The sequence below is a fragment of the Rhagoletis zephyria genome, unplaced genomic scaffold (assembly GCF_001687245.7).
Source record: "Rhagoletis zephyria isolate East Lansing unplaced genomic scaffold, Rhagoletis_zephyria_1.1 Rzeph_scaffold_00683, whole genome shotgun sequence".
Lineage (NCBI taxonomy): Eukaryota > Metazoa > Arthropoda > Insecta > Diptera > Tephritidae > Rhagoletis > Rhagoletis zephyria.
Genome location: NW_016157767.1, coordinates 42,113 through 114,201, shown reverse-complemented (window position 1 = coordinate 114,201; position 72,089 = coordinate 42,113). Strand labels below are relative to the sequence as shown.

Below are 72,089 nucleotides of genomic sequence, written 5' to 3'. Positions count from 1 at the left end.
GTAAATTTCTGCTGTTGCTGCAATCATCTTTCCTTTCTTCGTTTGTCCTTTTTTACACACTTTAGTTAATTGCTTTTATTTACTTTCATTGAATAATAAAATAAAGAAATTCCCAGCTATTTAGCACCATTTAATGGGTTCACTCCGCTATCATCTTTTGCTCATTTGCCGGTTCTGTATGCGCTGCTTCTTTATGGGATTTTGTTGCAAGCTGACTGCGGGAAGTTTGTTGAGCTGCAGGGTACGTCGCATAAATTGTATAGAAACACTAAGGATGGTAGCTGTATGCAGCAGGGCTACTGCGATGGCATGGAAAAGTTGGAAATACATGTTTCCGTACATACGAGCACATAGTTGACCATGGAGAAAGGGTGTCAGTTGGCGCGTATTTTAGCACATACATATATGTATATATGTGTGTACAAACTTAGTGCTTGACATAGTAATAAGGTCACTCTATATTGTTACGTTTTGATGATATTTTGTTTCATCATCTTTCTTCTTGAGACTAGGAATGCCAGTTACTGTCAAATTCGATGGGTTTCTAATTTTTTTTAGGGCCCTCGGGAAATCTTCAAACATAGCACGTCGATCAATTTATAAGGCACAAAGTTACTCAAAAGAAAATTTCCAGCTTTGGAGCTGAAACGAGACTAAAATATTATATATCCTTTGTTTTAATATTTTATTAGCATTATAGGTCAAAAAGGGCAACGATTTCTCTATAACCAGGGATTTGAGAAGCTCTAGAAGTTCATGAATTTCATGAGAGGGGCTCTCAAATTAATTCCACCATGGTGAAAATTCAGAACAACATTTAATTTTAATGTATATCGATGATTAATTTTACTAACTTAAGGAATTTATATAACTCGATAAATTTCAATTACTCGATAAATTTTGACAATTCCATGCGTACTGATAGCTCAATGAATTTCAAAAACAAAAATTATCGATAACTTGATAAAATTCGATAACTTTAAAAATTACGATAACAGTCGATAAATTTAGATAGCTCTGCTATTCCAGAACTAGATAAATTTTAATATCTCACAGGTCCCCATGCATTTCCATATATATCGACAATTTTTAAAAACTCTTTACACGCTGGTAACTCGATAAAATACGATAGTGATAGCTCGATAAGTTGAAGTACTTCAAGAAATTTCGGTAACCCGATATTCTTTGAAAATTCCAAAAAAGTCGATTCCATTAACCTACAAATTTCGATAGCCAGCGACATATTTCGATAAAGTAATAAATATCGATAACTCAATAATTTGAAAGAACTCGATACATCACGGTAACTCAATAGATTTTCTTAACTCGATAAACTACGATAACTTTATAATTTTTGATCACTGATGTAAAATAAAATTCCATTAACTTGATAAATTTCGATAATCCAACAAATTTTTACAACTCGATAACTATCAGTTAATTACGACTACAAATTTTCTGCGTTTCAATAAGTTTCAATAACTCAATAAACATTGATCAATTTCAATAACTGGCTGCATTCCGGTAACTTAGTAAACACGGTTGATCCGATATAATTCGATAACTATAAAATAAGGCGAAAAGAATATTGATAACTTTCGATTACAACATTTCTGATAAATGTATATATTGGTTCTTATCAAAAAATTTCATTGAATTTTTACGAAATTTTTTGGTTTTAACACTGCATAAAGTTTGAAAATAGCACTAACACCGTTTTGGTTGGTTAAGAAATAAACTATACTTTTATTAAAAACAATAATTAAGAGCTATTAACAAAAAAAAAAAATTAAAAAAAAATTCAAACTTTATTAGCATAGGGAGGCCTTGTCACTATGTCTGCCACTATATTATATTAACCAGGCGAGCCCATAAAGTTGTTTGCAACCCACTGTGGCACTGAGAAATCCGATTTCTATAGCTGCTGTAATTGTATAGTGTATAACTACATACAAACACACATACATATATTTTCGTGCGGCACGTTGTCAGCATAAACAACATTGTGCTTCATGCAAGCTGCATTTGGCATTGTTTTAATGCCGCTGCCACTGTTGTTGCTGTTGCTGCGTTTGTTGTTCTAAGTATCACTTTACACCCATAGGCAAATCCTTCCAGTTTTCGTTGTACTTTCTTCTCTCTTTGACTGCTTCTTTTGTTAGCAAAATTTTGACTTAAATGATGTCTGGGGGGGGCAGAAGGGGCAGAAAGAGCAGGCAGGCAGGTAAATATGCAAAGTGTTGGGTATATCAGCAAGTGCAACATCAGCCTTTGGGAACCCAACAATTTGAAATCCAGAAAAAAATAAAATATGTTAATAAAAACAAGAAGCCTACAATAGAAATGCGGATAACACACAATGACTGCTGGCACCCAAGTACTTCAACTGAGAGACAACAACATAAAGTGTAAATACCAAAATGCATGTTTTCAGTCTTACTGGCTTAATGTTGTTATTGTTGTTGTTGTTATCACCAATGAAGCGCTTTGCAGTTAAGTTATTGTTATGTATTTGCATTAAAAATTGTATGTATGTATTTGTTATCAGTTCTCTGAAACTTTACAAGACTGCTTTTACACTTCTTTGTGCGGTGAATATTTTTCTTGATAGCTGCAATTGTAGTTGTTGTTTTTGGTCTGACTTTTCAACAAAGATTACTTATTTCAAGAGAGCATTTCAGTTGTATCCATAGTTGTAACAGCTTAAAGGCTTCTTTCTAGGCAATGCTACATATTTATCACCACAGTGTACTGTTGGGATATTCAATATCATGTCGCTGGTTGCGTATACGCTGTGGAGTACTGAATATTAATGTAATATTTAACATGATGCTTGTATGTAGGCATAACATGCATATAGTATGTATGTATGTATACCAGACCTTTTATTCATCAGATACTGTACACGTTCTGAAGACTACTCGACCGCCGCTCAAGATAGGATTCTCAGTTCGCCGCCCATTGAAGTAATTATGGAGAATAAGTTAAATTCGCGGTTAGAGTGAGAGAAGTTGGGGATATCAGCCACAGAACATTCGGGCATAGCTCAATTGGGAGCAGTTTGTTTTTAATGTCGCTCAAATCTTTTTCAAAATCTTATTTTTCATGCAGAAATGTTACTAGGGCGTATATGTTGGTGCATTTCTGCATCAAAAATAAAATTTTTGGAAAAGTTTTCAGAAAGAAGTGTTTGCTGTAAGAACACCTCCGAAGCCGGCCTACCAAGAAACAAGACGAAACTGCTGAACTAACTTATACGTGGACAGCCAGACAGCGACAAAAGTGATTAAAACATATCTTATTATCCTCCAAAAATGTCCCTCGTGGAAGAGTAGCAATTGACACACAGTCCGCGGACAGGCGTTCTCATATCGATTAGGAGCATGGCCTTAGGGGCGTGTAAGGAGATGAGGCGGCGGATGGGATCACCCAAAGTGCTATTGGTCTGACTTTCGAGAGACGGAACGACTTACTTAAACCTCTTAACCATTTTTTATTGTAAGATAGAGGAACACATAAGTAGGCAAGCGAAAGCTAGATGGAGTAGGCTAGCTACCTTTAGGATTGAAAAGATCATTTGAGAAACATCAGGGCTGAATATTACCGCCAAATCGAAACATCTACAGAAGTGAAAGGTGAGCAAGCAGCAAAAGAAACTTTTAAATATTTGCTGTGCGTACATGTGTCCCGCACTGACAAAAATGCGACTAAAGTGCTGGGGGGCCTGCTGAAAATTGCCAAAAGCATTCACATCCTAAGTAATGCCTACTCTAGTTCATAACCTTATTGTTGAAGCTTCAATGTTGATTAGTAAAGTGCCCCCCGTCGTTTATTTTAAAACGTCGAATAAAATGCGGCACAAAGGCAGGACACTTGGAAAACATCAGCACACTTTGAGGTTATTCTGTTCTGAAAAACTATGTAGGACAGACTTTTGAATAACATAACGGTCCTGCAAACAACCGTACTTATAAAGTAGAGGACAAGGAGAGGTTAATGGTATCATGTATGATATGGATGTAATTCGAGGGACTTGTTAGATCTGCTGTATGAGTCCGAGGCGATTGTAAGAAGACGGGAGAGGTACCTATGGTCCACTGTTGTATTCGACACATACATACATATTTTTTTGGTGGACGACGTGGTCGAGGGGGTCGAGACGTGCCTACCACTCGCGTACAATATGGAATGTAGTATATTGTCACGGTTCGAAGTTGGGAGGTTTCCGACAGTTGAGCGCACCCTTTGCAGCCGCACCATGAACAAAAATGTGCGGTGGATACAGGTGCAAGATTATGTTAAGCTCCTCACGAGGCTACTCATCGCTCCCATTATGCTGTTGTCTACTGTAAAAGCAAGCAAACAAAGCAAGTGAGTTTGGCGTCTGCGGTAGTCGAGTGTTGAGAGTTTCTTACTACAATGCTGTAGGTTCCAGGTTCGATCAACGGTTGGCGCGGTTGTCAAAAAATTTTTAGTTTTATTATTTATATATATGTATATATTTTTTTTATTTTACTTAATTTTATTTTCTTATGTTTTATTTTACTTCACATTACATATTTTATTATTAGTTAATTAAAATTTTTGGAGTTTGATTTTATTAAAAAACAACTAAAAACAACGTTTAAAAATGCAGAAGTTAATTCGCATTGCTGCTGTCCGTCAAGGTACAATTTTGATCAGATTAACTGCGCCCTTAACCGGGATCTAGGTTGCCGTCTGTCTATGCTGGAAGCAACAAGTTTGGTTAGTTCGCAAATCCGCAAAAAAAAAAAAAAATATTTTTATTCAAAAGCAGACAAAGAAAAATATCGACCAAATTACGAGTAATAATATTTACTTTTTACAGCTAGCAGCAGTAGCAGCCGGAAAAAAAGAAGAACAACAATGTAGACGTTGGGTTGCGGTTAAAGTACAAATAAATTGGATAAACTGTAGCCTTTCCTGATTATAGATACCTATGTATGTAAATCTCTATGCACCCAACCGACATTTAGGTTTGAGTTAAAGTCTCCAACGTTGTTCCTCAACCGTAGCTCAACTGGAGAATTATAGCATTCTCCACAAATAATTATGTTTGTCAGCCTGAGAAAAGCATAGTTCTCGACTTGTATCTTCGATACGAATTTTAAGATGAAAATCCCGTCAAGAAGGGAGTGGCAAAGACCGAGACCAAGGAGAAACGGGGGAATACAACTTTTACACGGATGGATATCGGCTAGACAGATTTTTCGGTGCTTAACGTGACTACCTGCCAGTGTGACTTAATGCCAGAGCTCTCAAAAGTACAACGGATGAATTCCAATGCCTTGATCAGTGCCCAGAAATGCAAGCACTTCAGTACCAATTGGCAGTGTAAGGTGGACACACAAACCACCATGGTAGGGTTCGAGGCCTAGTTAAACCTCTCCAATGCTATGTGTACGGCACCCGGTTATAATTTAACTGCATATTGAACCATTGCTGGTTTTAAACCACAGCCACCACTATACTACCCAAAGGGCCGTACTCAAGAATAGACCAGCGTAATGTTCACCAGCGCGACTTGCTCAACCTGCTGGACTTGCTCAACTACCTCACTTGCACACTAATCTCCCTTCATGCCCATCTTACTCGCCTCGCTCGTGAGCACACTCCACCGGCCAGGAGTGGTTACTCGACTCACTCAACTTTCGCAACGGCTCGAGTTTCTCAACATGTACACTTCTTCTGTCAAATCTTCTCTCACCATTTTCCTTCATTTCTTTCATCTTCTTTCCCACCATTTTCCTAGTCTTTCTTGTCTCGCGAGTCCTGCTCGTTTCGCTGGCGAAGACACTCTGTGGGCATTCTGTTCCCCGTGCTACCAGATTTAAGTCGCTGGTCAGGCCTCGAAAGCCGAATACTGCTGACAGTTGAGCCTCCGCTCGTCTCAAGGGCTGGCAGCTTTTGACTGGGTACACCGCGTTTGCCCACTTATGCGGAACCGCTAAGCTAGACAATAGGGTTGATTCCGGACCACTGCAATGTTTATCAGACAGTAGTTATAGCCATATAGGAGGCGTCTGTGTACCTTAATATAAATGCCTTGACGAAGAAAAAGAAAAATATATTCTCGGATAGCCAGGTGGCCATCAAATCAATTAATACGGTGGTGCTAAGGCCAAATGTTGCATAGGAATACCTGGCAGCTCTATATGGTAAACGACATAAGCATTGTCTTCGACGTCAGCCTCATATGGGTCACGGGACATAGAGATATTGCAAGAAATTGCAGGGCCAATGAGCTAGCAGTTTCACAGATTTGACTAAGAGTAGCGCAGGCTTTTTAGGTACGCAATTCTTGTATGTGAATTCCATTGTGGTTCGGCCAGCGTCGCGACGCCACACTGAATATATGTATGAGAACGGCTGACTGCTGTTGAATGAACCATTATTGCCCTGCAGCAATAAGGCGGCCAATTTCCCGTAAAGGACTAGTACTTCACTGGTTAAAATTTGACTTGCCAGAATTGGACATCTGCTTGCATCATAAATGTCAGCCTTCGACCAGCCCCCAAGCAACGGGACTAGAGATAGACGAAAAGTACAGTTTGGCAGTGATAGCTAATAGTGATGGTCTTGTCTTGCAATTCAATCAAAAAAAATTAAAGAACACCACCCGGTAAATGTCCCAATCGCTTGGTCTGGCCTTGATGCGAAGTGAACATTTGANCGTTTTAGTTTTTGTGCTGTAAAGTTTTTAAAAATGTATTAATCAAGCTCAAATTTCATATTTATTTATTATTTATTTTTATGCATCAACCTTAAAAAGTTGAAACAAATCAAACACATGAAGTGAGAGCCCCGTCCGTTTTGGTATGGAACAACCCATATACATCGTTGTGCAAGAAAATAGTATATCTTAATGTACTAATAATAATAACAATAATAGATTGGCGCTTACACATATGTTAGTGTTTGGCCGAGCTTCTCCTCCGATTTGTGGCGTGCGCCTTGATGTTTTCACACAAAGTGGAGGGACCTACAGTTTTACGCCGACTCTTGGCGGCGATTGTACTTTTATGAGAAGCTGTTTTTCATGGCAGAAATACACTCGCAGGTTTGCCATTGCCTGCGGCGCGGCCGCGGTTAAGAAAAAACCTTTTTTTTTAATTTGTTTGCGACGTTGCTTTGGTCAGGGCTTGAACCCAGGCGCTGCAGAGTGGAAGCGCGCACTGCTTACCACTACACCACAGCGGCCGCACTAATGTACTAATTACCATTAAAAAATTAAATTAATTAAATGAAATTAATATTAAGTGAAATGTGGAAATTCATAAATATATCAGTGTAATATAATTTATTAAAGCTCTTTGTTATGAACTTAATAGACACATCCTGCAGCAATAAGGCGGCCAATTTTCCGTTAAGGACTAGTAACTTCACTGGTTAAAATTTGACTGGTCAGAATTGGTCATTTGCTTGCATCGAAAATGTCAGCCTTCGACCAGTCCCCAAGGAACCGGCCTAGATATAGACGAAAAGTACAGTTTGGCAGTGACAGGGTGGTGTTGTCTTGCAATTCAATGAAACAAATTTAAAGAACACCACCCTGTAAATGTCCCAATCGCTTGGTCTCGCCTTGATGCAAAGTGAACATTTGAACACACGTTTACATGCGTGGCTGTAGCTCAGTGCGCAGAGATGCTTGCCACTATTTGTTAGCTTTCAGGAGGGTCCAGTTCAAATGCTGTCAGAAGCAACATCGTTTTAAAATTATAAAATTTATTTTTGTTTGTGTTTCCGAATTATGAAAAAGCATCTGCGAAGTGCAGAACGCAATCTTACTCCAACGAAAAAAATCTCTAAAATTGGACTAGTCCAGGACTATCTTACGGTCAGTGTTGATTGGACCGGTCCTTTTCCAATGACACGCCAATGCTAAAAATGGCAGTTGAAACCATTGGCAGGGGAATTATGAGGGACTAGTGCTGGTAACAATAGGGGCTATGTGAGGGCTAACCTAGGGTGAGTATGAATTGCTGCAGGGTACTTACATACCTACATATGTATGCATGTAACGGCATACATAGTCAAAATAGTTATTCGTGCAGTGGTTGTTTTACAATATTGGCAATGTTTTTAATGATGAATTTTTCGTTAGTTTTTGACAAAAATACTGTTAATATTCTTACAAAACCCATACAAATAAAATTTGCAAACTTTTTGCAAAACTTAAAAAAGATTATAAAAATTTTCATAAAAATTTTGAATGACAGTTTTTAGAACAAAAAATAGTATGCAGTGTTATAGCTCATTAAATTTCAGTTAATAAAATGCAAGCCCCAAGCCGTTTTAAAGTACCTTTGATTTTTTAGACTTTGTTTCTCAAGGGTATTACATATCTACTATATATTTGTGAAAGTATGTATGTATGTATGTATGTATTTATGTGCCAGGTTGCAGTCTAAACGGACTGACAGAATAGGCATGAAATTTTTAATCAGCCATAACTTCCAGACCATAAGTCACATGAACTTGAATTGCGGTATGCAGACATATCAATGGTAGGTGCTTATACGAGGTTATATATAAACATATTTGTAAAAGGGGGCGTGGCGCATCCCATTGGCGCGGAATTTTTTATCAAACTATAGCTTAGGAACCATAAGTCACACGAACTTGAAATTTGATATGCAGACATATCAATGCTAGGTACTTATAGCAGGGAATGTATAAGCGTGTTTGTAAAAGGGGGCGTGGCACATCCCATAGGCGCGGAATTTTTTATCAGCTATAACTTCGGAACCATAAGTCACACGAACTTGAAAGTCGGTATGCAGACATATCAATGGTAGGTGCTTATAGGAGGGTATATATAAACGAGTTTGTAAGAAGGGGGCATGACACGTGCTATAGGCGTGGAATCTTTTATCAGCTATAAATTCGGAACCATAAGTCACATGAACTTTAAATTTGGCATTCAGACATAGGTATCTATGTGAGGTGTTCAGAGTAAAGTATATATAAGTAGGTTTGTCAAAGGGGGATATACATATATGTGTTCATCTATTAGATAATTCGGATATTTAAAACTATTTTTTTTTTTGAAACCTTAGTGTCTTTAGATTATTTTGAAATGGAAAGATTAAATCGTTTTTTAATCCCGAGATGCTGTTAAACGAAAAATATTCATACATAATGAATTAAGCATTCTACCAGAAATGTGCAGCTATACTAAAACTGCCAAGCGNTAAATGCCGTCAGAAGCAACATGGTTATAAAATGGTAAAATTTATGTTTGTTGTGTTTCCGAATTATGAAAAAGCATCTGCGAAGTGCAGAACGCAATCTNTATTTTTAATTTAGAAATTTGATCGTTACCTTAATCCACCTAATAAATATTAATAATGGAACAAGATTTGTAGTACAGAAAGTGGTGATCAACATATATTAGTTAAAACACGATAAAGCTAAAAGTATGGCTCATAAGAATGCCTTAATGTAAACAAAGAAAATAGTTTGTCTCCTTTAAATTATGTTGGACTGAAAATTTGTATTACTGTTTTATATTTTTATTTGTTTACCCCGAACGACGTCGGGTGCTCTGCTAGTTTTCTTCTATGAACGAAATGTAGTTTTGCATGGAAGAAAAGGCCCTTGAGAAAAAAACTCAAAAATCAACGCAATTTTCGCGACTTGAAACTTGCACTTTGTGGCACTGAAATTGAATGAGCTATAAAACTGCATACTAATTTTTTTTAATCTGAATAAAAATTTTGAAATATAGATGAAAATTTGTAGAATTTTTTAAGTTTTGCAAAAAATTTTCTAATTTAATTCGTATGGTTTTTACTAATATATAAACTATATTTTCGTGAAAAATTAACGAAAAATTATTATTAAAAACATTGCGATAATGTAAAACAATCACTATACGAATAACTATTTTGACTACGTATGCATTTACATACATATGTAGGTTTGTAAGTATGCTATATAACACTGATAAATTTATGAATTTCAACATTTCACTTAATATTACTTCCAAAATTACTTGAACAAGTGCANGAAAAAATTCTCCAAAATTGGACTACCTTACGGTCAGTGGTGATTGGACCGGCCCTTTTCCAATGGCACGCCAATGCTAAAAATGGCAATATGAGGGACTAGTGCTGGTAACAATAGGTACTATCTGAGGGATAACCTAGGGTGACTCTGCATTGCCGCAGGGTGGTATGCGTCTATTTGTGTGTGCGTGTGTGCGTGTGTGTTCAAATGTGCTTTGTGTTCACTATTGAGAATATACTTGAGAAATCTAATTAAATTCATTTATGCGCATAACTAATGAAATGGCAACATAAATGAGCAAAAGTGGTTTTGGTCTCAAGCCACACATATGTACATATATACATTTATGTAGTTGTGGACATCAATGCGAGTCGATGAATACGTTGACTTTGTGTTTGTTTGCCAAAATGGATTTGTTTGCGTACTGCGGCGCTCCGAGCGCGCGTATTTGTGTGCTTTTGTGTGAAAAGAATACGCAAAGAACTATATATTTTCTAGCCACACAGCTGTAGTGTTTACTCGACAGCTAAGCATAAAAGTATAAAGATATAAAAATAAAAGCGGATAATAAACATAGCAAGCATACTTTTTTCTCGCAGTGTAATGTGCGTCTAATGGGGTTGCGGCCATAAATGGCACTTCAATGTCCAAGTAGGTCGGGTATAACTGTTATTTATGCGATTTTAATGGTGCGTAAATATTTTTACAATTCGCCTATAAATGCATTTATAGCGAGGAACTAACTGTGATTTGAGTGCGTTAGAACTTTTTGACCCCCCCCTCCCCACCAGCGCGATGATAAACCAATTATTTGCTCATAGAATAACAGTTATTTGTTTATGTTGTTTTTGTGTTTGGTTGTAACGTAAACAGATAGATTTTATTGGCAAGAGTTTAAGCGAAAATTCGATGATGCCATAAATGGATTAAGGCGTTTAGTAGATTTGTTTGAAAAGCTGGGATAATAATATAATCTATACATATAATAAAATTGTAACAGGTCGATGTCTGTACATTATAGATATTAAAGAAAAATTAATGTGGAGGGTCTTTTTTAGAGCACCAGAACCCAAGTCAACCATTTATAGAATTTTTGTCTGTCTGTCTGTCTGTCTGTCTGTCTGTCTGTCTGTCTGTCTGTCTGTCTGTATGTTTGTTCGCGCATCACTCGAGAACGAATGCATAGATTTAAATGCAGTTTTCACCGATGTGTTGCTAGAGGTCTAAATTAAAATTTAGGAGGAAAAAAAATTAGAGAGTTGCCACCTGTTTGAAAATTGGAGTTTAAGTAAATTGATAAGAAAAAATGAATATTGCAATATGGGCGTCAAAAGAAAGAGAATGTAGAAGGCTTACAGCCAGAAATATTTTTTTAGAGTTGCCACCTGTTTGAAATTTTACATTTAATTTAATTTATAAGATAAATTGAATATTGCAATATGGGGATCAAACTGAAAGGGTTTAGGAAATTATATTGCCGAAAATATTTTTAGGGAGGGCTGCCACCTGTTTGAAAAATTTGATTGAATTAAATGATAAAATAAATGAAATCTAAATCTACATCTAGATATCTATACATATAATAAAATTGTAACAGGTCGATGTCTATACATTATAGATATTAAAGAAAAATTAATGTGTGGGGTCTTTATTAGAGCAGCAGAAGCCAAATCAACCATTTTTAGAATTTTTGTCTGTCTGTCTGTCTGTCTGTATGTTTGTTCGCGCATCACTCGAAAACGAATGCATGGATTTCAATGCAGTTTTCACCGATGTATTGCGAGAGGTCTAACTTAAAATAAGGGAAGAAAAAAATTAGATAGCTGCCACCTTTTTGAAAATTGGAGTTTAAGTAAATTGATAAGAAAAAATGAATATTGCAATATGGGCGTCAAAAGAAAGAGGCTGAAGAAGGCTTACAGCCAAAAATACTTTTTTAGAGTTGCCACCTGTTTGAAAATGTACATTTAATTTAATCTATAAGATAAATTGAATATTGCAATATGGGGATCAAACTGAAAGGGGTTAGGAAATTATATTGCCGAAAATATTTTTAGGGATGGCTGCCACCTGTTTGGAAAATTTTATTGTATTAAATTGATAAAGTAAATGAAATCTATATCTACATCTATACATATAATAAAATTGTAACAGGTCGATGTCTTTACCTTATAGATATTAAAGAAAAATTAATATGGTGGGTTTTTATTTAAGCTACAGAAGCCAAATAAACAATTTTTAGAATTTTTGAATCTCTGTCTGTCTGTATATTTGTACGCACATCAGTCGAAAACATGGAATTGAATGCAGAGTTTTCACCGATGTATCGCTAGAGATCTAGCCTCCAATATAGAAGAAGAAATTAGAGAGTTGCCACCTGTGTTTAAAATTTCAGTTTAGGTCAATTGATACGGTAAAGTGAATACTGCAATATGGCTGTCAAAAGAAAGAAATTTACAAAGGCTTACAGCTGAAAATATTTTTGGGGAAGGTTGCCACCTATTTGAAAACTTTAATTTAATTTAATTGATATTGCAATATGGGCATCAAACTAAAGAGGCTAGGAAATTTTAATGCTAAAATATTTTAGGGGATTTGCCAACTGATTGAAAAATTGTATTCATTAAAGTTTGTAAAATAAATGAAATATTCTTGAAGCGGGTTTGAAAACTTTAATTCAGTTGAATTTATAATATAAACTAAGTGTTGCCATATGGGAATCAAACGAGAGTATTTGAAAATAAGTTAAAGAAAAATTAATAGGGTTTATTAGATCAACAGAAGCCAAATATAAAATTGTGGTATGTTTGTCTGTATGTTTGTAAGCGCATCACGCAAAAGCTAATGTATGGAGTTAAATGCAGTTTTCACCGATGTACATATTGCTATAGCTTTAATTGAAAATATAGAATCAATTTTTTTTTTGTTTTAGTTTATCGTCGATCATTATTCCTAGGTATTTGAACGTATTAACTTTTTCCAGTGTGTCGTAGTTTATATTTAGAGTTAGCAACGGACCGTTCTCAAAATTTCGCCTTGATATAACCACAAATTTTTTTTTCTGTGTGGAAGGTTTTTCGCTAAAAAAAATTAAAACTTTTCGTTGTTGCTGCCAAAAAATTAAGAAATCTGAGACGTCACGTTTAACAATTTCATACAGTTCTCTTTACAATGTATTTCGCTAAACTACTAAACGGCTGCACCGACTTTAAATTTACTCGGTATGTAGCTCGGGATATTCCTAAAATTCTTATACAGACAAACCGCCCAATTCTATGTTTTCTTGATAAAATTTTTGTAAAGAAATTTCATCAAGATTTGTATCAAGCAAAAGCTTCGGTCGCATTCTGTGTCAATATTTATAAAACAAAAGCTCTACGATTTCCACATTAGTGGAACTGATTTCCACATGAGTGCAACTGATTTCATTGTCACATATGAAAAAGCTTTTGACTGCCGTAGCCGAGTAGGTAGAGATGTCGACTATAATTCCGTGTGTCGCAGGTTCAAATGCCGGCACATGGAGTATTTAATTGTTAGAAACAAATTTATTAAGATACAAAATTTATACATTTCACATGAAATTTCAATTTGTCAATAGCATTTTCAATCTTGATAATTTATCAAGAAAAGGGCTTTTGATTTATGTGCTAGAATACCAATTCTTGATAAATAATAAAAAATTGACAAATTATAAAGATTTTAAATTTATCAAGTACACAGAATCGGGCTGTAAAAAAACAATATATCTCTAAAACCAATTACGCTGGGAACTGAAACTTAGCACTGATGTATATATTGCAAATGCATTGGGAAAGGGGGCGTGGCTCCTCCCTTCCATACAAACTGAACTTCCCATATAGCTTATCTCTGGAACTACTTACGCTAACGGCCTGAAATTCTACACAGCTACATTTTTTATCAATACCGTACTTATGGCGAAAAGTGGTAATTATTGGAAAGACTGCATCGATATACATTTACGTAAACGCGCAAGTATCACTCGATTGGGAACCATTTTCTCCTAGATTTCTAAATCCCATTGAAATATTGTAACTTTGTTTTTAGTTTTTAGTAAAAGGTAAAATTTATGTGAAAATTTTGAAGAATTTTTTTAAATTTTGCACAAAGAATGGAGCTTTGATTTTTCGGGTTTCGTTATAGACTGCCCTATATCTACATACCTATTTGCATAAAATGATAGCCGTTTTCGTTGTTCGGAATATACTGAAAAACCACTGAATAGAGTTCCGTCAGATTGTCGGAGGTTATCTGACATACATATATTACATGCTACTAGAAAACTCGCTAGGTGGTGCTGGAGTAGAGTTATTTATAAAAATCGTATTTATTAACCGATTTCGTTCAAATTTTAAATGTGAGCTATGTACCTGTATGATGGAAAATTCTTTTGATAAAAATTTACCCAATTAGTGCCGCTGGAGTTAAGGTTGAAATTCATAACACGTATTCATTTTATGGTAAGCAATGGTTTTACAGAAAATGAACCCAATGGATGGCGCTGCAGCCGAAATGTATAGAAACCCCGTGGTTGGTCTGCTTTGGCCCTATGTTTAAGTTATACGAATTTAGTTTTCAGATGTCTAAATGAAGGATGGAGTTAAGTTTGTAAAAGTGGTGAATTAACAAGGAAAGATCACCGTAGGTATATCAATTGCTCCATTTGAAAGATACTTAAGAGATCACACGACTCATTTAGCAATGTACCGGAAAACTTTTCATCCTATATGACAGCGAGGATTCTTGGCCCTCCTATAACAGAAAACTCACTTCTGTGCTCTTGAGTTTCTCTATAAGAACTTTTGTTGGCATACGCATCGCACCAATGTTGTAGTTGCAAGATCATACAAAAAGATTACGCATGCTTGGCAGAGATCTCACGGGTGGAAATAAGACCATTGGTAAAGCTCATGACACCAAAAGGGACAGGTATTCCATATGGTATCACAGCGTTACTATTATTGGCCTATGTGTGAGGAGGATACTGCACCTTAGTGGTTTCAACTTAAATCAAAAATTTTGACTTTACAGACTAATTTAGTTTTTAAACGCTCTTTTGCATTGGCCAACGAAAAGCTCTTATTAGGCGCCGCGAAGTAAGCGGGCATTGGCTAGTACAAATATAAAATAGTTTCTGAGTAATTTCCACGCGCACCGCAATCGTTCAAATAATAATAGTAAAGTCCTTAAATGCTTGACATTCATTACCCGCAAGATTAACGGCTACGTTAGCGTTCACTGAAAGCGCATTACTGGTGTAGCGGTTTTTTTTTTAACGTGAATAGTGGCTTGCCATAAATAGCTCGCACTGAAATTTTCTTAACTGCGATAAGCCGTTTTTTTTCTTACTTATTCGCAGAAGCCATTAAAAATGTGCTAACATCTGCAAAGTTCAAATCAGTGATGTGGTCCCGGAGAGAGACAAGCTTGCGTCTGTTGCTTCTGTTCCTATTTGAGTGCTATCACCGTCACCATGCAACTAAACCATATCTTAATCTTTTCCAAGTACCAACGCACAGTTATGGTGACATTAAATGTTCGAATATCGTTTTGGCCATCTAATTTTCGTTTGCCATTTTATGTTCGTAAAATGCATTTATTGCAAAACTTTGACATTTATTTCAGCATTCATTTCGTTATTTATTCTCATCTCTTCTCTACACATTTGTGGCCAATTTAGCAGAAAATTTCCTCACCACCATTATTTCCATATTTTTCGACACATTATTGCTGGCGTTGGGAACTTTGGATGCGGTACTTAAGTTGAAACGAATGTCACTTTAAAGTTGGAGCATAATTTAGTTAGTGTGGGGAAAAAAGAGCTTTCCGAAAATAATAAGAAGATGTTTATACTAAGTATTTATGGGTATTTTATTTATTTGAGAAAATTAATAAATGTAAATGATGGTTCTGTTCACGTAAGTGGGAAATGATTTTGACTGTCACTCACCTAGTAGTGGGCAAAAGTGATTCTTTGCGACCAAACATACTGGAGTTCCGCGGGTTTCGGGCCCGCCACGTTAAAGACCCGCCTAATAAAGTAGGAAACCATGCCATGGATGAGACTCCCTTCGTTTGATAATGACCACGGCAAATGTATAAAGGACTAAGGTTTGAGAGTATTCACCTAGAAGAGCCGGACCCCTAGTGGTCGAATTTGTCCACCGTATTTGATTTTCGAAACCCGACTGAAGATTTGTAAGCAGTGGTGGTCCCACATATGAAGTGGTGTACAAATCCATCAACGCGAACCTGTTCAAACAGTTTTGTTCTGCTGGATTCTGTATTCAGACCACTGTGTGTCGGATTTCAGAATGAAAAAAGGTGCCGCATATAGTGGGACCGTTATTGGGAACTAAATCGGGAAGTGAGACGTACTTGCCGCAATAAGAAGAGAGAGGCCGAAATGCCTGAGTGCGGAAAGTTTGAAATACTGGCCGAAAGGAGAAGTGCCTGAAAATTGTATCAGAGAGTTAGGCGACACACGGAAGGACCAAGGCGAAATCCTGTAAGAACAATCATGGCGACCTAGTGACTGATGTCCAGAACGCACTTAAATTATGGAGCGAACACTTTTCCCCCCTATTAAATGGCAGCAGCACTCAACGTAGTGAAGAAGTAGAGCCCGAGCCCCAGTCGATGATGCAGAGTCGATGTACCACCGCCTGACTATGATGAGTTACGAATAGCGACTATGCAGCTGAATAACAACAAAGCTGCTGGAGCTGACGGCCGGCAGCCGAGATATTAAAGTACGACGGCGAAGAGCTTTAAGGTGCAGAATAAGGTCAGAAGATCGCATGCCCGACAACTGGACAACTGAGTATGCTGTGCCCAATCCACAAGAAAGGCGACAACCCCATTCCCGCCAACTACCATGTGATCAGCCTTCGAAGCCTAGATTACAAGCTCTTGTCGAAAGTATTGTGTAAAAGACTGCACTGCATTTTAAACGAACGCATTGGGCTATAAGTAGTGTGACTATGGACTTAGCAGTTCCACCATAGACGAGGTATTCGGACTCGGTCAAAATCGCCTGGGTGGTTATAGCGCCAATAAAGAAGAAAATAATAATTGGAATTTAAGAAATCTGAGCCTGTGCAATACTTTAGTGGCGTAAAATCAATAGTGGGATTCATGAAACGGCGCAGAGTTGTTGCAAATGTCGCAACATTTGCCACCTTGCGACGCAGCTGATTATTTTTGTATGGAAACTTTCTTGCTACAAAATTGTGACATTGTCGTTTTATTTGATGCTGGCAATCAGGGCAAGGTCAAGGTCGCGAAACAAATGTTTTTGAAAATGATATTGAAATTATCTATGGGAGACAGTGTACATATGTACATACATAGTTGATATGTACTTATATGTTTATTTAGTATAATAGTATATGTTACTATACTTCAAATGCACTTATGTTTTATTTTATGACACTATCCACTTCTGCTTGTGCTTTGTTATATAAACAGTCATCATTGCTCTTCGCATCACAAATATCGTGGGTACGGTAAATAAAAAGAGCATTCAAAACATATTGACTCAAACACTCATTTGCAATTTAAAATAATTGTGAAGTAATTAACTTCAGTGGTTGCCAGTTTTTGGCGATGAATGCAATGGAATTTTTACACTTAAAAAAACTCATTGAACGGAGAGTTTCGAGTTCAGGAACATGAAGCGAGTTTGAACGGAATCGGATTCGCCGCTTTTTTTCTACTAATTAACTGAAATGAAATTTTCCATAAATATCTTTTACGAACAGATAACCAAACCACGTTTTATAAAGTTTTAATGGTAAAATACGACCAATTTTTGATAGACAAATTTTTCGCGCGTCTTCGCTTTTTTTTTCTACTAATTAACCGAAATGAAATTTTCCATAAATATCTTTTACGAACAGATAACCAAACCACGTTTTATAAAGTTTTAAGGGTAAAATACGACCAATTTTTGATAGACAAATTTTTCGCGCTTCTTCGCTTTTTTTCTTTTATTATACGCAATACACTGTTTGTTTTTACTACGTTTAGCCGGGACATAACAGTTATAAGTTTTGTCGGAAAAACGTTGTTCCACAATAGTTATTAGACAAGCAATATTTTTTATTTCGCCAATAAGAGTTATAACCCCAAGTTTACCTTTAATTTGGAAATTATTTTTGCAAGTCTCCTTAAGACAAACGGAGTTTTCCGATCGAAATATATTGATTTTCGAGAATTCTATACCATTTCTATGAAATAGCGTTTTTCCCCCATATGAAATACATGGAAAACTTTATGGGCTTTGAGGCGGTTGTTTTTTTTATTCCATTAAGAAAAATCCCAGCGGGTGAGAGCTTAAAATCTTAAACTTTTTTTTTTGGACCACCCTACTTTATAGCCAACATTTCTCGCAGTGCACAGAAAACCCCCTTTGACAAGTTTCGAAAGCAATTACTTTCAGTTTCAATCACTCTTCATTCCATTTTATGTGAACTAATTGCCTGACCTGCCAACGATAATGAGGAAAATACCAAAATAATAATTATGAACTGCAATTTAGCCAGATTACAGCAATAATGAAATGCTTACCACAAAATCAGAAATAGTAAAAACAAAAACAATAATAATGAACAAAAGAATAAAAAAAATAATAAATGAAAAGTAGATCCTACTCATGCCGCTCGAAGCAAGATAAGACGAAACATTTGACGGTACTCTCTGACAAAAACACACAAAACATTTCGAAAACTTTTTCCGAGCAACCTTGCAAGCGTGCGAAAATAAACGCGTAGCATAGCAAACAGTTGCGTGCTTCGGATGGTAGTTTAAATTAAAAGATACAAATTTCATTTCATTTAACAATTTAAGCTGGCCAAAGCGACCATCAACAAAAACAAAAACAAAAACAAATTAGGAAGCATCATTTCAACAACAGCAGCATTTCATCAACGCACTCTCGGGTCAACTAGCGCAGTCAAAATTGCGCATGAAACATTAACTATGCTATGAAGGCAATAATGCGAGCAGGAAAAAAGAGGGGGAGGAGAAAAACTAGGAAGTGGGAGTAGGAGTAGCCCTGCAGCGTACTCGTAATACTCAAAAAGTTTTACCAAAAAGTTGGCTGCTTATGGCCGTTAGGGTTTTGACTACATAAAATGCCGGCGGCCGAATACAGCGAAATTAACAAAAATTAAAAACGAATACAACAGCGAATAACGCTACACCAACCAAAAATGTACACAAATATCCATACAATAACAGTGTGAAGCGCCATGCGTACGGAAAATTGCCTTAATGACGATGCGGCTGAAGTTGTTGGAGATGTGAAGCCCTCCCTCCAATCTCGCTTTCCTGCCGCAATGTGGATCTTAGTTCCATTGCCTCATTCAATCGAAATAATTGGGGGTTGAAGCGCGGTGTTGGCGGTTTGGTTTGGTTGGCGCTCATTTGCTTGGCCAAAGGTCCATTTGCCGGCCGCGTTGGTTAGCTACAAGAATGCCCGACGTAGTTATTTAAATCATAATAAACTTTCTCCCGCTGCCGCTGTTGGACTAACTCACTTACCAACTTTTTTCGCTTATTTACTCACTCATTTTTGTACTGGTATTGCAAACTTTTCCGTACGCTAGTCCGTTTGACTGACTGACTAACTGCCTTTCGGCTGACTGCAGACGGAGTAGCCGCTTGACTGCTGATGAGTTGCTGGTTATGCGGAAAAAATTTGAAAGCTATTTTAAATAGGAATGGAGAGGCAGAGGAAAGACGTATGCATAGATATGCAATTACTTATTAAGTAGTATGTCGTTGGTGAAGGGGTTTGTTTGCGGAAAACATGCTATAGGCGCGTTTTTTGTTGAACTTGAAAGCTGAATGTAGCATGACGGCAGATTAACTAATTAATTTTGTTTTTTTAGTGTATGTAGATTCACAGTTGTGAATATCTCTCAATGTGCTGTCGATTATCTAACTCATTGAATTCATCAGCACAAGCTGATTATCTAGGAATATACCAGTCCCATTCAGACACATTAAAAAACGCGATTGGCATTTAAAGTTGTCGCGAATCCAACAGAAGAAAAGGTAGACGATCAAAAATAGAAAAAAAACATCGTCTTGGGATTTGGGGAAGGTTTTTATCAGGGACCGAGAACACACGGTAAGATCGAAACTAAATGTCGTTCTCTTAGGTTTGTTCTGAAGAACGCACGTACAACATCAACACCTAAATGAGAAAAAAACTGTCAAAAACCTTCTCAATGGGAATTATACAAGAACAAAATCCCGTAGAATGTTATCCAAATACAGGAAAATGCGAACAATACTTTCGAGAATATTTCTGAAAGAAGAAAAGTGGAACCAAAGCTTCCGGAACATTTTGGCAAAGAACACAACGGGAACAAAAATCTATGGAACTTTCTCTCGAAGAACAATTTGGAAACTAAAGTCTCAGGAACTTTCCGATAGAGAACGATTCGGGAACAAACCTTCTCTGAACTATTCGCAAAGAATGGAAGCGAGCCACAAACGTCAATGTGGTAGAGAAAGTCTACACCTAGCACATGAATTGGTTATCCAAGTCAAGATATTGCACGGTAGTGCCAGTTCGATTTGCAATTTAATATACAAATTTTGAATAGCCTTGATTTAGTTATTTACAAGTTAGAGCTCTTTTTAAAAATCGACTATCCGGCTACTCGCTTAGTCGACTAGTCGATTAGCAACATTTTTGTCGGTTGATAGTCGAATAGCAAATATTTAATTAACCGCTCGAATTCGACCAACCGTTCATTTTTAACCGCTCACTATCGAGTAGTCTGAAAAGCGACTAACCGCAATCATTCGAAGAGGGACAGTTTTCCACCATAACACAACTGTACAAGTGTGTTCGTTGTGTTACGCAAATAGACTAAAATTGTGCAAAAAGTTCAGTAAATACAAGTACGGCCAGTTGAACACTTGTAGGACTTGTAGCGCTTGCATTACAGGCCCCAGGTGGGCGACAGAGCTATACCATCAATTCCAGAGACATAAAGAATCACCTTCGCATTTAATTTCTTTAACATTATGAATGCAGAAGTATGAGTAGCCAGGCCATGAAAAAAATTATCAAAGTCACTCATGGTTGAGTGAAAGAGCCATTCTGGCGGCTGTAAATGCAATAATCTAAAGAGAATCGGAGGTGGGGAAGTGACATACAAATCCATTGACCCGTGATGAACTAAGTAGGGAATTCGCCAATTTATTAATTTTTTTAGTTGCTCAGATGTTGCGAAACATCAACTTGACTAAGTTATTCTAAAAAGTTTTGAAGGAAAAACACTTTACGATGTGTCAATTTTTGTTGTTTTTTTCTCAATTTTCATTAAAAGCGGCCTCAAGTTCAAAGTTGTGGAATATGAGAAATATGTTTTTATTGTTGCCTAGACTATTGCCGCCGAAACGGAAGGCAGGGTTGAACTGAATGTTATGCTGTCATAGTGTAGTTATGTACTATAATACTCTTATTTACCTTTTCATTAATTTCATATCAGACTGCTGCGGCAGCAAAGAGCAACTTGGGTTTCTAGTAAATTATACAAATTTCTGGAACACTTTAATTTAGGCATATAAGTAAAAAAAATTATAGTTATTAATTTTTTCATACACATGTATGCGGACTTATACAGTTTGCTTTTCCATAAAAATTTCTGCAGTTGTCCAATTATTTGTGATTTGAATTTACAGCAAAAACTGTACAACAGCCAAAAAATTTGCATGGATGACAAACCGCATAAAGGTAAGATAATAGCTTTTCTTTCAATATTGTCTGCATATTAAAAATAACTTTTAAAATTCTTACTGCATTAACTAACAACTTTCGGAGTGAAACGCTTTCCATCCTCAATAAAAATGTCAACGAATGCATAAGGAGGAATATTCACAAATATTTACATTGCCAAATTGTATACACACACACAAATACAAAAATAGTTATTTCAAAGAATATTTAAAAAAAAAACCAAAGTCCATCGGTATTTTTCTTAAAATAACTTTTGCTGTCAAATGGAATTAAAAAAGTTTTCGACACAAGCATGCCGTGGCGAATCATAGTCATCTTTGCTATCAGCCATCGGAGTCGCTATCCGCTGTCTAACTTTTTAGCAACAAGCATATTGAATCTATGTATTCTGGATATCTGTTTACCAGCTATCAACGCTTAGTCTAGCGTGCAAGCTCAATGCGTACTATGTACTAACAGCTTAACTTTTCATAAAGGAAAACGTTGAAAACTAACTACAAGCATAGATTTAAGCGCGTTACAGGCGAAGCTGTGCAAGGGATGACAGCAAAGTGTGATGGCGATGGCAAAGATACATACATACATACATACATACATACATATTTACATGTATTGAATAGTGAAGAACTAGCGGATCGCAGAGAATTTGATATTAGATCTGATAAAACAATTTTATTTTATTTAAAATGTTTTAAACTTTCAGTCGCGCGGATATACATAAAAACACACATGTGTCTGTATGAATGCAGACTTTTGTTCCTACCCAATTTGCCATTACGGAGAAGGTTCCTCAAAATACTGGTGGGTACGAAGAAACGCATTCGTTTCGAGTTCACCCAACCGACTTCACCAGACCGACGTCGCAGAGACTTCGATTCGATGAGAAAAAAGGAAGTCGGATCGACGTTGAATTTTGTATAAAAAAAAAAAAATTACTTCGTTTCGACGTCGTTTCGAGTTCACCCAAACGACTTCACCAGTGTGACGTTGTAACGACGTCGATTCGAAGTCGTCTTCGTCCTATGGCAAATTGGGTAACTATACCAATGTATGTATGTTTGTGTAAATCTGTACCTTGTGCGTACGCTCGCCTAGCCGCCAGCTCAATTCGACAGCCAGATTTTCCTTCGAAATGAAATCCATAAAGTTGTTGATTTCATTTCGTTCCGAGTTGAGTTTTGCACGCTTTGAGATTTGAGTTACATTTGAGAATTGTTCAAGCGTACATTGCATACATACGTACACGTGAATGTACAATGTACGTTTTACATATACATATACATATATGTACATATCGTCACCTGAAATGCAAAAAGACGTAACAATATCGTAAATAAAATGGAAAAAGTCGTGACTAATATTTTAATTATTTTTTCCATAAAATGATGTGGGGAGTTCTAATTCAATAAAATTCATCAAATAAATCAAAGAGTGAATTTTGAATTTTTTATTAGTTATGACTTTTTGCATTTGAACGATGATGTTTGTTACGTCTTTTTGCATTTCAGGTGAACGATATATAGAACATTGCATCCATTTGCATCACTGGCGCTTGTATGGCTTGCGGAACAAACTTTATTGAAATGCTGCAAATATTTTTGCATTTTTTGTTTTTAAACATTCTGTAAAAGTTAAGAACTATGTTTTACTTCGCGTGGTTGGCTTCTTAGCAAATACTGTGTACAAAAAAAAGGCAATATTTTCATTCATTGGCTTCGTGTACTTTTGTGATTAACTACGGAATATCCTTTTTATACAAACAAATAAATACTGTAATTTTTTAGAATCGTCTATCTTTTTTACGTCACAAATAATAACATTGCTCGAAAAAATTATTTTGTTTTCTTTTTGTGAGTTAAGCAGAGTGTTTGATAAAGATAAAAACTGCATGCGTAGAGCCCCTACCCGCTTAATAAGTTAATCTTGTTATTAAAAAATTCCTCAAAGGAAGAAGAAGAGGAGGACAAGTTCCTTCTAAAATTTCAGTTTATTTGAACAAGATTTAGCGATAGCACAACGCTGTTGTTTGTTTTCCGGAAACTACAGATTTTAAATGCGATTTTATAAAGAAATTGGTATATTTTCATCAAATCTTGTTAGTTAGCAACTAAGTTTTGCCTTATAAAAAACTAATATTTTCAAAATTTTTTTTTGTTCCTTAACCGGTTGGCAGATGCTTAATACATCTAAGATCACATTATAATTCATACCAATGGTGGACCTCATCATTAAATATTACAACACATCAAAAAAAAAAAAAAAAAAACACCAGATAAACATCACTCATACGCCATGGTGAATCCAAGTGTTTTCCTTGTCATTTCAAATACTAATAGTATAATAGTAATATTTAGAATGGTTAAATAAACAATTGGGTGTTGTTGTTGCGAGTTTCCTGAAGAAAACCGATCGAAAAATATTGATTTTCATGAATTCCATACCATTTTTTTTTTTTAATAATAATAATAATAATAATAATATCCCAACGGTTTTTACCCTCCATTCCCGCCCATCCGCACGAGGGGAGCAGTCCGCATGACATACGGAACCAGTAATTTAAATTTTTGCGCCGAGTCACGATAGGCAGGAGTTTTTTAAGTGTCGATATCTAAAACTGTTCAGCTACAGAACTAAATTCATCAGCCGATTTTATGTCTTTATTTTAATGATTCATTTATTGAGAGAGGACAGTATCGATTTCTTAATGCTGAAAATCGGATCTGATATATCAAACGTGCTGAGAGTTAAAATCCTGGCATAAGCAGCGGAGTGGGTAGTGCAATTCAAAATTAGTTTTACAAGCTTTCAGCAATAGGGGGCAAAAGTGTCTTGATACCCGGGAGGAAAAGTTGTTTTTTCGCATATAAAATATATGGAAAACTTTGAGCGCTTTGAGCGACCTCTAAATATATTTTGATTTCAAAGTAAAAAATAGGAGTTTTATAATTATTTTTACATTGGAATCGAAGCACACTCTTCCGATTCACCTGCGATCAAAAACAGTTATAAGCAAGTAAGCGTATACCCGTTTTTTCCGAGTATTTCTAGTAGTGCGGGGACATAGCGATTTTTGGTCAGTTCTAATCCAAGAGATATATAAAAGATAGAATTAAAAAAATATGCAATAAAAAAATTTACAAAATTCACATAACCGTTTTTGTTGACGCAGCGACGATTCATTTTTAACTAACTGCAAAATTGTATGTACATACATTTGTATCATTACCTAAAGGTGAAAAGGTGCCAAGTCAATTTTTTGAAATTGCTCAGAAGGGGCGAAAAATCGATGAATTTTCGCATTATATTTCATTCTGCATCAAAAGCAAAATTTAAAAAAAAAGTGGACTTTGCACCTTTTCACCTTTAGGTAGCGATATGTACATATGTACATGTGCTTCATATTATAGTATGTATGCAATCTACGATGTAACTTTATTTTCCGCTACGATTTTTCGCGTCATTTACTCCGAAGGCTTTACTAAAACTATAAACAATGTAAATTTTTTGTCATTTATCCGGTTATTCGCAATTTACTCGAAATTTAAAGGGCTTAGAAGTCAAACGGACCTCAGATTCGGATTCAGCGGGTCGAAATACATGTCGGTGGGTGGGTCTGGTTAAAAGCACACGCACACCATTTCTTTTTGTGCTATATATATATATATGTATAGCTATCATCCTGATATTCTTATTTACTGGAAATCTCGTTTTAACTATGAAAACCAGCAAATGTATTTAATGGTGAACAACGCCGTTTTCTTGATTAAAAGACAGGGTAGGAGAGAAGCCATTTTGGTACGTTGTTGAACCAGCTCTTGGTGGGAAAGAAAGTTTTCACTGGTAACCCTGTCATACATACTTAGTATCTGCATATTCACGTCGACAACTCAATTCAAAACGTCGAATGTGTAGATGTGTGAAAATGGGGTGAAGATTCCATCAGATGAGCACATACTGACACTCTGCTATGATTTATGAAGCTAGCAAATGAAATAGAGCAAGAAATATCCAGAAAAATGGATGAACTGAAAACAAGCTGCTGGCCAAAGCCGAAGCTTTCCATGGCAAACAGAGTAAGAAAAATAGTGGCAAGCGAAATATGTATGCAAAGGAGTGAGTGAAAAATAATAGCCAATGGTTTTCATATATGTATGTGTGAAAAATAGTTCCAATTTCTGTGTGACTATTACATACATATGTACATGTATGCGAGCGCATAGCCAGCTGCGGCTGTCAGTTTCATCTCATGTGTTTTTTTGCCCTGTAGAATTTCGCTGAATAAGAGATCAGTTATTGGCTACTTATACATACATACATATATGTATGTTCTTTTGAATATGTATGTATGTATGAGCTTGGTTTGCACATAAGCGTTTTTCCGAAATATATTCCGGTTATCATCAGCGTAAAGGCTAATTCGCAAATAACAGCGTAAATACCAATTCAAAGCATGCAAGTGAAACAAGTGTTGGGCCACGGGATTACCGATTGCTAAGAAGAAATTCACATACATATTGAAAGCTGTACATATGCACTAATGTATTAGTAATACTATTTTTAAGTAGCTCAGGATGTGAATCTGTGAATCCATGCCAAATTGACCAGATGTTAGAAAGGTCATAAATTTGATTTCGACGAATTTCTGGTATGAAGTTTTCTTTTATTTTCGAACGTTGTGCAAATTCTGTCTAAATTCACAATTCAAATTTTGCAAGTTTATTTTTAAATATCTCAAGTCTCAGTGAACTCCAAATCAATAAATAAAAAAATACAAAATTGTATGCGTAATGGTATTCGTAGTTACCAATTTCTGCAAAGGCCTGCATCTTTCATCATTGATGTAATCAACAAGAATTACTTATAAAAATGCAGGGTTAATTTTGTTTGGTCTTATCTTCGTGTGTCTTAAATACATTTTTTATTGATGAAAATCACAAAATTGGATATTTGTTTAATATAAGTTTATTTAGAGTATGTAAACATTTTTTTTTTTTTAATAAAAAACACCATCTACCTGAAAAATTTTGAATCTTTTAAGATCAATTAGATGTATGGTGTATAAGAAATTTTGTGACTCAAATAAATGGCCACGCGTTGTTTTTTTGTAATACTCTTAGTATTTTTTCGAGCAAATTTTTTTTTGTTATTTTGCTATAGAAATACCGTCAAAGCTTTGCACAAAAACATACATATAAATCACAGTTGCAAAAGTTAGGAATATTCAAAAATTCAAACGGCTAAAAAATTCGTCAGCAGAGAAATTCTCAAAAACCAAGGGGATTGACCGTTTGAAATTGGCATTTCATTAAACTAAAATTGCATGGGTTATACAACTGCATAACCAAAAATGTTCTGAAGATTTCGAATAAAAAGTTGAAGTTTTGATGAAAATTTGTTGAATTTTCATAAACTTTATATGAAGTTTTGAAACTGATTCATACGGTTTTGGTTAAAGCTTGAACGGTATTTTTTTAGAAAAATTACAAAAAAAATTTTCGTTCGAAAAACATTACGAATATTTAACGAAAATCAGCACATGATTATTTATTTGAGTTCCTGTAATAAAGTTTTTTGCTTTTTTGGTTTTTTACCATCAAAATTAATTTTTTCGAATTTTTTTTAGGACATTGTTTTATTAGGCCCCAAATATCACCTTCAAAACGTGAGTAGGACCAGTTTTGTTATTGTGTAATAGTTTTGGAAATAGTATTTAAAAAATAGGCTTGCCAAATCCGGGAAACTGTGAAATTTTGCATTACTTAAATTTTTGTCCCTTGGCAGATTGACGCACATGTGTATATTTAAAAAATTGTATTTCGAACTTTAGCGTCGCTCTTAATTTTTGGTGCTATAAAACTTTCTTTTTTTTTTGCTTCTAATTTCACCTTCGTCAACTTCTACGACAATATACCAACCCATTTCTCTGCCGCCCCTGCTATTGTGACATTCGGTCAGCTGTTATCATTCTTATTCCCATTTCTGCTGTCGGCAATTAATCAAATTGAAATTGCAGCATCCAGCAAGTGAGTACTAAAAAGCGAATATATATTTACTACATATTTTTTGTAAGTGTATATAGATCAATTTCCTGCGACAGCTTTTCGCTTTCCAGCAGAGTATGTGTATGTGTAGTCTATCGGCGTTTGTTAATACATACATATGTATGTACATTCTGTCACAATACTACTTTGTTAAATAACCATTTTTAAAAGTATAACTTGACAAAAGATATCACAAAATCTATTCACCTTTGCATAAATTAAAATTTCTCTTTGAATTTATTTCATTTTGCTATTGCAAGATCTTTAAAGTAACAAGTAATTTTTAAGCAAAAAACAAAACCGACTTCGATTCTAAAAATTTAAGTCTATCGTTAATTTTTGCATGGTCCAAATATCGGATAGAAACGAAATTAGTATGGGATCACCTTTCCGATCAAAAAAAGAATTATCGAAATCGGTTAACGTGGTCCAAAGTTATGAGGTAACATACCTAAAAAATAAACTATTCCTCCTCCTTTTTTTGAAGTCGGTTAAAAATTAGTATAGCATTTAGTACATGGTCGGGATAAATTAAGACGTAGTTAGACCAAACTTTTAATTTAGCGACGAAAAACAATTTTTTTTTTTCAATCAAGAGTTTTAGTAAATGATGTTGCCTATAATTTGATCGATTTAGTGTCATTGCAGAGCCCCTGTGTGGCTTGCAAGCCGTAGCTTACTACCATATCAAAAATTATTCCGGGGATGGAGTGGGAGGGATGCTTAAAACACCGTGTGATAGCCAAGCTGGGTTAGCGTTGACCATAACTTAAAATCCCAGCGACTTACCACTTCACTGTGCTCAGCGAGGAGGGAGTTGAGAACTGCATAAAAAATGCATATCCACTTAAGAATGTTTGAATCACTTTTTAACACAAGTGCATAAGTTCAACCCTTAAGCTCGAGGAAGCTGAAAGGCCATAAAGTAAATGCTGCTATGATTTCACCTCAACGGCTTCCACGCAGCTGTTAAACTATGGCCTTGCCGAATGAATTTCAATTGGACAATGGCGGGTTAAGTTCTCACATCACTAACCAAACATTCGTCTTGTTTAGCTTTAAGTCGAACAATTTTTTCATTTCTGTGAACTTGAGCAGTTGCCAACAAAAATGCCAGGCGGACCCGAGTGCAGTTTTTATAAAAAACTTGTTATCTTTCTGCCACGTTCATTTCAAATTACATATCGTTGGAAATCTCAAAAAGAGCTTAGCCATTTGCGAGAAAAGCAAAAATTGTACATTGTCTGGAAAATAGAATACATTTTTTTGGTGAAAATTTTTGCAAAAAAAAAAAATTTGAATAAAATTTTTAGTTTCCACTACTAAAAAGTTCTAATAGGTAAGCAATTTGTGATTCTCTATCACAAGTGTGACTTGATATAAAATTTAAAGAAAACTTATTACCTTTTTGGTCACGGAAATAATAAACGCGTTGAAGGTCACATTAAAACAAAACTACTTCCGGTTCAACAATAAGATATATAAACAGATTAACGGGTTAGGAATGGGCAATCCGACGTCAGCAATACTCATGGAAGTATTCATGCAAACACTGGAGGAGAAATACATGAAAAACCTATCGACCAACCTAGGAGTAAAATTCTACGCGAGATATGTCGATGATGTAATATGTCTAATAGAGGGAAACAAAGAGAAACAGATACTAGACTATCTCAACAAACAACACCAGAATATAAAATTCACCATGGAAACGGAAGAGGAAAGAAAGATTAACTATCNTAAGCGCCAAAATATTATTATTATTAGTGAAAACAAGACTGGTTGGCGGGGAAATAGAGATAACAGATACACAAGAACTTTTGTCCTAAAGCATGAAAATCAGTCTATGCTCGCGATGATTAAATTTTTTGTTTGTTAACTTAAAATTGTTGAAGTCGTTCATACAGCTTTTAAAACTTCTAGTCAAATGTGTGTGATATTTTATTCCCTTTAGCATATCTCCAAGAAACCAACCCCAGTGTTCTTTGAACAACCCCCACAATGAGCTGAATTGCCGGTTCTCAAAAGCCAACAAAGCCTTCTAATTTTTTTTCCACATTATCAACAGATTTGTAACAGATTTGTAGAGCGTAATTTTTCTTTGTGGAAAAAAGGCTTTGGTTTATAATTGGCTCTCAGAGACCACGAAAGTGTAACGGCTTCTAGTTTGGCTGAAATTGGCTCTTAAACGTCAAGTGGTTATAGTTTTGAAAAAATTAATAAACACACAAATAAACTCTTTTTCTGTAATAAGATAGCGTCAATTTTTACATACGAGTACATCGATATGTGCTGTCCCAACATAAAAAATAGCTTTGAAGTCATTGTTTTTGAGTTAATGCAGGCAATTGTTGTTAATCCACTGCGAATTATGAGAAGATATATTTAATCACTGTATCACAAAAAAGTGACTAACAACACTCGAAGCCATCAAAAGTATTTTGTACTGTGGCCAAAAAAAAAAGCTCGCAACAAAGCAAGCTAATATTTATCATTGTCATAATTTATAACATAACTATTTTTAAGCTTTACAAATTGAAATAAATTTGAGATAGTTTTTGTGGGGAAAAATTAATAACAAATACATAACTACGAGTGTGTAAGCATATTTTTATGCTTTATTTTTGGTTTGTTACTTCCATGTGTATATACAGGGTGTACATTAGCGATGCCATTTAAATAAATTTATTTCTTTTCGACAGTAAGAGTAGAAGGGTTTTGATGGACAAATAGTTTCTTTGTTCTTATTTGTTTTTTTAATTTTCACTAACTACTGACACAATGATAATAGATTGGTGCTTACACACATGTTAGTGTTTGGCCGAGCTTCTACTGACATCCTTAGCTGAAATTCCAAGAAAGGTTGCTTCAGTTCCGCTTTTTTTAGAATACGCTTTTCACTTAGTGCTGCTCCGAATGCATTGCTAAACCTACTCTCATTTAATGTCCTTATGGTCGGAGAGGCCCTTAAGGTCCCCTACAGGCCCAAAAGAAAAGGGTGCTGGTATGATAAATACAGCACCAATTGAGTTTAGACCTAAATATCTTGTCACTCGGACATCTCTGATAATGACGTTTGACTAGAGAGACCTTGATCCACAACTAATTAAGCCACTCCCTTTTTTTGGTCATTGAAGCCACCATTAGAAGCTGGGTAAATATTTGGCTCCGATTTCGTTCATATTTGGAAAGGTTGCTTTAAAAATATTTGTTTTTACAATTAACTTATTTCTCTTTTCAGATGATTAATACAAACACCAATAAAATGACTTCAAGCCCAACAAATGAAATTGGTTAATTAAGTAAAACTTTATTTTCTTACAAATTGCTGCTTAATTTTTTATTCAAGTCAAAATATATAAAATATTTTTTTTTAAGCACCCTGCACGACTACAATAGTTTCATAAAAATGTGCACATTTTCCAACAAATTCATATGTATATGTATAGTACACCTGATCTTCTTAAATGTCTCTTAATGTCCTGAACTCCATTAAATTAATTGCTTAACTGTTGAAATTATTTTCAATGCAATTTTTTCGCTTGCATTTTGTTCTTTTTTTATAGAATACAAAGTTTTTGTGTGCCATTAAGCATACATGCATTTCTGTATGTATTTATGCATGTATGTGCATATGCATGTTATTGTTCTATTGTGGCTTAAATACACACTTTAGGCAACCGATGTTTTTGTTTAAGTATTACTCGCAGGCTACGAATGTGTGTATTCCAACAAAGTCAAATAGGCACCTACACATTTTAATCCTTAATACTGAAGTGGGATTGCAATTGATATTTCATTTTGGTTTTCAAGAGTTAACAATTGCGCTACTACAATAACATGATTGCTAAATGCGTATATACATACATACATATATATGTACGCACACATGTATTGAAGAGCTGACCATTAACGTGACACAAAAAAATATTGTTCTAAATCCGTTAATACCTTTGCCGTTAAGAGTTTAAAAACGCTAAAAATCATAGCGCGATTTTTTAAATTCTGCAATACAGCATTTTTGGCGCAAATTCGGAGGTTATTAAACTCAATGTTATATCTATGTGTTTTTAAACAATTCCTTTTTATTAATTATTATTAACAACAATCTTTTATTCTTAGAATTGAAAGCCCTGATTGATTTTAGATATGTAACGTTTAAAGTACCTAAGCAAAATTTCTAATTTACATTCGAATTCCATATTTTTGAAACCTGACTGAAAATTTATAATCAGCGGTTGCATAAACTAGTTGATACAGGGTGGTGAAAAAATTCCTCCTATTGAGGCCATTGTGTGTCGCAAGAAAGTTGTCATACAAAAGTACTCAGCTGGGTCGCAAGATGCAAAATTTTGCAAAAAGCGCAACATTTGCCAAAACTTTGCGGTGTTTAATGCAATTCACTAATAATAATTCAATATTGCAGTAATTTGACTTTAAATACATGAGTATTCCAAAAACCGAAAAAATTTTTATTAGATTCCATTCGCGTATTAGTGGAATTGAAAAAATTCGATCCGTTTGCCACAAAGTAAATACATATATGTAAATAATTAATTATTTTAGCTAAATTGATTTAATACAAAATATGCACCTACATAGATATATGGTCATATTTTATTTATTGATTTTGAATATATAAATTTGCATACGTAAGTATGTAGTATGTATGTTTAGAAACAACTAGCACTCATTGTAACTGCTTTCAATAAAATAAATAATACAGCATATTTTATGGGCAAATATGAATTCGCTTATTTATTTATAAATATTGAGGGGAAATTATGCACACAAATGTGCATTTATTGTTGCTCAAAATTTGTGTTATTATAGAACAAAAATACCTATTCAAAAATTTACAAATTAACATATGTATGTAATAAAATTCTAGCACCACCAGCAGGAGTGCGGCAAGGAAGCAGTACTTTCAAGAGGAAAAAAGGAAGACCAAAAAGAGTTAAGTGCGAAAAAATTGGTCTCCAGACGGCCGCTCTATCCCATTACTATCAACCCAGCAGTCACCTGACGATAGTGAGGATTAAAATTTTCTAAAGAATTCTTCCATGGAAAATTTTACTAGAGGTCTTTTACCAAAGGTCATGTCACCGACGTAAAAGTATCTAAAAATTAAAATAAATTTTGTTTTCTACATGGAAAAAGTTCAAAGTTGGCTTTTTCTACAGAGAATTTTTTACAAGTGAGTTTGGCTGTTATTCCTTCTGGGAATAGATTTTTAGGGACCTTTACGCTAGCGACATGAAGTTTTTGCCTGAGAAGACTCTCGGTAAAATTTTTCGAAGAATAACTTACTAGAACATATCAATTCTCTAGCAAATGCAGTATAAATAAAATGAATACACATACAGTACAAGTAAATAGAGTCATCAACAGCTACTTACCAATAGTTGCCAAAAGTGCGGCGATAAAGAATTGAATGGAATTCATGTTGAATCCTTTCCAATTTACGCAGTAATCCCGTGCAATCAGCATAAATCCATAGCAGACTTAAATACTTTTACGTTTTTTGTCGCGCCACTTTTTTCCCGCTTAGCGCGCGTTTACACACATTCCAACCAATGAACATTAACCGGCAACAATTTCATGTTTTTGTGTATTTGTTTTGATATGAATTTTTTTTTTTTGCTTACCCTATACTAAATATATGGATTTTTTTTTGTGTTTGACATTGTTTTCTTTTCTGGCTTTTTCTGCTTTGCTTTTGTTTGCTTAATGCTTTCTGTGAGCAGCGTTGGAACAGATGTCAACTCGCTTTAAGCTGAGAAAACGGATATAATATATTTATGTATGTGTGCCGATAAGTGTGTAGAAGTTATTATAGAAAGTACGTCCACCCATAGACAGTTTATTTAGGTATTTGATGATATTTATGTGTGGCATTAAATATTTATATATCACTTGAATTCTGGAAATTTGCAAAGGATCTGCTTGCTTAGAACTGGCTACATTTAACGTTTCTCTGGAAAATCAGTTCTGGGGAAAATAGTCTTGTTAAATGAATGTTCGGCAGAAATTAGTTATATGTCCATTTATACAAAATTTGTATTCTCATTTTTTGATTTTAGTAAAAAATTCATATTGCGTATGTACGGCTACGATCCAGTGTCAAAGGAATAATATCTATGTATATTAATTTTTCTTCAAAATAGGCGTGAGCACTTTTTTGGTTACTTGTTCGGATGATTTTAGATCATGTCCCGGCTGTTTTCATATTGAGAGGCGGATTTTTACTAAAAGAAGATGAGCTGTATTGGATATAATACCTCGATACTACAACTTTAAAAAAGTTTCCATTGTACCGCTAGTTCACTTTTATCCTTTATATTTACTAATAAGTTAAAACAGCACTTATGTAGTTATATATTTCACGTTTTAGCGATCATTTGCTTGGTATTTTCGCGTCGTGTTTATCTGAAAATAAAAATTAAAATATTCTAAATATTATATGAAAAATTTAGGAAGTGACTAGTGATGTTAAATTTAAAATAAGTTATTAATTAAGCGTAACAGAACAAGGAACACTAGGCACGGTTCGCCTGAAGAATGTTTTTTTAACCGACTTCCAAAAAAGTAGGAGGTTATCAGTTCGTCGGAATATATATATATTTAATTTTTTTGTATTGTTTTTTTTTTTTGAATGTATGTTAGCGCATAAGATAGTTTTGCAAATTATATAATTTTCCAAAACAATTGTTACTTAAACAACAAAAGCTTTTATTTACGAGAAATATCTTTTAGCCCAAAAAATTTTGTCCATGATACATATTGCACGCTTGTACTGAAAGGGTTAATATGTACTTATTTCAAAAGTAATGTATTTCTGAGAATTAGGTACAATCAACAAATATGAAGAAATAATTAGCTAACACTTAAGTAAATGTGAGCAACGTTTTTCATCATATCAAATTTATATTTTAGATTTAATTTATATAGGTATAAATTTAAGTCGGAATGCTAGAATCAAATTCTACTTGCATTAACGCTTTTGAATATTTTTTTTGTTTTTTTGATAAAATTCCATAAACATGATTAGCTGCCCAGACAACTTGCAGACAAAGCAGAAGTATTGGAATTTATTTATTGCAAAATTAAGTAATTTTAGCTATAGTAATAATTCAATTTAAGACGGAGAAATTTGTAAAGCCATCATCAATGTACTTTGAACTATCACCAGGGAGACGTTAAAAATAAATAAATGAATTTTCAATACATGCGTATCATATTTTTGGAATTCATAATTACAGACGCGAATAAGGGGGGAATATTTGCCAACTCGGACAGACAGAAAGCCAGACAGCAGAGCTCAGAGTAAAATGGAAGACAAGCTAATATTTACTTTATTATAAGTACTCGTACTGATAAACACGCGCAAGAAATCCTCAGCAAAAAAAAAAGCACTAGAGCCAGAGTTGAACAGAGTTGGCAGTTGAGAGTAGATATGTTTTTAGTCTCTCAGTGATGCCATGCTATGAAACTAACTGAAATTGGAAATCAACTCAAAACTAAATATTTGGTGGTAAAAATATACTACCAGTTTGTCTTTAAGGTTAAGGGGTACTCAGACCCAAAAAAAAGAGTCCCCTTTATTATTAAAAGGATTTAGTTAAATGGTAAAGTGTTTAAAAATGTTAGCGAAAGGCTATCATGAAATTTCATGACCGTAAGTAATTTGGGTGTCGAAGTATTTCTGTTGCTTGGTGGTACGTTTGTACCATCTCTTCGTATATAAAGGTTAAGCTTTCGCATGTATTTGGGGTCAGAACAAATTGTCAACGGCGATTGTATTTTCATGAGAAACTCTTTTTCATGGCAGCAGTACCATCGGTCTACTGGCTGTCTGCTGCACTTAAAAAATGCACGCTATGCCAAAATTTTCCCAATCATTACACACGCAATCGAGTGGCGAGTATTTTATTATAATCCACATCACACATACACCCATACACCGTACAGCTCATGCAAAACATTGTGCCAATACTTATCTCTACAGACTGGCTGAGCGCACATTTATCACTCGTCGTCGTCGTTCATTTTCGCTACACGCGATATTAGCGTCAGTAATATTGGCAATCAAAAGTTTTAGCCGCCAGCTAAATATTCAAAACAGAGCAAGGAATTAAAAAGGATAGAACAAAAGTGTCTAAAATAAATAGGTATGCAGAAAACTACAACAGACACTGGTTAGTTGAAAGTATCGCATCGCCAAACAGCAGTTAGCGCATTTTGCTTCCTTGCGTAAGCCACTCGTCTGATGTGCGTTCCAGATGCCCAACAACCAACACAATGACAGCAACGAATGCCACAGAGCAGAGTCAGTGGCTAAGCTATGTACATCCATATTCGCACAGCCACATAACCCAGCCCCAAAGCCAATGCCAAAACCGCATCCACAGTTAGTGTCAGTTAGTTGCTGACTCTTCATTGCTTTGTGTATTCCGCTGTCAGCCAGCAATTTTAGTTGGGAAGTGCGATTTTTTGCTTCGCTTGATTTTTGTGGCACTGCCGACCGTCTGAACAGTGGAGTTCATGCACTAGCCGGTACGAGCGTACTTGTACTTGCACCTACATAGTATGTATGTAAATATTTAGTTGGCAAAATATCCCAGTTGGAGGTGGGTTTCTTTCGTTTGATTCTTCAAAATTTGTTTGAAGCAAAGCTTTTTCCGATGCGTATAAATAGGAAAATAAATGCACAAGCTTGGTTTTTTAATGAAAAAAAGGCGGGATGCAGTTAATCTCCGAGTGTGTTTCTGCCAACAAAAAGCTTCTAATTAAAACCATTTTCCGTTCGGAGGTGGCGATAAAGTACAGGTCCCTCCATTTGTGTTTCAAAATAAAAACGCACATAATAAATTGGAGAAGAAGTTCGACCAAACACTTACCAAATACGTGCGCGCCAGACTTATTTTTCTTATTTTTTATTCACGCAAAGCACGGTGGGACTCTTGAACGATGCCAAGCTGCTCGAAAGAAGAGGGTGGTATCCTTTCAAGATGAAGAAAAGTGAGTAAAACAAAAATCGAAAAGTTTGAGATGCTTCCAGGCAGCAATGTGTCTCAAAAATTCTACCGAAAGTAAGGCAGCAATATAATTTTAATAGGAAAATTTTAATAGGAATTTCAATACGAAGAAGGAAAGGTCAATCGGAGCAACATTCTCTAGCAAAGAGAAGAAGGTGGAAGAAGTTAATCTCCTACGATGATTGGAGACTTGTTGACATTTGAGAAGTAATGAAGGACTTTCTCCAGCTGGAATCCAGCTAAACACTTAAATAATATAGTAATAAATAATTCACAGCCAGAACATCGGCGTGTACACATTTGTCGCTACTCTTTGAGCCTTGTTGGCCCCATGCGACCACTTATGTAACATATTTTGGCGGAGGTAAGTTTTTGTTTTTGTATCTAAGTTTAAAGTGAAAGTTATGCTTTTCTTTCTTAAAGTTAACTATAACAAAAAGCTTTAATATTTATGGCAATATACATTTCGTTTTATTTATTTAGTCACGGTTAGAACATAGTCGTGTACACATGAGTGGCGGAGGTAAATTTTCGGCGGAGGTAAGTTTTTAATTTTGTTTTTTATTTTTTTTTAAGTTCGAAGTTGAAATTATATTTTTCTCTTTTTAAGTTAACGATAATAATTTGAGTACTTTAATATTTTTGCTAATACACACTTGGTTTTTTTTTTTTTGAAAACTCTTTTTTCAACACTTTTATTGGGATCACTGGGGACCCCATGCGACTAATTGTGTGATTTTCTTTCGGCTCCAGGCGCAGGGGTAAAATTGACCAAATGCAAGAGTTTGTATCTGAACTTGGGATAGAAAGCTGGCGAAACTCCAGACGGAAGAGTTGTAATTGGTGAAGTTTTTTTTTTATTGGTATCCGCCCAACCGGACCTATTAAGAGGAAGAGATTCTGCAAAAGAACCCCTTATTTTTCAATTTTGAATTTTACTAAAATATTATTTCAACACAATTGATCAGCATAAATAAATAATGACTTAACGTTATCGATATAACTCTCAAATTGAAGGTGAAACTAAAAATAATAGTTTTTTACACATTCTAAAAATTTTGATCAAATTTCTAAGAAATATTTTGAATATACAGCTTTGTAGCCCACTCAATTCAATAAATACAATAAACTGCAAGTGCAAAGTAGTCGGAACTAACCGTTGATGTTTTGCAATATTTTTGTTGACAATCTCGTAATTTCCTTTCATACTATTTACAAGATATCTAATTAGAAAGCTCTAAATTTTTACGAACGTTTGTTGATTTTTCCAAATGTTGCACAAAGTCTGAAGCTTAGATTTATACGGGGTTTGTCAAATAGTAAACTTTATTTTTATAAACAAATAACCAAAATTAAAAAAAAAAAAATTTATTCAAATGGTCAAGTCATGTCAATATGTGCTGTCTTAAAGTTATGGCAAGCACTGTATTTCTAGGTGCGATATTTTTACATTCATAGATAAAAACTAACTTTGCCATTCGTTTTTCTACTGGGATATTAGTGTTAGTGCGTACAAAAAAAAAAAAAAAAAAAAAAAAATTGTTACATAGATATTTCATTTTTTCGCTTTTTGTTCCCTTCGCAAATATTTCGCTTTCGGTTTCAGCCGCCATTACAGCATTACAACAATATTTTATCATCCTGGCACTTTGTCATATTTTTGTGTAATGGAGCGGGTCATATATTCTTTTTTGTATGATTGTACCAGTATCTATGGTCACCAACGCATCCACCCCTGCTTTGTTGATATTCGCTTTGACCACTTGTGTTGCTATCAGCAATACATCATCGCATTGTAGCTTTCACTAGCTAGCTGGTTTTTTTTTCTTCATTTATACATACATTTCGGGTTTTTGTCGCTTGTGGTGGCTATGAATTTCGTTTGCCTACACACTGTGACGTTTCGCTGGTACTGGTTTGCGTATTTTTAACAAAAACCAAACATCTAAATTGGTTTCGTAATTAAAAAAAGGAAAAACCCCAAAAAAAGAGTTTGACGGACGAGCTCATTGACCTTAGCAACTGTGCGTATATGTTTGTTTAGATGGCATTTGAATTTATGAAATTTAGTCAACTGAAAAATGCCAGCGAGTTTTATGTGCGAAATATTGTTGTTGGCATCACATACATACATACATAGAATGCCATAGCCATTATTCACATGAGTAAATCTCTGTATTCTCTCTGCTTGAAATGTGAAAATACAAACATATTCATTAGGGTGGTCCTTAAAAATACCAGCATCAAACTTGCGTAAGAGGCACGATTTTGTTTGGTTCCACGTATAAAATAAAAATTATAAAATAGTTTTAAGGCGTCACTACTAAGGTTTAAAATAGCTGGCCCGATGAAACAAACGGTATGTCGTGTGATATGTAGCTTCGTTTTGGTGCCAACGTCGGTACAAAATTTATATGTTGATATTTTAAGGATCACCCTAATATTCATGCATAACTAATTACGAGTATGTGAGCAAACGTGTGTTTCCATATTCGCCTCTGGGTGTCTGTTAAGTTGTCACTGGAATCAAATATCCGAAAGTCGAGTAAAGGCATGCAGAGTTGATGGAAGTTTACTGCAGTTACCAAATGATTTATTCTCTCTCGCTTTTGTTGGACTAAATATATGAATGACATAAGGTGGTGTGGCTATTTCCTTTACTATATACACCCTAGGAGATTTTAGTATACATATTTGGCCAAATTTTCAAATTTTTCACTTGCATTAATTTGAATAAATCGAGTAAAAGGTGCGAAACTTTAAGAAAAAGCATTGATTATATTCTAATCACACGGTCGGCATCTATCAAATCAATTCAAGCATACTAAATTAAGTGGTGCTAATAATTTTTCCAGGTTAAGTCATTTATGATTTGATGTTTTACTTTAAAACTCCTTCATTTAGGCAGGTAAAACCGTGAAGCTTCGTGAGCTGTTCATTAATAAGCAGGGCATGGATTTTATGGAAATGGCCTTTCTTCAGATAAAGAGCTAGAATATATTTGATTAGAAATGTCCACGATATACGTTTCCCTGATTCCATATACATATATGTAATTATTTGATATTGCCTTTTTTGCCGTTTTTAGGATATTTGCCTTTTTTTTGCCTATTGTACCTTTAAAAAAGCGATTAAAGCCTTATTCCTGTTAATATAATAGTTTCAAACGTTCCATTTTTGAATTGGGCGCCACTTGTATCAACTCACGTCGAGCGCACGTTTAGTACATTCAGGGATGGGTTAAAGCCTATTCTGTTACAAAAAAATCAAGTTGAAGGAAATCGATCAATAAATAAAGAATCCCAAAAAGCATTTCAGTAAATGTTTTTAAAAATAACTTAAAGTAAGTTTGCTATAATAAGCGTTAAATAAGCATTTTTAATATTAAGCTTATTACAAGTTTTTTCAAATAAACATTTAATAAGTTTTGAGAGCGAATGTTTATAAATAACTTAAACTTATAAATGAAATGCAAATGCCAACGACATGAAGTAGTAAATATAAATTTTTTCAATCGTAAGTGACGTGTTTACGTTTTTTAAAATGTTTTATTAAAAGGAAAAAATTAAATAAAACCAATGCGGTAAAAAAAAATCCAATCCAGGACCCGCTGCGCTAATCGGTGGAGCATTCGAGTCTTCAAATGATGAGTTTTCCTTATCCTCTCTTAGTTTGACATTCAATTAAAAAAGTATTTCTTTCAGAAAAGTTCATCAATGAGAATGGCGGCGATGAAGCGGAATATATAGCTACATCGATGTCGTTTTTCCAATTTGCCAATATTGTAATTGAAAGCACGCAACAAGATATAATAATTAACTTTTTTATGCTTAATTTTTGTGTGTTATCGTGAATTTGTATGCTAAAATGTCTATTCCCTATTTACATTTTCGCGACTGTAGATGAGTCCGCCGAAAATTCGCATTTCTTTTAGTTTCTAGATGTTAAGCAATTTATGTATGAGTTTTTATTGAAATATCTTTAAATAAAGGGTTATAAAAATGTTTATAAAAAGCTTTTTTTTCTTAAATTTTTAGTAAGTTTATATTCATACGCTTATAAACAACTTTTTTTGAACCTTTATTATAAGTTTACACTTTTAAGCTTATAAAAAGCTTTCTTTTGAACATTTATTAAAAGTTTATATTCCTACGCTTATAACCAATGTTCCTTTTCGATTATATTACGCTTACTTTCAAGCGTTTTATAAACAAAAAATCAACGTTTTGTAAGCTTAATGTTTATAATTGAAAACTTAAAAAAAACTTTCTTTAAGTTTATTTTGCTTGTTGGGGAAGTAATAAATGGGCAAAGATTTCTTTGTGTGAAAAATGAGCAGGAAAGAATGTTCCTCATACGCCATGTACACCTGGAAAAAACTCGAACACTTATTCATAGAATAAAAAATTAACTCGATTTTCGGAATCAGCGAGCAATTCTCTATAGGAATTGGATATGTCTTGGCGTCCATTGAACATTTTTCCTGTTAACCAGTGTTATTTTTAAGTTTTTGTTTTTTGTAGTGCCTTCTTTTGGTTTTTTTTGCTATTTCTAGTGCATTTTGCTGTTTAAATTAATGTTTTCATTGCATGTCAACAAGTTACTCATACGCCCCGACAAACGGTGAATATTGATTTACATAAATGGTGTATACCACCGTCACGGGTGACACAAGTGTAATATTCTATCTTTATTAAATTTAGGGACCATGTATTATTTGAAAACGTACCTATTCAATTCAATTATTCAATTTTATAAGCATTTTCTGAATGCACATTTGCACGGTGCTTTTGATTGCAATGAAATTTAGTAATCGATTTTCTTGGTTTAAATTTTTGAGGTAACTACATAGTTATAAATATGGGCTATTGCAACGCCAAGCGCAATGCCCGCTCTGTTTTTAAAAAAACCATCTGTTATTATAGATTTCTCTGTCGTCTCTATGTTAATAACGATTACCTTGGCGTTTCGAGCTGACTGCGCTAAATATTTCACTACATCGCATTGCCCACCAACACTCTCTTTGACATCGATATTTGCACAAAAATATTATACGAAAAATGTGTTTGATGTTACACTCAACCCTGTAAAAGGGCATGCTTTTTTCTTCTTATTTTAGAATCGAATACGAAAATAGAAAGGGACAATGAAAAGATGACCTTTTAGGTATAAACTAAAACACCATTAGCCATGCTGAGTTCAAATGTTTGGGGGCATTAAACGTATGTAGGTGTGGAACGTTAAAATTGTTTTTCTTTAGTAAGGCTGCCCAAAATTTTCTTCAATGAAATGTTAATGTATTGGGATTTTCGATTGGATTTCGAGCACACTTTAAAATTTTTCAAACAATTCTGAATAGAAAATTGGAAATTTTGGTGATTTTTTTTGTTTACATTTACATTTCTACTTTCGGATTTTCTTTTATTTTTTGAGGCACACTATAATTGTTTTTATTATGTAAAAAATTTATGTATTTACAGCAAAAGGAGAGTAAATTTTCTGCACTGTGCAAAGTCCGAAGCGCTGACCACTGCACATCGATGACGCTGCTACATGCACACATCCATATATATTTTTGTAAGTATGAAAATGATGGATTCAGAAGGCAGACAGAATGCCAAACTATATAATGCATATAGCAGTACATTGCGGTGAGACTACTTTTAAACTTACTCGATTATGCATGCAGGTATTTATTGGCGGTCTGCATGTTGGATAATAAATATATACATATATATTTTTCTAATTATGTAGTTGTTTTTGTTATATATATGTTAGCACAGTTGTTATTAATGAATGTACATTGTGCACTGATGTGTTGCGATCTACAAAATGTTGCATACGCATTATTAACATAGCTTTATCGTGCTTGTGGCCGCCGATGGCAAAACTCCGCGCATAAGCCAAATAAATGACCACAGTTTAGCAAGCACTAGCAAATGGATAAATCCACATACCTATGCATATGGTTGCTTATATAACAAAAAAAAAAAAAAAAAAAAAAAAAAAAAAAAAAAAAAANAAAAAAAAAAAAAACTGCATTACTGGTTTTTAGATTAAAATCGCTCATGGCTTAATTTCAATGACAATTTCCATTTGCGCACAATGCAATGAAAACAAAAATAAACGCCATCAAATTATTGTATTTAGCAGCGCTGCAATTTTAGTACATATGAGCAAATATGCTAAATGTCAGAAGTGTGCAAATTATTATTGCCAAATTGTAAATGCTTGTTTGTGTGTACAGATGTGCGATTGCATGTTATTTTGTTGAACTCTGGTTTAGCTAACAGCTGTTTATGATTTTTACTCCATAGTTTGTTTAATATATGCATTTTCGCATTTATTCGTGCTGGTTTGTTCAAAGGCCATATGGAAATTTCCCATAATTGCACGGTTGCCTTAATTCCAGTGCGAAAATGAGAATATAATGAATAAAATTACACAGTTCAACAATAAAAAAATGAATAATAATTTTTTGCCTCCGACATATCGTTAGTGGTTTGTTATTAGGTGTGCATTCACAACACTAGAAATATTTTTTTTAGTTTTTTCCTACGTGTGAATTCGGCTCTATTCTCTGTATCGGTACAAATGCTTGCCAAACTTTTTTATATGGAAAAATATGTGGAAAAGTTTAAATTTGTCAGTAAACATTTTTTTGTCAGAATTGGGCTATTAATGTCGGTTATCTTGAACTTTCGACTACAATCCCTGAGAATACCATCCTTGTAACTTGACTCTTAGGTCACTTATACTCATTTATTTTACAGATCAGAAAAATCTGCACAACTTTGCAATATTTATATTTTTATTGTTCAATAAATGACTTCAAGTGACCATCAGGTCCAGGTGCTTTCTTTGCTAGAGCTTCTCAAATATTGCAAAAAACGCGATGTTTCACACCTTGACCTCGTTTTTTCAAAATCTGGAGCTGATGGAAACTTTATACTTACCAACACACTTTAGCAACCTTCTACCTATGAAGTGTTCACATAAGAACTAACATAAAACATAAAATTTCAAACCAGTGTAAGGTGTGCTGCAAAAGTTATGACATAATTAATTTTTCATCTCTTAAAAATTACATAAAAAATTCACTTGGGTATTTCAACATTTTGTTCCATCCGTGATTTATCATTCGAATAAATCTTCAACGAAGTAGGCAAGGACAGTCATTTTGAAGGACTAATATCTACAAAGCTAAAATCTCTCACCCCAAAAACGTAAAATAATTTGACAATGGATCTAAAATATCTAAAGACCCTGCAGAAGTTTTGCTTATAGATGCCAAAAAAAAATTTGTTGATCTCACGTAAAAAATTGACGTTCTATCATACAAGAGAGCAAGGCTTGCTATCATTTTTTTTACTCCGAAAAATTAAAATTTGTTCAAGCGTGCAAGGCCATATTCGGGAGAATATTTGGAGGCACACGAAGGCGGTTTCAACAGGACTTAACAAAAACGTGTATTTCTGATAACTTTTAAATACACACATCTGTATGATGTATTTTTTCATGTGTATTTACATATCCAGGGCTTATACTCAATACCCTCTAGGCACTTTTCACCTAGGCCTTAACTTATATAACGCTTGACAGAAGAATTTACTTTTAAATTGCAAAGTCAGAATTAACATCAGTGATGATAGGTAAATCCCAGATAGGTTCTAACATCACAAAGTAGTTTTTGTAAAATTGCAGATATTGCAGATATTGAATATAAGCCCTCGATATTTAAATAGGTAGACCTTTTCTGATTTTTTTTTACGTGGGTAAATTGCGTCTAAACTGCGCCTATTATATTACCTTTAACCGCTTGTTAATTAGTATGATTATATTTATACCAAATGAATATTTGTTTATATATTTTATAGTGATAACATTAGAGTGTATCCCAAAATAGAGGGTGGTTTCTAGACAACGGGAAATATGCAAATATTTTTCTCGAAACAGTTAAACCTCCAAACATATTTAGTAGTAGTAGATTAGTATCGTGGCGATACCTTATATATATGGCAACATCTTTAAATTTTATGAGCTCTCGCTCTATGTTGTAAAAACCACATTTTTGTTGCTATGAACTTAGATTATGGCCTTACTTCCAAACGTGGGATCTCTGTTTGCCACCATGCGCAATGATCTCCTGCCTAATACGGGGACGCACATTGGTCGAAATGACCTGTTTCAGCGGCAGTAATTCACAGAAAGAAGTTTGAGCTGTAATATTTGGCACATGTATTAGTGACAGTTAAAGAAATGTACAGTGAAAAAATCAGCTAGTTGGATCGATATATAGGGGAGTTATATCGATTTATATGTCCGTCCGTCGAAATATTGTCCAACCAATTTTTTTTTTTTTTAATATTTATTAAATCATATTATCAAATTAATTTCTGTACTCAAATACATTAAATAACTTAAACAATATTCTCTGAAAGGTTTATATATAACATCTATCCAGACGGTTCATCAATACTTATTCTAACTGTAAAGAAAGATAAGGTAAAATTAAGAAAATTGTTATGTTAACATTTGTAAATAAACTCTTACGTCAAAATATTCCAACGTCTTCATCACCACTTCCATTAAATTTCGCAGATATCCAATTAAAAACGCGTCTTGCATTGTGGTTATTTTCTAACCAAAAACTTACAATATCGGAATTGTTGATTTTGATGGTGCCTGAAATCAGTTATATTATGAGTTGGGGTAAATTGGGGCAAAAGATTTTTTCACGATATGAAAGCTCACATCTTGACCTATCTACAGATATAAATAACTTTGCGAATGAACTCGAATGAAGACGGTTCTATTCCAATAAACACAGACGCCACCACCAAAACGTCACTACAAACACGACACACTTTAACGCAGATTTTCATCAAACACAACACTTTTATTTAGAAAATAATTAGAACATATTGTTATACATACCTTGAGAAGTAATTTCCATTTTTTAGATATTTGTATTATATCAACTATTATTAAAAAAACATATGTTTCTATTTCACTATTTTGAAGTAAATCAACAGAAAACGAAGATGAAAAAATAACTGTTGTTTTGACAGCTTTGTTATAAAAACAGAGATGCCACCTGGTCATAATTTTTTCGTTTTCGGGTATTCTAAATAGTTTCCTACAAAGTGCAATTCTTAGTTTTAACAAAAACATAACTTTAAAAATGGACTTTCTGCCGCTGAAACCGGTAATTTCAACCAATGTGGGACGGTGGAATAAAAGGTGTTACACATTTTTTTCTCCTTCTAGGATCTTTCCATTACAATAATGTTCTCGTATGTTCATCCCGTTCTTATGGCTTCTATGTTAATTAGGTAGTGCGCCACTAGGTTAAATAAAACTACTTATAGGATAAATAAAACTACTTATAGAAAAGACCCAGAACTCGAAAAGCGTTTCTTTTAATTAAAAACCGATATCAACACATTTATTAATTCGGTTGAAATCAATTACGGCTCTATTAATGGAAGTTTTTCGTGCATATAGAGCACTGATTCCCAAAGTGGTCCAGGAGGATCCCCAGCGGTCCACGGGCGACTCGACAGGCCACCTGCAGACTAAAAAGGAAAGAATTTTGGTATAACACTGAGTTAGGCGATGTGGAATTGTCGGCGGTGGATATTTGAATACTTGCGTATTTTCAATGCTACAGGACAGTACGCCACCATTGCCTTTTTTGAAGAGATTCTAGAGTAAGAGAGGGTTCCCTGATGGCAGATGCTGGTTTTATTCAAGCACTGAGCCCGCACTCGTACATTTTTGATCTTTACTGATGGCCCCAAAACTGACTTAGGGTCGGGATCAGGAGTACTTTTCGAAGTAGACTACATGGTCACAAATAGGTGGAAAGGAAGGAGTTTACATGTCTACTGGTACAGCCAAGCTGCACTTAAGGTGTTGGCCAGCCCTCTATCTAAGTAGTTCCAAACTAGTTCGGCAATGCAAGTCTCGACTAAATTATGTTGGTAAAGATAACGAGCTTGCTTTACTCTGGCTGCCGGGCAACTCGGAAGTGCCTGGAAATTAGACATCTGACTCTTTGGCCATAGTTAGCTTAGACCAGGCATTCCCTGATCCGCAACCTATAACAGGTTGGCACTCCCCACTTCAACCATCGAAGCCACCACCAGGAACTGGATACTTCGCTCAGGAATGACTGGGAGCCATCGAGTGGATGATGCAGGTGGGCAAAACTCATGTTGTCTTCAATCTGAGAAGGTTTGCCTAATTATTTCCTCTCACTAAGAAGACGGGACTGCTTTCACGTGACACAAACACCTGACTGTGATAGGCGTAAATGACAACTCCATTTGCCCATCCAGCTTTGAAGTGGAACACCTTTTCAGCTTCTTGCTTGCTTACTTGTTTATCATCGATTTATCTAAATTGGGGCTTTTCTTTTTTGTCAGTTAATGAATTTTAAGTTTGGCGTAGAAATCTTTGCAGTTTTGTTGTTTCAAGTTTTGTTTTTTAAAAATGCCAGTGACGAATATCTTTCGCATCACTTTAAAATTCGGAGCGATAACGATAACAATGATGCCATCAACACAAACATAAATACTTTTTGCTAAATACATCACATGCAAATTCATGAGTGAGCCGATCATGTGAGGAGGACATATATTTCCTCAGAGCAAAATAGTTCTTTCCTGGCTTCAGGAGCTCTGTTTTTTTTTAAACTGGCAAGTGTGTTAATCACATTATTTTATTAAATAGAAAACAAGAAAGTATTTTTATTTTTTATTTTTGCCACTTCGAACTCAATTTTGGAAGTCACCCGCAATGCAAAATTAAAGATACGGGTATTCTTCTACTTTGCAAGGATTTCAAGTTTACCAACCAGCATCTCGATTCACATACGGAAATAGAACCCGAAAAGCGCTCAATACTAGAAATGTTACACCCTTAAAAAGGAGACTAGCTGAAGGACGCGTTCCCAAGCTTGGAACGTCCAAAAGCTATATACAAAAGTTTAAATGTATACGGATTAGTGAATTCCATAATATGGCGCCTTACAAAAGCAAGCATGGCATACGATTTTCTAATACTAAATTGATATGATTTGTGAATGTAAACTTCGAATCAAAAATTACTTCAAGATTATTAATTACATTTGAATGTCCATATTAGTTTAATTATCTATCTGTAGCAAATTTTTATTATAATTTTTTGAAAAAAAAAAAACCTAAAATAAAGTATCCCTTTCCTATATGATTGCCAAGCGCTAAGAAATAGTTTTTCACATTTTCTAACAAACGTGTAATGTTGAGTTGTGTCACTTTTGAATATAGTGTGAGATATGTTTCGAGTGTGTGTGGAATCGGTCCATAAATAAAATTTTTAATAAAATCTTGACACTAGGGTCACCTACAGCATTTTTGTGTTTTTTTTTTTTTGAAAATTATTTATTTTCGCGTTACCAGTGATTATTTCAAAATTTAGCCAAATTTTTAGTAATTTGTCATTCCATAATCTATTTTATAAATAATTTGGATGCCAACTATTTCACCGCGATATACATATCGTCGTTTAAAGTACAAAACCGCGTAACTGACATTTGCTGCCAAAAATGGGATTTGCTCACACAAGCTCTTGGCTCAATCGTTATCCATTCGCCCTAAAATACGCTGGACAGAAATTTGATTTCTTTATAAAAAATTGAGCGAGTTTGAAATATGAGTGTTTTTACTCTCTGGAAAATAATTTACGCAACCTCACATACGCGGTTTTGTACTTTAAACGACGATATCTATGTACTTCAGTAAACTAATCAGAAGTTTTGGAGCCGAATTTAGTTCTGCAGTGATTTAAGGCATAGAGGTTTGTTAGAAAACTCACTTTGCTATGAATATACGAGCATTATTTAAGATGAAAAAAACATACAATTTTAAAACTGAAAACAATAAGCGTTATAAAATTAAAAGCCTTCGGAATTATATATATTTTTTTTATTTCGTTATATCGATGAACAAAAATAGATTGTATTCAACTACATATGTATGTATGTATGTACATATTTGCATACAAAAACTTTGCTAATTCTATGACATTGGAATTTTATATAAATTAAATTTGGCGTGCAGGAATTTATTTTGATGTATTTAGTATTAATTAAAATAGTTAGCTTTATGGCCCCACTGAACACTAATATTATATTCAATTGGAATCATCAATATTAAAATTTAAAGGTCAATTATGTTTGCTTATATTATTTTACGAAAAAATTTTGTTGCAGAATAATTTTTCGCGTTTAAATATGTGCCACGTATGTATGTTTGTATTTATAAGTTATACCAGCGAAATTGCAGTAGGTTTGAAATTAAAAGATTAGGCACCATACATTTTATTTAATATTTAACTAAATTCTATGGCAAGATTTTGCATAGAATATCATAGGAAAGCAAATTTTACCTTTTTTGGTGGCAAACACTAATCTGCATTTCCGAAGGATTTTAGTGCGCTGAATCCGAAGCTGGGCGTAGAATTGCTATATATCACGTTAAGTTTTTGTGTCGTGTAAAAAAATAATTGACGATACTACACATATGACGAAGAACATTCTTCTTTTGCACTTTTGGGTTAGGATATCACAAAAATATGGCCAGACTCGGATCCAGCACTCCCATGTACCTCGGGAATAAAAGAACGTTAGTGCTTTTGCTTCTTGACCCTTGTTATTGGCCTGTATAATCAAAATAAATAAATAACACACATTTCCATTTAACAGCAGAATATATTTCGAGCCCTAACCGCCAAAATAACGTAAGCGACACTTTTTTCAAAATTTTCTTTTTGATGCAGAAATATTCGTAGAGCATCTAGATGCATTTCTGTATCAAAAAGAAAATTTTGAAAAAAATGTCGCTTACGTTATTTTGGCGGTTAGGGCTCGATTTGAATTCATTACAAGTATTCCATGATGAAAATCAACTTATGAAGCTTTTATTAGCCTCACTTACATACAAAGGCTTTTATTTATTTTTTAAGCAATTAAATTCGCATATCAGTTACAATAACTGTGGGCCGCTACGCCTCTCCACATATCGGTCATTGCAATTTTATGATTTTAGCTTCCTTAAAGAGGTGATTGCATATTAGATATGGTCAGTAAAAGAGCTTTCCGTCTACCTGATATCTGCAGTGTTTTTAAAACGAACCTGGTGACTCTTTTATGTGAAACGATTTCCAATTATGATATCTAAAGTTTTTCTGACAGCCAGGCAACTAAGTATTAAATCGCCAGAAAAAAGGCAACTGTTTTTAAAAGTATTTAGTTGCTTAAATCTACCGACCATTTGCATTTGAATGGAAATTGAAAAAGTAACGAACTTAAACGATACACTCGATATCCCTCTTAAAAATGCTCTAACACTTTGCACTACCGTAAATTCTCAACGAACAAAGTCTTAAATTAAACTCAGGTGGCAAGAGTTCTTACCTCACATCGTCTAATTGGATTACATGGAACAACTACTGCAGAAGTAGCTGATTATTAAGTAATTGTATGGGATACAGGATTGAACCCAATGTAGTATGACACTACATTAGAGTAGAAATTTCATGAAATGGTCCCTTGATTTTTCACCACAATGTCGAAACACAAGTTTTTGTTAACTGGTGTTGAAAGTCTTAAACAGCATTTACAGAACTTGCAGGTATATACAAAATGCAGATATATATATATTATATACAAGATGCACTTACAAAAATACAGTCCGCCTTTTTGGAACCGCCATCTTTAGTTTAAAAACTGACACCGAATTCTTATCCAGCGACCGCAATGAACCTCAAAATAATGATTTAGTTAAGCTTATTTGAATATTTTTATTTTATCGACCATTTTTGACAGAAACCCAAAATTTTTTGGCGCCACGCTTCTTTTTAGAGACAGTTATTTTGAGGTTAGACAACTTCTTTTCACAAAGAACCATACGACATCAAAAAGTGCACTTTTGGAAAAATTGTTTTATGTGCTCAAAACAGTATTGCACAAGATGACGTGATGTAAGACGAAGGCGACCGATAGGGTAATAAAATTGCAATCAGAGGCGGTGCCATCTCAGATATAAAATAAGGATGTTAATATTTATTAAGCAAAACTTTTTTCATCATATACCCTCAAATTGTTTGTAACGGGTGATTTTTTTGAGGTTAGGATTTTCATGCATTAGTATTTGACAGATCACGTGGGATTTCAGACATGGTGTCAAAGAGAAAGATGCTCAGTATGCTTTGACATTTCATCATGAATAGACTTACTAACGAGCAACGCTTGCAAATCATTGAATTTTATTACCAAAATCAGTGTTCGGTTCGCTTTACGTCCGATTTATGGTCTACATAATCGACCAAGTGAGCAAACAATTAATGCGATTGTGACCAAGTTTCGCACTCAGTTTACTTTATTGGACATTAAACCAACCACACGAATGCGTACAGTGCGTACAGAAGAGAATATTGCGTCTGTTTCTGAGAGTGTTGCTGAAGACCGTGAAATGTCGATTCGTCGCCGTTCGCAGCAATTGGGTTTGCGAAACACATTTCGAACCGAACACTGATTTTGGTAATAAAATTCAATGATTTGCAAGCGTTGCTCGTTAGTAAGTCTATTCATGATGAAATGTCAAAGCATACTGAGCATCTTTCTCTTTGACACCATGTCTGAAATCCCACGTGATCTGTCAAATACTAATGCATGAAAATCCTAACCTCAAAAAAATCACCCGTTATATCGAGCCGTAACCACCAAAAATTTGTAAGCAAATTTTTTTTCCAAATTTCTGATTCAAAAATAAAATTTTCAATGTGCTTTTCAAAAAAAATAGTCCTAACTATTTGCAAAGATCTGTTGACTTCGGAAGGTGGGGGAATATTTCTATGTTTTTACTATATTTTGCTACATTTGCATATAATAATAATATATTGGCAATATGTTAGTGTTTGGCCGAGCTTCTCCTCCTATTTATGGCGTGCATCTTGATGTTGCCGCCTAAAGGCAAATATCTGCACATTTACACCGACTCCGAACGATGACTGTTTTTTTTATGAGAAGCTCGTTTTCATCGCAGAAATATAATTAGAGGTTTGCCATTACCTGCCGAGAAAAAACATTTTTTTTTTATCTGTTTATGATGTTGGTCGGAAAAACTAACCACTACACCACAGCATATTCACCTTAAAATATGCTTTCAAATTTATTGGAATTTATAATAGTTGTGTGAATATTAAATAATTAACTTTATCAACTTAGAAAAAAATTTGAATTTTAATCTTTGAAATTATTTTTTCGAAAAATCCGAACCCTCGGGGAACACTACTGATCCGCACCCTGATCGGGTCTCATTATCCGTGGCTGACGCCTAGCGCTTCCTATTAGTGGCACAAAATAAGACTAGGCTAGCGAAAAGAAAAATCTAGTTTTGCCCATTAAGATGGTTTCACTGTTTTTAAAAATATATATACTCACACATATAAACATTTAGGGGATTCACAAGACGTGTTAACCGTCGTAAAATCTTAAGCTTAAAACTTGATTATGTAAAATAGCGGTTAAAATGGTTGGGGGGTTGGCTAATTATATATTCTTTATCAGTTTAAAAGAATTTCGGTTTAGTTAGAAATCCCCTAAAACCATTTTAATTAAAAAAGATGTTAACCTTAAGATTTTACGACGGTTAACACGTCTTGTGAATCCCCTATTTGTATGGTTGTTTGAAATTGCTGGGATTCTTAAGGTTTTTTCTCAATCTCTGCTTAGTTTTCTTTTTGCAACCAAGCATGCTAGTATATTAATTTTTAGTTTGTAAGATTGAAAAAATTTGTACGAAATCATATAGGCAGAAATTTTAAACTAAAGAAATTATTTCATAACTTTTTATTCATTATTGAGACAACCTGTTTTCATTGGCATAAGTAAATATGAGGCCACGAGGACCAGAGAAGCCTTTCTATAATTTATTTTATTTTTTGTAATATGAGGCAGAAGGATCTATAAAAAATAATAGCTGTCTTTTACTAAAAAGTTCCTTGCACCTGTAACTAAAAGGGCGTGCCTCTGACTACTACCGTTTCGACTCTAGTAATGCATTTTAGGTGCACTAGAATTTTGTTTGAAATGCTAGTTAGACTACTCTGGCTCTCAAGGCCTCATATGTATCTATGGTAGCCAAAAAAAGCGGAGCGATAGAAGCTAAAAGGCATGAAAGGATTGAGATTAACTTGCCGAAAATATTTTTTAATAAGTACCAATATTAAATGATTGGTGTACTTTACTGATATTAGCGAAATCATTTAGGTGGTTATGGATCCAAAAGACAATGATATTAATTATCGAGGAATTAGTGCTTGGCTTTTATTTTCATGTTAAAATTTTTAATCCATTTGGAATAAAAGAAATTTATAATTTAATTCATACGAATCTTTTTTTTGTACATGCGTACAAAAGTGTAAATTTAAAGCATGTGATTATTTAAAAGCTTAAATGAATTACAAAATACATATGTCTTTGTATGATCCGAATATTTTTGTACCAAAAATTTTTGATAACTCAACCACAATTTTTTCTTCATCCTTAACAATACACATATTACCATAAATAAAAACTGTTGCACGTTCAATACATTTGACCTACATTGTATTAGGAAAAGCAAAATAATGCAGACCATAATCGAAATCACAATCAGTGTGCATTTCCAAAAAAGAAACATGTACACATCTGGGTATATAAATTTGCATGAAAGCAGATACGTGAAAAATTTCTAAAGAAATACCTTGGCATGTCAGCGACACACGCACACAAACACAAACACATTATTGGGCACAGGGAAAAGCAACGTATAGTAAAACTGTCGAAAATGTTTGCAAAAATGCAACGCTTGAAACGAAATTCGTTTAGTGCATAGTAAGTAAGTAAGAAGAAGAAAAGAATGCGAAGGAATAACAAATGAGACGAAAATTCAAAGGCAGTCGCTGCATTGACATAGAAATCAGAATGAATGATGATACAAGGCAGAGGACTATTGAAAAGGCACTGTAGGTACATCTACAAAATCTATGTATGTATGTATGTATAAATAAAGGACACGTGCACAATGAGTGCAATGTCCTTGTACACACGCACACACACACATATATGTATAAACATAGACACATTTCTTCCGATATCAATGAGTAGTATTGGGTTGACATTAAAGCGCAAATAAAAATTCACAGACGCTAGCTGGGTCAAGAGTTGAACGAAGAGCATGTAGAGTATTCGTGCTTATGTGTTAACGTATAAGCATTGAACTTACACTTTGGTAGCAAAATTTTTGTATGCGTGTATTAGGTAGTTCGCTACATAGAATGTGTAATTGTATACTGCATTGCCAAGTACATACTTTTTAGCAACAGCCGAGGTCGTGATCCTGTTGTAACACTACCATGTAAACTTTTTTGGTTTTGTTAAGCACTTTTCATACACACGCACATGCACATACACGAAAATGCAAAAAAAAAAAAATATGTATGCACATATGTGCTTTATGTTATTAAACATGTTTTTTTTTCCACAAACAAACCGGAACGAATTCATTTCCACACTTCTTTAGTGGCTTAGCCATAATTCACGCGATTACTCCAAACATTTACGTAGAAAATCTTCATGAACGTCCAAATTGCGTACGCGACCGGCCGGTGCAGCGTATCAACACAGCGTCAGATGATACCACAGACTGAGGAGGATTTTTTCAAAAGCACTTCGTGGGCTACGTCGTCGTTTGTAGTAAATCCCAGCTGTCGAATCGAATAGAGTTGAATCGCAGCATTGAGTACGAGGCGGCGAGTTTGTGCCAAATTCCTTTTGCTGCAGCAGCAGTCGCAGCCGCAGCCGCTGCCGCTGCCGCATCATCTGCCACTCCGGCTGTCTTCTTTTGTTAGTTCCCATCGCTTGCCTTAGCTCCGGCAATGAAATCGAGGCATCGCCAACACCAGCAGTTGGACTGGTGGTAAATTTTATTGCTCCAAATGCTGTTCAAGCGACTATTTGATGATGTACTGTTGTTATTGCATTTGTTTCTTTCCTAAATCTGTGCTTTAATATGTCTCTCTTAGTTCACTGGTCGTCGTCAAAGTTAGTCGGTTTTGATGGGTCGCGGCTGGAGCATTCGCAGAAGCAGCAGCAGCAGCAGCAAGGATTGAGGCTGAAGAAGTTGGAGCAAAAACTTCGTTTACCGTGTAAATAAGCAATGCGATACTAGGCAATCGGTTGCGAGAGCGAGAGAACGAAAATGGGAGAGCTAGTGAGATAATTTAAACGAATTAAATTAAGAATAAACAGCGAGTTGGCGCTCGCGCTTACTCTTGGATGAGTTAGTTAGTTAGTTTTCAAATCTCGCAGATCCTTGTGGATGCTGAGCTGAGGTCGCTACTTTGCCCTCGCCCTCGTTAGTCCCAATATTAAGCTCCTTTTGTAGTTTTGTCGCTGTGTGCTAATACACTTTTCTTGCGCGCTCGCACGCGCTTGCTTTCTCTAACTTATATCTCACACTCAGAGTTGAGTACAGTGCGCTCTGTAAGCATTCCCTTTCAGCATTAGCCGAAGTGTCAAATACAATTTGAATAACACGAGCATTAAAATGTCAAATACCTCGCCTATTTGGTGTAATCAAATAGGCCAGTTGTCTGGGTAATCCGCGCAAAATGTTATTGTTCAATTTATTTGCGAGTTAATAGTTGTACATATGTATGTATGTATGTATGTATGTATGTATATGCATGCAATAACTTTGAAGTGTAGCAGTAAAATTATGCAGCAACAATGCACTCGCCCATGAGCACAAATTAGAGCTATAAAGGAAGGAAATGGGAGGTTTGCATATGCATATTTAAAATCTTGTATTATAAAATTAATTTTACCTTCCTTTATTTGGGTACCTACTATTTAAAAAAAAAGGAATAGCATGTCGCAATAAAAAACCAAAAAAAAAAAAATATTACAATGAAATGAATACTGAATGTTTCGCCAATATACCTCGAGTCATAGAATCTTGCAGGGAAGTCACCTGTTATGTTGACGGCGACAGGTGAACTCGCGCAAAGAATCTTCGGGCATAGCCCAATATAAATAATAATAATAGAATGATGTCTAAACAATATGTTGGTGTTTGGCTGAGCTTTGCCTATGATTTGTGGCGTGATTATGTTACACAAAGGGGAAGGAGCTACAGTTTTACCCAGCCACCGAACATCAAATGGATTTTGTAAGAAGCTTTTTTATAGCAGAAATACACTCAGATGATTGTCATTACCGCTATTAGAAACAACTTTTTTTATGTTATGGGAAATGTTGGCGCGCACTTCTAACCACCACACCACAGAGGCCGCATAGCCCAATGGACAGCATAAATGTAGGATGTATATGGATCCGTGTCTTAATAGCATAGAGTGCCCTAGATAATCATCAAAGTAAAATCATGTCAAAGGTGTATAATGGTCAGCCAAATGTATTTACGGTTATTACGGTTACAGCCACCAATACTGTTTATTCAAAGAAAAATATTTTAGAAAGACGCCGCTATTAACATACGTAAATATATACATAGTTAAGCCGCGATAAAAGCGATCAAAGTATCAGTCATATCGATGAATGAGTGGAAGATCTACCTATCGCGGCAGCCAGTTCGAAAACGCCCCATCTGAGAAATTTTTTCAAGCACGGCCTACTTCATAATTTGATTGAAGAACGTGCTAATTCAGAATTTTATTGAAAAACACCCTATCTCAGAATTCGGCTTAAAAACGTCCCACCTCAAACGAGAATTCATTGAAAATGTGCGCAGATAGGGCGTTTTTAAAACGGCAGCTGACTTATGGCGTTCCTCAATCAAATTTTAACGTAGGGCGTTCTTGAAAGGAAAGAAATTTTGTTGCCAAAATATGATACAATGAAAATCAGACTTAACATTATTTCCTTCCCATTTTTCACATAAAAAATTACTACATAACTTGTTTATTTATTATCGATTTTCATCGTGAGTAGCTTGTTTTTTTTTGCATAAAAATAGGCATCAGTCCAAGCGAAAAAAAAAATTAAATTAAAATTTTTTTAAATGTTGAAAATAGATTTTTTTTTTTCTAAAAATTAAAATATCTTTAATCTGCGACCCAACGTGTTTAGGCATTTTGTTTTGTCATTTAAAAACTCGAGATTTTCCTTACAGGTTATCTGGTTATGTGGTTATGCGGCTATATTTTTTATTCAGTTTACAACAATAAAACACACTACATAATAATAATTTTTAACAAGATGACCTGATAACCAGGCAAGCGTGAACACGCACAATCATTTGTTTATTTTTTTGTATGAAATAAATATGAGCCGGAAATTAAATATGTTACTCATACGCCATGTATCCGCGCGTTTGATCAAATTAAATAGGAAAGCAAAAAAGCTTCTGCCGGAAGTTACCGTCCCATTGTTTGCTGCTGAATCGGATATAATAAGGATTGGTTATTTTGTAATTAGACATGCACAAAAAGCTACCCTTTTGACATTTAACGTTAGCGTTGGAAATTCGTTTGTGAGTAGTTAAGCTGTAAATAAATAAATACATACTTAATATGTAACGAATCAATGTTAAAATATATTAAATATGCAAACAAGTTTATTCACACGGAAGTCTGCTATTTACACAAATGAACTGCATCTAAAATAACAGCCAACAGCAATGTTAAGTATACCGTTTACATGCATTTAACATTTATGTTAATAAACATTTCATAAGTACGCTGAGCATTGCGACTGTTAAATAGCATTTATTTTACACAGAGCACTGTAGTGTTGATTAACATTTAATGTTCTGTTAGGACTAATTAACATAGCAAGTGACTTGTGCCCTCAATAGAGACAATTACATAAAAAAATATAGAAACTAGATTTGCATATCAAAATGAAATTAAGCATTAAAAAAAAGTGACAGAAGACATCTCACAACTTAGTAAAAAATCAAAATCGCACCAAATATTAATCTCTCATCAAAAATGCTACATAGTTTGCATGTGACAGCTGCCTTTTAATAATTTCTTTGTAATCCATTACTTAAATCAAATAAATTAAAACTTTTTCGATTGTACAATTTGCGCGAGAATTAAATAATTGGAATTTCAATATTTGTGTACATACATTTCTGTTGTGTTGTACAAAAACCGTCTGAATCAGTTTTTTGTTTTTTATTGCTGCATATTTTAAGCGTACTCATTGAGGTGATGCATGCTGATTTATCCACATACTTACTCACACACGTATGCACGTTTTTTGTTTTATTTGTGTTTATGGTTTTAAAACTTGCTATTAAATAAACAAGCGTGTGTAAATGAATAGTTTAATATTATTTTAAAATAGTCCATTTGCAGTCAAAAGTAATTAACTCATATCAATTGGCTGTGTAGGCACAAGTACCTGAAAAACCTTTGGGCAGCGGTTTTTGTTTGTTACGATTTAAAATGAAATTTACTTTCAATATTTGATATGTAATTTACTTCACATTCATATATACTCATTTATAGTTTGAATTTGTGCGTAATTGCATGCCTTTTGGTGTTGGGTATTGAAATAATGCAATTGCATAACAGAAGTTCCCACCGATTCGAAATCTATTTGATTCCTTGCCCCCTGCCAACGTAAGTCAGTAGTGTGTCCGGGCGTATGAGCGAAATCAATGTCTAGTATAAATGCGGTGACCGAATACGGGACAAAAATAATTTTTCTAATTTTTGCCACAAAGACTAACAGATTTTAAAACCTTCTTAAATGATCCTAGATGTATTAACCTTGAAACAGCATCCTTAGAGTAACATCACACATTTTTAGGATACTTTTCTTGGGAGTTTTGCGCCACAAAATTTGCTGCAAAAGTTCCTTAAGTTTTCGTATAAAGTACAAGTTTAAAGTATATAGGGCTTGCCGTTAATTTTTGGCTATTTTTTTTTGTAGACGGTAATACATGTTTTGTTCATACAAATTTAGGATGGTCGACAATTCAAAATCACTAAAATCAATTTTAATGAGCTACAAAACTTCAACCAATTTTTTTTTCTAAAGATTCTGTTTAAAAAGTTTGAAATTTTGGTGAAACTTTCCAGAATTAATTTTCATAGTTTTTGCAAAAAATCGGAAATTTCGATTTATTTGGTTTTTGTTAGGAAAGGAGCTTTACTTTCATAAAAAATAATAAACATTTAACAAAAAAAAAGAAAAATAGTCAAGCCTTGCTAAAATGTTGAGTGCTAATTTTTGTTTTGGTCACTGTATGTGTTCATCCATTCGAATTACAGGCATTCAGATTAGAATATAATAACTGTTTATAGAAAAAATTACGATTACATACCAACATCATTTAAAACTGGTGTGATTTATTTGTTTATGTATGTATGTGAATTTTCAACACATGTTCATATGTAAGTGCAAAAATTCTAAAAAACCTGTGAATGTTTTATTATTGTTTGTAGAACTGTTTACACATTTTTATATGTCCTTACGAATTTTGCATTTTATGTCTCTTTATATGCGATACTAAGAAATTCAACAAAACGTCGGGTTAAAACGTGAAGAACAGCGTTCTCTTGCACATACATAAATGTACTGATCAATAAGCCTATGAAATACCAAAAGTAATCTACCAAAATACGATAATTAACTACGAACTTGTTTTTAAATCTTTTTTTTATATATATATATATTTTTTTTAAATTTAGTTTCCTTTAAATTTTTGTTTGATTTTTTTAAGAAAACTTTTTTAAATTTCATTTAATTTTTAGAAGCTTATTTAATAATTTTTTTCTTATTTTTATTCAATTTATTTTGCTGTATTAATTCACGTTTCTTATAATTATTAGATTTTACGGTTGAAAAAAAAAAATAAATTCTTTTGATTTCATTAAATTTCTAGGAAACCTATAGCTAAAAATTAACAGAAAAATGCGAAGGCCTCCTCGTTAGCAGATCTTTAAATTTTCTTTGCATAGAAGATGCTGATGAATATGCTTTGGTTAGAGTATTCGAAGAAAGTCTTTAATTTTTCCAAAGCTAACAGAGAAAATCGACTCAGCCAAAAGAGATGCTTGCTTTCTGGATTGTGCTTAACAAAACTAGTTAGCACGACCAACACTCAAATAAACTACATAAATAAGGATTGAACAATATTTGACATTGATGCATGCTAAAGAAATAAGCTAGTATATGCATTTACTGGTTAATGAGCAGCTGAAAATGCGATTTTATTGCCCATTCAAAAATATTGGGACCTTCAAGTTCAGCGTTGTGGAAAGGATTTATTTTCGAAAGATATGGAAATTTATTTGATTTCAGCATTTTGCGTTGCTTTTTTATTTAACCCCCATAATAATACGAGTGATTTCTTTTATTAAGAAAATTTGCATTTTCGTTATTCGCGCGAATATTTCTTATACATACATTTTTATGCTTACAACAATGAAAAAAATAAGCAACAGCAAAAATGCGGGCTAAAATTACGAAAAACGAAAGCAAATGCAATGGAATGTAGAAAGCGTTGTATCCTTTTGCTACAGCAAAGACAGGAAAGAGTACGCCAACAACAATTGCAAATAGCGCAACTAAACGAAATGTCACAGTTGCCAAGCTGCAATTGTAGTGGTGAGCACAATTGCTGGCATACATAGGTGCCTGTGTGTAGTTGCGTTCATGTCAAGTGAGTCGATTCGTTGCAATTTTTTAGTATTTTTTATTTTTGTTTTGAAATTTTGTATGCTACCTTTTTTTTTTTTGTAGCTATGAGGAGTCAGTCGCTTATAGAGAGATCAGCTCTAATCGTTGTTATTGCTGGCACTCGAGCGTTGTGCCTTCGCCATTCGCGTTTGCGTTGGCGGTCATGACCAAAAGTGGTAATTCGTTTAGGAACCAACAGAAGTGTGCGGCATACTACACTTCGGCGGCAATGCTTTATGGGCGCCTCTAACCGCGTCATACGCAAATTGACCCCATTAATCTACTACAATGACAACAACAACAACAACTGCAATAGTAAAAACGAGTGCAATAGCAATGGCTGGCTACCCGCATGCACAATAGTTTAGTAGCTCGGCATTGGTTTTCAACAAAAATAACAACAGCCACATAAACAATGACAGTTGAGTTCTGAATCGGAAAAATGTGCGCGCAGCTTTGAAGTCGACAAGGCCACAGATTACCATGCGCCAAGAGGGACTCTGCCTGCGAAAGGATGTGTGCGAAATGAACATTTGTAAGCGTGCGCACACACACACCGAACACACGCACACAAGAAGCAATAGTGGCGGCATTGGCGTTGTTAGCAGACCAGTCGCGCGTTTCGCGCGTTTCGCACGTTCGCCCCCACCCCCCTTTTTATCATCACGCACGACCTTCCGAGCACTTCAATTTTATTTGCTACGCTTTTTTTATAAGCGCATACTGCTTTTTCACCATTTTGCGGCGCAGCTGTGTGAGCGCTGATATTTTGTACAGTTTCTTTCCACGCTAAAATTTTTGCCGCCGTTTGTTTTCCATTTTTTTTTTGTATAGAATTTTTTACTGCCTTTGCTGCCGTTGCTGATGCTATTGATATTGCCATTTCATTTATTTTTTGCTGTTAGTTGGTTTGCTTGTTACTTTAGTTTTGAAATTTTTTACCCCTTGTTTTTTTTTCATTTAGTTGTTGTCCTCAATTTGTTTGTTTCTTGGTTGCGCTGTTTCCAGTTTATGGTTGGTTGATTTGTCCAACAGATAAAGTAAAAGTGTTTTGTTTGTTTGTTTTTTTTTCTGCCCCCCAGCCGCTGTGAATTTGCTTAAGCTTCACTCCTCCACTTTGATTTATCCTGCATGTCCTTGTCGCCACTTTTACGATCCTCGGAAAGTAAAAGAATAGCCATACAGTAGAACTTATTGAGGAAGGCGTACAGCAAATCACAAATCTAAATATAAATACGCCCAAAGAAAAGTTTGATATTGAAATAAATTGTAAATACCCTATATACGACGCAAAATAATAGATATCGGAAAAGAGGGCGTGGCACTCAGCCATCGATCTGTTCTAAAAAAAGTTTTATAAGCCTCTTCTTTTATATTTTTCTTCCATTTCTTTACACCGTGCGACAAAAAAGAAACAAATTTTAAAACAAAGAATCGGATTTTTTTCAAAGGACTTTGAAATTATAAAGATATGATTAATTCAAAAAATTATTCAAAAAAATCAGTGCAATGTAGAATAACAATATGAATACCAAGTGCGAGAGAAAACTCTATAGAAATTAAAAACCGAAAAGTTTTTTGGTTAAAGAAGAAGAATAGGTATTGAAAATGCGCTCTTGATAAATTTTATCTTTTTAAGTTAATAAAGGTTGCAGGACGAGATGATGGGGTCGTGCGTATATTAGTCCTCAAACAATAATTAAAAAAAATAAACTATTGCAAATTTTCAAGGATATTTAAGGCGAAAATTTGTAAAAGGCATTTTCCATATCCATTCGTCCTTATGCAGCAAAAAATTGATTCCGTTATAATACTACAGAATTTTTTATTTTATATACTCTTATCCTTATACTGTTATCCTTCATTGTCTAGTTTTTTAGGACCCTTTGAGAGGTTTTCTAACTTTGCACGTCGGTTAACTTATAAGGTACAAAATTACTTACCAGAAAATCTCCTGCTTTGGAACAAAAACGTGACTACATTTTTTATAATTTTGAAGCCCTTGGGTACATTTTTTTTTCAGAACTTGGAATTTAGCCGATACATTAAAGCTTGTCGATAACTTTCGAAAATTTGATACATATCGATAATTAAACGAATTTAAAAAACTCTAAATTTCGATAACTCACGAAAATTCGATAATTCAAGAATGTATATATCTCGATATAAATTTATCTATATATCGATGAACTTTAACTACCTTTGTGAATTTATATAACTCGGTTAATTTTAATAGTTCCATATTTTTCGAAAGCTATTGACAAATTTCGGTAATTCGTTACACTCTGGTAACACGATAAAATTTGATGAGCAATGTAATTCGAAGATTTCAATAGCTTCGGTTCGATAAATTAACAAATTTCAGTTAATCAATAAATATCGATAACTCCACAAAATTCATTAACTTGACAAATTTCGATAATCCCATACATTTTTATAGCTCGATAGCGATCCGTAAATTTCGAGAACTAATTTGCTGAAAGAACTCTATGCATTCGGCAACTGGATAAAGTTCGTAAACTCTATAAATCACCCTAAAAAATCTGTTTAAAAATGCGACTATAAATCGAGTATATTTTTGTTTATTTTTTAAATTTTTTGGTAAATTTACACGATGAATATATATTTTTCTCGTTTACACATTTTTGCGTGTGAAAGTTCTTTGTGTTAGCGGCTTTACCCAAGACAACGGGTGAAATTAAACGGCAGATGTGCACTTTGTAGCTTGTACACACTTTTGTAGTAAATTTACGCACACCACATAAGCTATATTACACAACCAAAAAGTCCGCAACTTAAACAAACTATTCGTTGAATAATCGAGCATGTAATTTCGCGAATAATAAGGTAGGAAATCCGTGACCTACCTTTTAGCAAGGAAATTTACATAATTTTTGTTTTAGATGTATACATAAATGCTTTCCAAATTCGAATTAGAATGTTATCTAGGAAAAAATTCTCATCTACTGCAGCTTACTATCAAAAGCTGCTACAATTTAATTTCTAATACGTATTTTCTAAACAACGAAGCCCAGTTATTGTCAGCCCAAAAGCCAAAAAAGTTAATGGAAATTATACAAATATTTGCAAGGTCGTTCGTTGACTTTAAATGAGCTATTACTAAGTTTAAAACTATGCAAATAAATGTGACGTGCGCTTACTATATGTATAACAGGTAAGTGTAATTAAGTTTTAAACGAACCCATTTTCCACTAATCATAGCAGTTAACTGTGTGTGTATACATATATCCCCCGCTCGGACACTCCGCTACAAAACATTCAACCCGCACAAAATTTAGCAAAATAAGTAAAAAATGAGTATGCGAAAAATATTTCGTTTGAAATATTTCTACATTTTCTAACTACAACCAAATTTAAAAGAAATTAATTAATCTAAATACGACACGCTGCAAAATTGCAGGTATATCAATACAAATATATGGATTGAATGAGGCTGATAACTGTAAAAATTAGTTAGGGGATTCACAAGACGTGTTAACCGGCGTAAAATCTTAAGCTTAACATTTTTTATGTAAAATAATGATTAAAATTGTTTTAGGACGAAAATAATATATTTTATTATCCGCTTAAAATATTTCGGTGTAGTGGGAAATCCCTAACCATTTAAAGAACCTCTCTTATCTGTCATTAAAAAGGATATGCATTTTTAAAATCTTTCCTTATTAAACCAGTGGGAAAACGTAATGTATAGTAATCGAAAAAATAATCAGTAAAACAACCCTTTTCACATTCGAAAATGCATTTTTTTCCCCAGGGCGATGTGTTAAGAAAAGTGGGGTATTCAATTTTGCATTAGCTGGTATCAAGAAATGAATGTGATTTAATATGAAATTTTACGGAGTGTATTTGATAAATAATTACCATTTTTTTACTACCTTAAATATTTTTAACTATTTGGCTTTTCATACAAAACCAAAAAAAAAATTAAAAAATTAATTCAATTAGTTGGCTGCTGAAACGGAAGTGTCAACATTGTGTTGGCTATCTAATCACCTCTTAAAACGTCGGAATTATTAGATTACACACTAAATTGTTTACTTGTTTGATCTGGGTTGTAATTAAAAAGCTGATTTCGTTTTGCTGGAGCTGTATTAAATTCCATAAATTTTAGGCAATAAAAAAATTATTCAATACATGCACAAAGTTCCATTAAAAATTTTTGCACAAATTAAATTTGTATATTCAAATTCATATTTGTATATCCGTATATGCATATTTGTGTGGGCCATTTCCAAAAAAAGTGTGCATGGCAGGTATTTTTTATATTTTTTTAACCTTCATCTCCTCCTTGTGAGAAATGTCACACAAAAAAATTTGTCAACCTTTCTTGGAGCCTATTTTTTAACCGAAGTTCGTAAAACTTCTTAACAATTCCTCTTAAATAAATACATTACAAAAATTCTGAAATGCGATGAAAAAAATTTATTTGTTTGCGAAATATTTCTTACACTCATATGTGACCCTTGACAAGGCAGTTCCTTCTATACAAAATCGCTTGTTGTACTTTCAATGTATGTACATATCGTCGTTTAAAGTTCAAAAAAACCGCATATCGTCATTCTGCAAAATGCGTAACTGACATTAGTTGCCAAAAATTGGATTTACTCACACAAGCTCTTGGCTCAATCCTTGTCCATTCGTCCTGAAATATACTAGCCAGAAATGCGATTGATTTATAAATAAGAGAACCATTTTGAAATATGAGTGTTTTTACTCTCTAGAAAATAATTAACATAATTCACATACGCGGTTTTGCTTATATTGATATGCGCTTTTGCATTTTGTTGATACGCGGTTTTGTACCTTAAACAACGATATGGGCATGTAAATGTATGTATGGACATGCCTCATCGCGTGCTTTTTTGTCAGCTTTTCGAGTTTTATATTCAGGTAACGTGGTTGACTTTGTTTCTACCTTTTCTGTACTTTAATTGTTTGCATGAGCTTTTAAAAAAGCTTCTTTCTTACTTAAACTGTACGCTGTATTCCTGGCCCTGTAAGCGTAACCCTCTATTGTTTTCCTTGAATAATTATGTCTATAATTAATTTTTTGAGGGAATTGGAACGCATTCACCTCTTTTGGTTTCAAGGATAAATGGTGTATTTCTGCCTTGAAAAACAGCTTCCGACGTAAAACTGTAGGTCCTCAACCCCTTTAAATTTTGAGTCTCAATATATATATGTCGCTAAGTTAGCGTGCAAAGTTGCTAAGCCCACTTTTTTAAATTATACAGGCTAAAAGAAAAGCAAAACTCTAAACGAATAAGAAGCAACCGTTCTTTATTTAAAGATTTCGTACTATTTTGGTTTTGTTGGATTTTCGGCGCGTCTTTTGGACTTATCAAATTTACTTTCCATTGAATATAAACGAGAAAAACTAAAACAAGTACCTTAATCCTTTTCGAAACGATGCATTTTTTAATATCCTTTGCTTTCTATATCAAAATATGAGTTTTCATAAAAAGTGGACTTAGCAACTCTGACTAACTCTAAGCTAGCGATATGCATGTGTGTATGTAAGTAAGAATCGATTTTTTTTGCAAAGCTTTCAAGCGTCTGGCAGAAGCTACTGTTGGCGAAAATTTGTAACATTTTTAAAATATTAATATTTAATAGACTTCAAAATATACATGAACGCGTAGAGTAGAAAACTTCGAAGTTCGAGGCTGTGTTTGGGAGTGAACCATTTTGACAGTCAGAGATTCTATGAATAATGTATGGTATCTTTTGAAGTAAATATAGAAGCGAAATATTAAAAATGCCACGAAAAAATGAAAAATTTTAATTGTATGAATTAATTGATCAAAACGCAACACAGAAATTTACGAACTACTTTTCGGGTGTTTTCGCGACTAGTTTGCCTCGAAAGTTTTGGAGGCACGCGAGAAGCTTGCATAACACTTAAATGGCATCTAATCAAGGTATTCTTATAGCTTTAAGACTTTTGATTGACCCTACGAAATTATATTGACATCGAAAGAGAGCAACTAATTTTCTTACGCGTATTTCGATGTGTGACCTCTTAGAATTAAATATTAAAATTTGAGTCGGGTTCCAGTCGCATTGCAGGAGTTTTTTGACGTGGTCTATGTACTGCACATAGTATGTACACTGCCGGAACAAAGTATTGGCACAGCAAATAATACATATATGCAACAATTTTCATTATGATATTTTTCCGCTAATTTCGTATAAAAATATGGTTAATTCTAAAATTTTCAACTTTTTAATCAGACTTTTTAGAATATTTTTGAGTACGCAAATTTGTAGCCCAATCAATTCTGTTATAATAAAGTGCAAGTTTTAAGTAGCTACCGTTGATTTTTATCAATTTTTTTCACGCAATATCTTCCATACACATTTTTTTTTTTTCGAAAATACTTTATATGAAAAAAAAAAATGCAAAACACCTTCAACAAAAAAGTTCTCAAAAATCAACGAGATTTTTGACTAACTCCGAACTTTCATTTTTTTTTACTAGAATTTCAAAATTGGCGGACAAAAATTAGAATAAAAATTGTTGCATATACATATTGTGAAAAACTTGCTGTGCCAATACATTGTTCCGGCAGTATACAAAAATATCGAAACCTAACCGCCAAAAAGACGTTACGACATTTTTTTTTGAATTTTTCAAAAATAAAATTTTGAAAATATGTCTATGCATTTACAAAAATTTGATGTTTGCATTTACCTACACAACTTAATGTTTTAATTAACTTTTCTAGTCTGCGATAACCGGACCATCTACTCAAGCTAGCTAGTCGTGTAGATTCCAGGTTTTATAAAAAAAAAAAAACAAGAAGCTTTATATCACACTACCCAGATGTTATTCGTTTAATCGTCACCGACATATGTTTGTATTTTACCCGCGTACCCGGCAAATCGGGTAATACACGGGTAATCGGGTACCCGGGTATCATCAGCCTCCCCACTAGAATCACCCGCAGAGATTCCGTAGTAACTGGCACATGTGCCATTCTTTGGTCGTAAGGGTGGCCAGCATCGATATTTAGACATTATAAACAATTCCCACGGAAAAGTGTATCAAAATAAGGCCAAATGCGTTAATTGTATCCTAATAAGTCACTAAGGGACACCGCTACCAACCCATCCATAAACAGTTGATTTATGTGGCCTTTTCTATTGCGCTATCTTTTAATATTTAGTACATATTTATGTCCCGGTTTTACACAAACATATTAGAGCATATGCGAACATTACAGCGTACTAGAGTACATCAGCATAACTATTTACGTATACAGTCACCGACTATCACTCGTGTCGAGCAGACGTGTTTATCGCTGNTAAATTTACGTATACATACATACATACACATATACACATGCACACTTATTTTTCTAGCGAGTAAAGAGCCTGTCAGACGTGGCAATATTTCCGTCTTTCGCACGCAATTCGCTGTCAAATTGAGAAAGAGAAATTTTATTTCGATGTGTGAACAGCCAGAAAGATCTTTCTGTCACCTTTCGGAAATCAGTTTCAGAAATAAAAGTTGCAAGGTGGGACTGCAACTGCAAGAGCGAAAATCGATTTCGGAAATATATTTCAACTTGCTTCTGCTGCACTAGCAATTTTTATTTCTTCTGCAAGTGCTGTCAAACTAATCGAGTGTTGCCGTGTGGCCCTGATCGTGAATTTGTGTAAAATGATAAAAAAAATATTGTTGAATTAAATATCAAAAATGCTTGAAATATATTATTTTGTTTAATATACTTAATCGTTAAATTGAAGCTTATTATCGTTTACACGGTAAATATGTTAATTATAACCTATATTTTCTCGCTTTTACAAGAGAAATAGCAAACAAACGACAACCCCACCGCCCATGGTTGCATTTTAGTATCGAGAAAGATTGCCAGAAACTCAATCGCTGTGTGAACAGCCAAAAAGCGATTTCAGAAATTTTTCCTGCAATTCGCCGTTCGGAAATAAAAACCTCTTTCGAATGACACTTGCCATGCAAGGTGTGACTGCTCATGCAACTGATTTCTCAATTTGACAGCCTTTCCGAAATTTATTGCATCGAAATATATTGCCACGTCTGACACGCTCTTAACTTGCACCACAATAAATTGCATAAAAGCGATTTAATTGCTTAATGCACAATTGGTCAAGTGGCCATTTTTATTGCAGCATTTCTTTTATTTTTCGTCTATAATGCTACAATGGACAGGACGCAGGACAATGGCGACAACGTTGGCGTGGCTTCGCACAGCCAACGCAGTAGAAAGAATGTAGGCCAGCTGGCGGGGCGATGTAATTCCCATTACCAGCAAGCTTGCCACAATTACAATATTTTTTATTTTTTTGTTGTTGTTGTTGTTGTCATTCTTATTCTCCCTCCATTTACCCTCACTTGCTGCAACATTTAACACCGATTGTGCTGTGCGACGGCCTAACTGAACGACGCTCTCATAGAATATTCTGCGTATTATTTAGTTTTGGTTTCACGCTTACCACTGCGCAAGAAACAAAAAAAAAAAACACAGAAACGGAGAAAAAATTTAAGTAAATAAAAGCGAATAAAAATGCTGTATAGCTCATGGAGCGTTGAAAAATGGGATAAAGCTCATAATTCTATGCTTAAGCCGGAAAATATGTAAGTAGATTTCTGTTAAATTTTTATGTTAATATGCATGGCATTGCCTCTGTGTGTGTAACATTTTACTTTAAAAAGAATAACACTAGATTATGTAGATATATTATTATTTTTTTTTTAATAAAAAAACTTCCCTACCCATAATTAAAAAAAATTTGAATATTCACGAGAATTCAGGTATACAGGGGTTTTTAAGGTCGCTGAATTCGAATCTGAAGTCAAAATAACAAACAACAAAATGACCGATCCAATACGGTGACTAAATTTAAAATAAGTATGTTTAATCTGAGAAATATTTATTAAATTTTATTTATTTTATTTATTTATTTATTTGTTATAGTATGACGACCTAATAATACAACTATGATATTCGTAGATATGTATATGAATGTTAATGGTCTTATTGCAAATTATGTATACAATAACTATATATATTATATTACATATGCCTATATTAGGCCGCATGAATAAAAATATGCAATTGCTCCCTCCAAAAAGTTCCGACCTTCCACTTCAATTTATTTGAATAATCGAGTACAAGTTCGGAAATTCCCAGAAAACGCAATTGCAGTTCCCAATCATACGGCAGAGCAGGCAAATTAGGCAAGTGGTCTGATGAAACAAGTTCCAGGCCATATTGTTAGGGCAGTTGGAAAGCACTAGTTTCCAATCTGCACCTTTACTTCTCATATTGTAACTTCAGTTGTTTGGGCAGTTGGAAAGCACTAGTTTCCAATGTGCACCCTCACTTCTCATATTGTTGGTTCGGCTCGATGAGGATTTCCGATGTTATACACGCTGTCTGAATGAACTAGATCCAGAGCTGTTTGATAGGGTAGGAGGACGGTGCTTCGGGGATTGGTGTTTCAAGCTGTCTGAGTGGATTGGATCCAGAGCAACCCGGCCGGATGGAAAGGATTTGTTTCCATGCCGAGCCTCTATCTGATAGGTAGTGTTCGACAGTGATCAAGTAAAGATCTCTGGACGCTGGCAATGCTTTCACAATTTGTTGTTTGTGGCGGTAGTTCGTTAAAACACATAGTTTTCAATTTTATTCGGTTTGTGTTTAAAATTCTTAAACAAAAATGCTATTGAATTATTATTTAACCATATTTACATATATTTTACAAGAAATTTGTTGAAAAAAATTAATTTAAAAAATCATCTTCAGAAAAACTTTTAATAGTTTAAAACAGGGACCGAACATTACAGTTGTTGATGAAAACTGTCATTGAAAATTTCACTATGAAGGAAATGTTTGTAGTTGTTGTGATACATACCAATCGATTTCTATTTTCACCGAGAATCAAATTTGAAAATAAATTTTTATTTGTAATTTTTAGTCAAAATAAAAAAAATAAGGCGCCGCTGCACAGTGGTTCCAATAGCAGATCTACCTGGACGAGGGTCAAAATTTTATTTGTTTTCAATATATTTTATGGTACTTGGAATACATTCCTGACAACACATTTAAATATAAATCGCATTTATTAAAGCAATAAACGCATGGAAACAAAAAAACAAAGGTAAGTCACCGCCGTCTATTTGAGAACTCTATTTTAAAAACTGAAATTCAGCTGAAAAGTTTGCTAATCGCACTCACAAATATTTGCATATTGCAAATTGACTTTATAAACCAAAAATTACACTCATTTCGCTATAAATTCAGAGGACATAACGCAATTTATGTACACAATAGTATAAGTAAATTAATACTGAAAATTCGTCGTTTTGATTAATTAAAAAAATAAATCAAAGAGCAGGAAAAGTAACCCAGTAGGAAAATGTAATGTATAGTAATAGAAAAAATAATCAGTAAAACCACCCTTTTCAGATTCGAAAATGCATTTTTTCCAGGGCGATGCGTGGGGCATTCAATTTTGCATTACCTAGTATCGAGAAATGAATGTGTTTTAATATGAAATTTTTGAATCTTTTTGGGAAAGGCCGCTGAATGCCGTTATAAAACCACTTGCATATTATTCTCTACACCTTCGTTAATGCAGAGGTTAAGTTCGATAACTATGTCTAACCAATTGGCTTAGACATTTATATTTTAGTGACGGTATGTCAAATCTGGAAAATCAAAAGCAATTATCAGGAAACGAATTTTTAGGAACCAAAAGCTTATAAAAAGGCAAAATAAAATAACGAAATAGGCTGGATAAGGCAAATTAAATAGCCAAATAGGCAGAAAAAGTCACTAGAAATAGCAAAAAAGGCACTTAAAAAAGAAAAAAACTGAAAAATAACACTAGTTTACAGGAAAAAATGTTCAATGGACGCCACTACATAGGGACGTGGTGCATAGGACTTTCCGTTGATTTTTGGGAATTTTTTTTTGTTGACAATGTCAATCATTTCCTTCCACACGAAGTATGTTCGATGATATTTTTATATGGAGAACACGAGTAACACCATCAACAAAAAAAAAATGCCCTAAGTAATTCGAATTTGCACTTTATTTTACTAAAATTGAATGGGCTACGAAACTGTTTAATCCAGGTCTTTCTAAGAAACCTTGTTAAAAACATCGAAAGTCTCTCGAAATTTTGTTGGGCTTTTTCAAATATTCTACAAAGCTTGAAACTTGGATTTATATGGTTTTTGTTAAAGAACAAACTACATTTTTATGAAAAAATAGTTAAGATTAAATTCAACAATTTTTATTGAGCTTGACGCCGTTTTCAATGAAAAAATTATTGTGGAAAAGCAACAATAATTTGCAAAAAAATTGTAGAAGTGATAGCTATTTCGGAAATCACCACATTTCCTCATCAGACTTCTTTCAGTAGGATTTGAACCGAGGATC

General features: G+C 34.3%; 1 protein-coding gene and 1 long non-coding RNA gene across 2 annotated transcripts in view; one reads left to right on the top strand and one right to left on the bottom strand.

Moving 5' to 3' along the window:
- The window catches only part of LOC108361024 (beaten path Vc), a gene marked incomplete at its 3' end in the record, with an annotated part of 126,898 nt that extends 93,402 nt beyond the window's left edge, over window positions 1-33,496 (bottom strand). The window contains exon 1 of the mRNA XM_017613559.1: window positions 33,255-33,496. Coding sequence (XP_017469048.1) covers window positions 33,255-33,345 — 91 coding nt within the window. The remainder of the gene's footprint in view (window positions 1-33,254) is intronic.
- A 9,882-nt stretch (window positions 33,497-43,378) lies between these two features.
- Window positions 43,379-49,238, top strand: LOC108361025 (uncharacterized). Its single transcript, XR_001847221.1, has 3 exons — window positions 43,379-43,452; window positions 44,334-44,336; window positions 49,223-49,238. It is a non-coding gene; the product is annotated as an uncharacterized LOC108361025 (long non-coding RNA).
- Window positions 49,239-72,089: the final 22,851 nt, after the last annotated feature.